Below are 72089 nucleotides of genomic sequence, written 5' to 3' on the forward strand. Positions count from 1 at the left end.
CAAGCAAAATGTGTTGTTTGCTGCGACCCTGAGTCCTGGAACCCAAGCCAGGCTGCTGCTTTTGTGCGCCGGGTGCAACCCTCCATTGAAACCGGCGCCGAGGGTCTGTCCCCCACCCGCCGAGAAAATCTACATAGTGCATGCGTTCACGATGTAGCTTTTTTTTTTTTTTTAACTGTGGGCTTTTATGAACAACTTACTATCCCCAAGACCAGGTCGGACCTATTGTAGAATCGGTGGGCGGGAAGCGAAGCAAGCATCGAAATATTTTAAATCAACTTGGAGGAAGTTGGCGACCCCTTAGCCAAACTCGCGGCCAGCGACCCTACGGGAGAGCCCGGGTAGCTACGGGGGAGCCCGGGTAGCGGCCAGTCCCCGCGGCCGCCCCGGGGAGCGTGCGCCGTGCACGGGCTCGGGGCTGGTTCGGAACGTGGGCTCCGCTCGCTCCCAGCGCGCGGGAAAGGCCGGGCAGGGCGGAGGAGGCCGCGGAGGCGGGTTCATTGTTTCCTCCCGGCCTCCAGGTCGCTGCCAGGCCCCTCGGCGTCACTGGAAAGTCTCCCGAGCCACCGGGCGGGCGGCGGGTTATTTATAGAGCGGGCTGCGCGCGCGTCACGGAGCCCAGCACGGCTGACGGGGCCGCTGACGCGCTTGGCCGCGGGGACCGAGGGCGCGGGGTGCGCGCCGGGGGCCGGGGCGACCATGGGCTTCCCGGGGCGGCCGTCGGGGGCCCGGGGAGGGCGCTGCCGCCGCTCGCTGCTCCGCTCCTTCCCTCCCTCCCTCGCACCCACGACCCCCGACCGGCCGCCAGCCTGGGTCGCCCCCGGCCCGGCCACGGCGGCTGCGCACCCCCCCTCGGGCCAGCCTCCGCTCCCTCGGCCCGCGCTCCCCGAGGCGCTGCGCCCCAGCTTGAGAAGCGCGAGCTCCGGCGGGCCGGAGTGGCGCCCTCCCCGTGCGCCCCGGGGAGCGGGACCCGCAGGTGACCCAGGGGCCCGAAGCGCCGGGCAGGTAACGTATCGTGGACCGAGGGTGAGGGGCTGGGGGTGGCATGACGGGAACCAGGGTGAAGGACGAGGCCGGGCAGCCCCTTCCGAGACCTCCTCTGTCTCCCGCTTTCTCTTCTCCCCCGCCCCTTTCCCATCCTTGGTCCCCTGGCCCGCGCGCAGGCGGCCTAGGCGGACGTGTGGCGCCAAGGCCAAAAGAGAAACTTCTCTCGGCGCGACTGGATGGAGGAGGCGCCTCCCGAGGCCGACTTCGCCGCGGTACCCCGGGCCGCCCGCCTCCCGATGCCCCTCCCCGGCCACTCCCTCCTTCGGCTCCTCGGTCCCCACCGCACCCCACCCCCACCCCACCTCCACCTCCCGTGGGTTCCTTCCTGGCCCGCCTCAGGCCGGAGAAAAGAATGGCTGGTAGGGAATTTGTAGGGACTTCCTGGGATGCTGAGACTAGCACCGCACTCTCCTCCCCTTTCAGCTGCCCAGAGATGGGGCAGCTTTTGCTCTCGAGCCCCCCCTCTCCCACGTGGCGGGCCGGATGGCTTGGCAAGCAGGCTGGCTGGCTGGCAGGCGAGAACTTGCTGTGCCTTCTAGGAAATTGCAATCGATTTGTAATGCACTTTCGCTAATTGGGAGTTCAAAATTAAACTTTAATAAAGCATTTGTGTCGTCTCGTCTAATTGTGAAAGCTTCCATTCGTCCTGGTAGATAGACTCTAAGTCTCAAGTTAATGGCGCTAAGCTAGATTTCCCCCTCACATGTACAATTCCATCAGCCGTCGTCGGCGCAGCTGGATTTCCGTAAGGTACAGATGTTGCTAATGGCAGCTTAAGCACGGATGGGCAGATAGCATACGGGATGCAACATGTTGCCATATGGTTCCTTTAGCCTTTCACCTCCAGGGATATCAATCACACATATTCTGGGAGGAACTTAATGAGACTGTGAACAGCAAAATGAATTACCTGGTGCAATTTATATCCCTTGACCTGATACTTCTAACAACAGGAAGATAGCATCTCAACATTTCTGTGGTATAAATTGAGGTACAGAGTTACATTTCAAATTCTCCAGCGCCTATGTGTTGTTTGAGGGGCCTGTCATGCTGGCTGTAAAATCTTTGTGTTGTGCTCCTTCCTTCACCCCTTTCTACCCTAGACTAGCAAAATTGAGAAAGTTTAACAAAACTGTTGTCTTGGAAGTTGGCACATCACTGACTAATGAGTGAGGTACGAAAGAAAAACTGTGGTTTCCAGATTCGGTTAAAGTTAGGATCACCATACTTTAAACCCAGAAAATCAAGGGACTCCTAGGGGAAAAATGTGTTTTCTGTGAGTTGTTTCAGTATGTATGTAGTATTTGAAACTGCTTAAAAAATTGCAACTTAAACAATTTCTAAACCTTGGAAAATTGTTTATGGAAAATAGTTCTTAGAAATCTAAGTAGAACCTCTGAAAAACAACTTCTGTACCCCCTCCCCCATGAACTGTATATCCTAATGGGAGCCTTGTACCAGGTGGTACTGGCTCTGTTTTTTCCCCAGATGCCAGAGTCAGCATACTAAAATCACTACTTAGATCCTTCTGGAATAGGTCTCTAACATCTCACAGGTCTTACTTTTACGTAATAGAACATATTGATTGCCTTTCACCTCAGATGATAAACATAATTGTCTTTCACAGTATCTCTTCTTTCTAAATTTACTAACACTGATCACATTGAAAGCCAAGAGTTAATCTAAGGGTACAGAACACATTTAAAGATCATGTTTACTTTTACTTATTAAGGGACATCTCAAAGCTAGAGACATATCATCTTTAAAAATTTTTGCTTCCAGCAATATGTAAGCCACATTAATTCATGTATACTAAAGACAAGACTAGCATAAAATAGCCATGAATGGTCCAGAAATGTACTGATTTTTAGTTCTACACCTTTCAGAAACTGTTAACCCTTGGAAGGCTTATATGTTGTGTTCTTTCAGATTCATCTTGAAGGAACTAGAGATGTGACCCCCTGTGAAATGTCTGGTGATTTGCTAGCTAGTGTTTGAGTTAGTTCAATCATTTTGATAATTATCCTAAGATCGTGTGTGTGTATGTGTGTGTGTGTGTATACCAAAAAATCTTATACTGAACAAATTAAAATATGCCTAAGTTATAGCAGACTTCTTTTCTGGGGCTGTCTTTTTTTAATGACCTTTTAATTGCTGAGGTTTTATTTCTCTCGGTAGCACCAGTACTCCATGAGTTTTAACCCAGCTCAGGAAGTAAGCTGGCCAATAAGGACTCCATCTCCATGACGTGTGAATAGACAGTGAGTGTGTCCTTTAATCAGCCACACAGAACTTGCTTTATAAAGCTGTTATTGTCATGGGCAGATATTGCAGCCTTTTGTCAAGCCCAGTGGTTATTAAGGTTATCCTTCTCCTAAAGCCAGGCCAGAAGTCCTGCTGGGCTTCACTTCAAAATTCCAGCCCATTAGTAAACAGAATCTCCAACAGCTCTATTTACTTACTCTCAACTTGTAGCATTATGTATATATTTCATGGATACTTTCAGACACCTTTGTAGACATGAACTATGCTTTTTTTTTTTAATTTTTTTTTTTTTTTTTTTTTGAGGTAGGGTCTCACTCTAGCCCAGGCTGACCAGGAATTCACTAAGTAGTCTCAGGGTGGCCTCAAACTCATGGTGATCCTCCTACCTTTGCCTTCCAAGTGCTGGGATTAAAGGCATGCATCGCCATACCTGGCCACTATGCATATTTTTAATGCAGTTCTATGACAACAAAAACAGGATACATAGCTTACAACATTATTTTATTTTAAATGAAGATCTATATGTTAACTCTGAGTGTTGTGGTTGGCCACCAAGGAGAACCCTATGGTCAAAAAGTACTAGCACCCCTATTTACCAGGGAGTCACTTCCTATTTCTTGAGTTCTCAAACTTTACCTACTACTTTCAGTCTTGTCCTTTCATGTTGCTGAATGAGAATTTGCTTGCAGAGGAAAACTTGTGAAAATATGTTAATATTGGTCAAGAAGATTTTCACAGTGTTTCTGTGCCCTTCAGACTTGCCTTTCTCTTGACCTGGTGTTTATTCTAACTGAACATGAAAAAAAAATTATAAATAGGTATATTTCCCTTGCTAAATAATTTTGATGTAATTCCTTTCATATGTTGTTTACTCTAAAATAAATTTGCTATCTTTTAAGATAGGCCAAATTTATGTTTGTCTTAAGGTAACATGGACATATTATAAATAATAGGCATTGGATTTCCAGCAGAACTCATTAAGTGAGTGGGGTTGAGAAGAATCAGAAGAGAAGAGTGTAGGCCCAATGCACTTGAATTTGCTTTTCAAATTCAAAACCCATGTTGTTGTATTGGAAACTTGTTTCTTTTATGAGCATTTCATTAAAAAATGTTTTTTAAACTGTCAGTCTGTAAATATTTAACCAGCCAAGCAGGAAGCAGTCTTTTATTCTTCACCATGTGCAGCTTTGTTTCTCTCTGGGTTATTAAGAGTGCCAGGCAAATACCACCCAAGACTTTGACTTTGGTTGTCCTTACTTTGACTGAAGATTGACAGGGGCTCTTTAATTAATCGTGTTCTCTTTCAAGTTCTGTATTCAGATATTGAAATACAGTATTTTATACATTTATACGGTTGTTTGCATTTATTTAATTTCTGTTTCTTTTTTTAAAGTATGTAGCCTTGAATGTTTGTTCTACTCTTTTTTTTTCTCACATCATTACTCTGGTACTGCTTGATGTAACTTGATTAGCTCCCTCCCCAGTCATGATTGGTAATTAAAATAGGCATTAAAATTAGTCACTTAGCAATTTTGCTGTTCAATTGGCAATTAAATTACTTAATTGCAATTAAAGTCCTAATTTTAATTGGCAAAATGATAGATGTAGATTTAAGATAATATGTATAAATACTTTAATAAGTGTCTATATAAGGATTACTTAATTACTCAACTTCAAGTTTATGCTGTTAACTTTAGAACTTTTAAGTGAGCAATGAAATTTATATTACATCTATTCAAAGAATATGGTAATTAGATTTATTACTTATCACTATAAGGGTCCTTGCTATAAGTTACTTTTGTAGTGTTAAAATTGTAGGCTTGATAATTGTAAGTGATGAGGAAAAGGGCATATGTGTCATTGTCTTAGTATATCAATACCTTATTTTCAGCTCTCATTAAATTGAGAGGTTCTTATCCACCAATTAACTTGAGGGAAAAAAAAAATCAAATGTGGTTATTTTATCATTAAAAATAGAACAAAAAGTAGATAGCTGTGATTTACATACAAAATCGTTGCAAAGAGTATATATTTTATCAACTTTAATAAGTACTATCTAATATAGTTAGGATTGCTAATATCATGACCTACTGTTAGAATTTCAGATGCATTTTCTATATACATAATTATGTTCAGAATTTTAAAAATGTGTGTTAGGACTTTGTAGGTCTAAAGGTCTCCCATGTTTACGGAAATGAGCAATAAAAATTTTAACAACAAAATTATTCTTTTTAATAAACATGAGTTGTTACATAATAAAATGGTGAGTGGTTAATTTAAAGGCACATATTTAGGAGAGGGCCACTGTAAGTTAAGCATTAAAGAAAAGAAGAAAGATTTTTATTATGCAAAATAGTTTTTGAGTGGCATGAGGTTTTACCATATGTTCAGTTTTGTAATTTTAATTTATAAGTAGATGCTTCTAGAAGAAAAGTGCTGTTTACTTCTACACATTTCCTAGAATTGAGTTCTAAGTCAAAGTAGGAAAATTTTAAATTCTTTATGTTACATGGCTTTTAGCAAAAGATGGAGTGAGTAGACTGAATAAAAGCTATAACTACCCACCATGTGACTTTGTTTCTAAGCATTCCACAGGAAAGGAACAATTTAGTTGATTGGTAGGTAGCCCATCAATGCAAATGAAATGGGAAAAGTGAAACAACAAAAAGTCTTCAATAGTAAAACATTATTTTGCTTTTCAGAAACAGATTGTATTTCAAAGTGAAAATTTCTTTCTTCTGTCACAACTGCAAAGCTGTCTATCAAATAACAAATGTTGTGAATGAAAGTTTGTTGAAATATAATTAAAAATCCATATCCCATTTTAATGTTTATACTAAATAAGTTCCACTAGATTTTTTTTTTTTTTTTTGCAGAAATATCTTAAAGTTCCCTCATCTCTTGCAGCATAACAGGTATGTCTGTTTCACTACTCTAAATTCATTTGGGGAGAATAGTGAAACAGATCCCTAGAGGCCTCTTTCCTATGCATTAAAACAGAAAATCCTATGGGATTCCATCTATGTTTGCCTTCTAAATTATACCAAAAGCTCAATTTTATTAAGTGTAATCTGCTTAGCCATGCATAAAATAAAATACCTTTGTTTAGATGTGAGTGCGCATGTATTTATAATGATTTTTAATGAAAATATTTTTCTATACATGTGCAAAAATATTATTCATAATATGTTAATATTATAAAAGACAATATAGTAACATTACCTTCCCCAATGATTTTCTGAGGTCATACAATTACATTTATTAGTAGTAATAACTCATTATTTATCTAAGGAGGGAGCTACTTATAGAAAGCACCAAATTTTTGTTTCCATTATTTTCAATTACTAAGAGACTAGACCTTTATTGTTGGTTAACTTTACACATTTAAATATGGCAATAATTTAAAGTTATATCAGACTCTGAATCCTGAAGAAAACCATTATTGTCATTTTAATTGAGTTATAAAATTCTTTATTTGAAGTATTTATGTGTAAGAATCCAGAAGGGTTGCAGTCATATAAATGCAGAATTTTGGTTTCTTTTAGCCTAAAGCATCGTTTTAACATTTTCTGAAAGGTTGTTCAGTTCTACATTTTGATTCCATTATATGTGTAATTAAACCTCTATGCACAAAAGCATTCTCTTATGTACTAGCAAATACACCCACAGGAATTCTCTTCTAAACTATAATTTATTTAAACATGTAATCATAGGATTTTAAAACATGCTTTCATTTTTCCAAACTATATGCCAATTTAAACTGCTTGGTAATAAAATGAGAGATTTTATTACCATTTTGATTTTTTTTCTCTCTCTGTCTGACCTAACAGTGAGTTAAAACATGGGTAGGAGGAAATAAAGAAAATCTATTGTGATTCTAATCCCGTGTTTTGACCTGTTTCCTTTTTTTTAGGAAACAGAAAAGAATCAGAGTTGTGTTTATGTGTGCCAGCACAATATGAACATTGGGATCTGCAGGTTATTTTCTCTTGGGGCTTAGTTAGCCTAAATAGTAAATTGCTAATTGTTGTGCGTGCGTGTGTGCGTGTGTGTGTGTGTGTGTGTGTGTGTGTGTGTGTACGCGCGCGCGCGCGCGTGCACGTGTGTGTGAGATACTCTTTTGAACATTGCGGAGTCAGGCCCCCTACTGACAGGTTCAGTGAATTGCAGAAGTTGGTGGTGTTCTTGAGACTTGGCCCCATTTAGAATCTGGTGGGGAAAAGAGTGGTAGTAAAGGTGAGTGTGCCGGTCTTTCCACTTTCCGATCTGAACGCTGGTTGCTTCCCATATGAAGTATACCCGACCCCTACCAAAAATTCCAACCCAAGAGGAGCTCCCCCAGGAATGAGTCTTTCGTCCGGAATTAGTAACGCATCCCAGGAACCAGAACGTGAATGTGAAGAGAGACAATTCGTACGTGGATGGAAAAAGCCCCCCACGTTTTGTCACTTGAATATTACACTTAGTTACTCCATTCACACTTCAAAGTATTGTAAACTGCTCTGACAACTGCCATTGGCTCTGGGTTCATTGAGACTTGAGCTTATCAAGAAACCATGCCTGGCAGGCTACTGATTAAAAACAAACAAACAACAACAACAAAACTAATGCATCCCATCCCCGTGTTTTGCATCCATCGTGCTCACTGTCAGAACTCCAGGGCACTTTTCCTCCCTCTCTCAGATTGTCCCCAGACTCAACCCAGGCTAAACTGAATGTTTTGTACAGCGGTGAGGGAGGAGGGGCATGCAGAAGGAATGCATCTACTTCGACATATTTGTGTATTGAGGGCTGTGGTGAAGACCTTAAAGTTCTCCCCGTTTTGTTCCCTCTCTCTCTCTTTCCTCTCTCTCTCTCTCTCCTCCTTCCCTCCCTCCCTCCCTCCCTCCCTCTCTCTCTCTCTCTCTCTCTCTCTCTCTCTCTCTCTCTCTCTCTCTCTTTCTCTCTCCTGGAACTATATTAAAAAATAATAACTGCCACCCTAAGCGTAGCTAAGCTTGGGTTTCCGACTGTCTGAAAATAGCTGACGGGAGCCGGGCCCACCGCGCGGATCAAGGACAGCGCCCCAGGCCGCGCCCTGCTCTCCCTGGAAGGGGAAGGGAGCCTGGGAGGGCGCCTGGGAGCTGAAGCGGCAGCTATTTTGGGCCCAGCCTGGCCGGTGCGTCAATGCCTGCGCCCCTGCGTCACCGCCACCCCCACCTCCTTCCTTCTCCCCAGCTCTCCCAACTCTCACTTTTTCCCTTTCGCTCGTGTGGAGTCGCTTCTGCCCACGGGGCGCTGACGCCGCTGCGCTCACCCTAACGAGCCCTTCCTTGCCCGGCCCCCTCGTCCCCCTCCTCGCACACAACCCCTCCCCCCGCTCCGACTTCCTGGTTTTATTTATTTATTTATTTAGTTTTCCTTTTCTTGCGCCCACTAGGGCACCGCGGAACTGCGGCCGTGGGCAGCAGCGGCCACATCTGGGGAAACTTAAGGTGGTCACGTAGGTTTCCACGAGGCGTGTCTGGGCAGCCGCAGGGCACCCGGTGGCACCAGCTTCTCCAGTCGGGATGCGGAGGGGTCGGGGTTGTCGGGTGGGCCTGGGCAGGCACCGGTGGAGGGGAGAGGGATGAGCAGCCCCGGAACCCGGAGAGTTTCGCGGTCCTTTCTGCCCGTGCTAAAACGGCCTGGAACGGGACGAGTTGCTAAGGGCCCCGGGCAGCTAGGGAGCGAGCCACGGCAGAGGGAGGAGGGGCGGGTGGGACGCCGGCCTCCCTAGATCCCAGCCATTTCCAGTGCCACCGCAGGAGAAGCCCTAGGAGCCCCTCCCAGCCTGGGCCCGGGAAAGGGGGGCTAGCCCTCCGGGAGAAGTGGCGTTTCCTTTGCTAGAAAGCTCTTGGCTTTCTGCGCGCGGCGACCGGATGGTCTCGCCAAGCGGCGCGGGCGGCGATTGGGAGGACGGCGGAGACCCTCCGCCTGGCTCTGGGCACTCGCACCGCGTGGGTCCAAGACCCGCCCCCGCTCACTACCTCCTCGGGCTCCACTCCCTTGGTCGTTTTTCACTTCACTCTTGCCCTCCTCGCTGCGGCTACCATAGCCCTTGAGCTGCAGAGGAAGGTACATTCCAGTTCCCAAACTCGCGGAAGGGCTAGGACTAAGGGTGGGCACTGTGGGGAGTCCTCGGTAGCGCCGGGAAGTGAGTTGGCAGAGGCGGGATCTGCGCCTTTCCATAGAAGGCGCACCTGTTGCCTGCTTGTTGCGTGCGTAGTCTGCAGAAGTAGAGTCATGCTGACTTTCGGGGATCCATGACCGGCTAGGCCACGACCTATACTACCTTCTCACTCCAGCACGCACTGTGCAGTTCCGGAAAGAAAAGACCAAGAAAACTTGGCCCTATTCCTTCAGTGTGGAGGAGTGATGGGGGGAAGAGGGAGGGGAGGACAGAGAGAGAGAGAGGGAGGGAGGGAGAGAGGGAGGGAGGGAGAGAGAGGAAGAAGAAGAAAAAAAAGGAGGAGAAGAAGAAGGGAGGAGGAGGAGGAGGACACAGCAGTGATAGGAAAAGGGAAGGGAGAAGATGTGTGGGCTAGGGGAAATCCCACCTAACTGCTTGAGCCCTCATAGCGCCTGGTGTCAGGGAACATCTGGATACACTTCGGCCAAGTGAGGGGGTAAGGTGACGAGGGTGGTGGGTGGGTGAGAGTCGGACGCTGCCAGGCACACCCCACCCAGCCGGTGCGGCCCCAGGTATGGGCTACCTGGCCCACGGCAGCCTTCCCTTCCTCTCCCGCTTTTGTCTCCCTCCTCACGTGTGAGCTGCTGGGGGAACTGGTTGGGGGGGGGGCAGGTGAACTAAAGCATCTTTGTGGGCTTCGTGGACCTAGGTGGAGAAATCACACTTCTTTCGGGGGGAAAAAAAAAAGAACCCACCCAAGTGGGCTACCAAGGTGAACGTAGAATGATTCCCACCTTAAAATCAGCCCTACTCGTGACGTCAGGTCGGAAATATACCAAAGCGAGCGCGGGCCAGGAGTCCGGGGAGCGCGGCCGCGCGGCGATTGGGCGGCGGGCCGCTGACGCGCGCTGACGCGCGGAGACTTTAGGTGCGTGTTGGCAGCGGCAGCGCGAGCCACATAAACAAAGGCACATTGGCGGCCAGGGCCAGTCCGCCCGGCGGCTCGCGCACGGCTCCGCGTCCCTGTCGCTCGTCCAGCCGGCCGCCGACCTCTCTTCCCGCCGGGCTGGCGTGGCGTGGGCTTCCTTCGTCCCTCTCCCGCAGCGCTCCCGCGGACCCCGGCGCTCCGGCTACCCGGAGGGAATCGCACTTGGGTAGAGTTGAATGAATGAAGAGATACGTGGAGAAGTAAGTGAGTCCGGTGCCGCAGCGCAGATGGCGTTCATTTATTCTCCTTTTGCACGTCTCTTCATCCCGCGCGCGCGCGCTCGTGTGTGTGTGTGTGTGTGTGTGTGTGTGTGTGTGTGTGTGTGTGTGTGTACAGCAGCTTCTGGAAGCGAGAGCCGGAGACTGGGAGCGCGGAGAACTGGGGGCATGGGGAGTGTGGGCGCGCGCTGCCCCGCGGAGCTTTTCCTTGAACTCCGGCTTTGGCATTGGGGGAGTTGGCTCCCAACAGAGGATTCCGGGCTCCTCATTGGTGGACGTGGAAGTGAGACTCCACGGTTTGGGGAGCTATGGAGTTGCCGGCGGAAATGTGCGCAAAGTTTGTTCTTAGTTTGTAACTGATTGTGGCCTTTGGAGACTCCAAATTCCGTGTAAGCGAGGGTAGCTGCCCACAAACTGACAAGGAGAGAAAGTTTTTCAGTTTATGCGTTGCTTGAGAACTGTGTCACCACCACTCCAGCTAGTGGTGTTTCCCCGGGTATTGTGGAGTAAGGGGGCGGGTAGAGTGTCCAGCGACTAAGTTGCCTGAAATGATTAGTTTTGACATATGCTGTCCTTGGATAGTGTGCGCGTGGCACGTGTGTGTGTGTGTGTGTGTGTGTGTGTGTGTGTGTGTGTGTGTGTGAAAGAGAGAGAGAGAGAGAGAGAGAGAGAGAGAGAGAGAGAGAGAGAAAAGAAGGGGAGAAGAGTACTGTTCTGAAACTGTGAAGCTATTAGGAGTTAAGATCCAGCACAGGCATCTCTCCAGGGGCTGGAGGGGGAGGCAAGAGGCCTCTTTCTGTTTTCCTGGTTAACCTTCTTCCATCCCTTGAAGCAAGATTATGGAGGAAGGGAAAGAGAGCAGGAGTGGATGTTTGTCTTATCATCAGTAACACGATGGTCTGTGCTGTAGCCTGCCTTGCAAATAGGAAATGTGAAGAGTACCAGGACACAGGAATGCCCTGTTCCAGCAAGTAGGCAGATTGCAGAAGGCAATCTAGAGAAGGTGCCTAGCTAGCTGTGCTGGGAGGCACCTTTAACTTTGTTGCCAATATCATATAAGTAGTATTTCCTCCCTCTGCAACTGACCCAACACGCTCCTGACAAAGAAGAGGACCCTTTCACCACCCTTAGGCCATTAAAGATGTTGAAAGCCAAGAGTCTGGGAGAAGTGGACACCTATTCCCTGTATTCCTAATCTTAGCACTAGGCCTTACTAATTTTTAAAGGGGGTTGGTGGTGTTTTTCCATTGCATATTCTTGACTGCTGCTAACTTTCTTCCCTACCTCCAAAAGAAAAGTCCATTTGAGCACGGGAATAACGTGTCAGTGAAGGTTCCCAGGCTGTACTTTCTCTTCTGATTCAGGCCTTAAATAACCCTCCACTCACACTCTGGCAAGGCAAACAGTTCACACTGTTGCTAAGTGCTGACTAAGTTCATGGAATACCTTTCCTCCAAGATGCTTCCTCTGTGGGGCTTCACACCACCAATGGGTAACATACCTGCTATCTCTAGTTATGGCTTTACACACCCCTTTAAGCTACTGTTGGGCACAGGCTTCACACTCATTTCCAGTGAGCACCAAAGGGCCTGCCTGCTGGGTCTACCTGTGCTCTGCTCAGTCTTTGTTGGGAAGACACCCTGAAACTTCCCGTGTCTGTATTTCAGGAAGGTGATCTGACAGGCTGGCGCTCCCCATTGCTTAAAAAAGAAAATCTTGGAAACTTTGTCTTTCACTGAATTACGACACTGTCCGCCTTTAATTTCCTCGAAAACACCAATAACTCGGCTGAAGGTTAGTGAAATTTATTTCTTTCATTACCTTTCCCGAGTTTACTAAATTCCAAGTAAAAATGGAACTACCATTTTCTCAGGCCAATTCTGTACCTTAAGGTCACAGAGCACAACTTTTCCACTGTGGGCTTCAACTTCATTTCCAGATCCTAAAGCTTGCTGACGCCTGGCTTCTTTGAAGAGGCTCTACAAAAATGGAGCGGCTGTGGGGAGGGTGGCGGAGGGGGGGGATGTTTGGCAAGACCCCCGGGAGTGTGGACCCTCAATCGCTTTTTAGCCCTGAGCCATTCTTGGGTCTTTCCCCGTCCGGTTGCACTGCACCCTCCGACCGCGCTCGCCCTGCCTCGCCCTTCCTCTCGCGCCCCTACCCTCTCCCTGAGCGCCGGGGGCTGCCGGTGTAGCTCCAGGTGTACCGAGCCCGGGAGAAAAGTGTTCAGTTGACCAGGCTGAGTGTGTATCACCCTGTTTCATTTCCAGCCATGCCTTGTGTTCAGGCGCAGTATGGGTCCTCGCCTCAAGGAGCCAGCCCCGCTTCTCAGAGCTACAGTTACCACTCTTCGGGAGAATACAGCTCCGATTTCTTAACTCCAGAGTTTGTCAAGTTTAGCATGGACCTCACCAACACTGAAATCACTGCCACCACTTCTCTCCCCAGCTTCAGTACCTTTATGGACAACTACAGCACAGGCTACGACGTCAAGCCACCTTGCTTGTACCAAATGCCTCTGTCCGGACAGCAGTCCTCCATTAAGGTAGAAGACATTCCGATGCACAACTACCAGCAACACAGCCACCTGCCCCCCCAGTCCGAGGAGATGATGCCGCATTCCGGGTCGGTTTACTACAAGCCTTCCTCGCCCCCGACCCCCAGCACCCCGGGCTTCCAGGTGCAGCACGGCCCGATGTGGGACGATCCAGGCTCTCTCCACAACTTCCACCAGAACTACGTGGCCACCACGCATATGATCGAGCAGAGGAAGACACCGGTCTCCCGCCTCTCGCTCTTCTCCTTCAAGCAGTCGCCTCCAGGCACGCCAGTGTCTAGCTGCCAGATGCGCTTCGAGGGCCCCCTGCACGTCCCCATGAACCCGGAGCCCGCCGGCAGCCACCACGTCGTGGATGGGCAGACGTTCGCCGTGCCCAACCCTATTCGCAAGCCCACCTCCATGGGCTTCCCGGGCTTGCAGATCGGCCACGCGTCGCAGCTGCTTGACACGCAAGTGCCCTCGCCGCCGTCGCGGGGATCCCCCTCCAACGAGGGTCTGTGTGCCGTGTGCGGTGACAACGCGGCCTGCCAACACTATGGTGTACGCACTTGTGAGGGCTGCAAAGGTTTCTTTAAGGTGAGCACTGGTGGGGACGGAAGTGGCAGGTGGTGACATCCTAGCATCTGGGACCCGGGAGCGAGCCCAGGCCTTTCCTTTAGCAACCCAGCCCCAGCCTCTGCCCCAGCTGGGTTAGTCAGCCGAGACAGCCACGCAGCGGCTCACAGGCTGCGGACTAGGGTTGCGGCGTTTGAGCAGAGAGATCAGGAAACCTGGGATATGAAGGGTCGCACCCCCCCCCCCGCCCACCCCGCAGGACCCAGCCGCCAGGGTAGGCTCCCGCCAGAAATTGCTCGAGCTGGAGTTGGATGAGGGTTATTTGCATGTGTTAGGAGCTGTCTTCCGTGTTCAGATTGAAATTGGTTAGGACAGAGAACCGTGTCTGAACTAACCAAGTGGAACAGAATTCCCTATGGTCAAATTAAGTGATCTCTTTATTTCGCCATCCTGATTGAATAATCTTATCATTTTAAATAGAGAAGGTCTCCAAGGAATGTAAATAATATGAATGCCCACGGATTTGTATTTACCGAGCGTCTCCTTGTCCTTCTCTTGGCATATAAAACACAGCAAGGAGCGGCAAGGTTAGCTCAAATGTTAACGCTATCAATTTTCTTCTGCTAAATGCCCTGGGGTAGGAAAAGGAAAAGAAATAGTCAGAAAAGAAAAAGGAAAAAAAGAAGAAGAAGAAGAAGAAGAAGGAATTGTGTTGTGTTTATTTGTAGGGAGAGAATGTAGCCGTTCAGGAATTGTCTCCAGTTTGCTAGACTTTCAGTGAAAACAAAACTAATAGTTTTTGGTCTACATTATCTCCTTTTGCAGCGCACGGTGCAGAAAAACGCAAAATACGTGTGTTTAGCAAATAAAAACTGCCCCGTGGACAAGCGGCGCAGGAATCGCTGTCAGTACTGTCGATTTCAGAAGTGCCTGGCTGTTGGAATGGTGAAGGAAGGTAGGTGGGCAAGCGGTGAACCTCTCATTCTGCACCCTTGAAAAACTGCTGGTACTGTTTCTACTCCAGTCCCCCTCTCCACTGCTTGGAGATCACAGGGTCTCTTGTCCCTACCCTGACCTGGCACCGGGATCCCACAGTTGCCTGCTGGCCCAGCCTCCCCAACAGAAAGCCACTAGGCCCCTCTGGTCTTTAACTACATGACCCAGTTGGGAGAAGACTTAAAATGCCCTGCATTTTTCATGCTTCAAATAAGTAAAGGCTTTACAAGCAGAGGGCCCCTGAACTGGGCACCCTGGTCTGCTGGCTTTCCAAGGGGAGAAGCTAGGCTCCTGGGAGCAGTGCTAACTGGCCTATTCCTTTGCAGTGGTTCGCACCGACAGTTTAAAAGGCAGGAGAGGTCGTTTACCTTCAAAACCGAAGAGCCCACAGGATCCCTCTCCCCCCTCACCTCCGGTGAGTCTGATCAGTGCCCTGGTCAGGGCTCATGTCGACTCCAACCCGGCTATGACCAGCCTGGACTATTCCAGGGTAAGAAGCTGGTGGGGGGTATCATGTGGACAAACCAACAGATAGGCAGGACCCCCTTCCCACACCCAGCACCAACTCTCAGGCCCAGGGGTAATAAACACAAGGTGGGCTCTATACCTCACTCAGAGCTCTGGGCAGGGCTCCAGGAGACAGGTGGTTTAGCTCAAAGCTTAGATCTGAGGTCATGCCAAAGTCGTTGGATCTCTAGGAACCTCCACTGGCCCAGACAACTTCACCATCATATATACCAGTGCCTCCAATACAAAACCAAGAGTGCGGCAACATCTCTCCCAGGTCTACTGTATCCCTACTTACTGGAAACATCCTTTCTGCCACTAGCCAGATCAAGTATGTGGCCAAGGAATGAAAGAGAGGTGTAAGAAATGGCAGCAGGGTTGGGGATCAAATATTGCAATTCGTCTTTTACTCCAGCTGTGAAAAATGCATGGGCTTTAGTTGGAGGGAGTGTGTTGGGCCAACCTACTAGCAACTGCAATATTATTAATATTTGCAAAGGGTTTCTCAGCTCAAGACCCACTCTGGGACTAGCATGAATACTAACATGTCAGTTGTTTCGTAGAGATAAGACTGAACGTTTCCCAGGGCTGGATGGCACTGTATTTAGTCTGTATGGAAATGGTAATTTACATATTTAAAGCAGCGACCTCATAGCACCGTCCCTAATTGAATTAATTGCCCCGGAACATCTAATTTCCTTACTGGTCAGAGAGAGGTTTAATTGTTATAAAAACCTGGCTCCCCTACTAGAAACGGGGTTAGCAATTTCACGGGTTATATATTTTAGAGAACCTCATTAAGTGCTTTTTAAAATGAAATTCCAGTTCCAGGCGAACCCTGACTATCAGATGAGTGGAGATGACACCCAGCATATACAGCAATTCTATGATCTCCTGACTGGTTCCATGGAGATCATAAGAGGCTGGGCAGAGAAGATCCCTGGCTTTGCAGACCTGCCCAAAGCTGACCAAGACCTGCTTTTTGAATCAGCTTTCTTAGAATTATTTGTCCTGCGATTAGCATACAGGTAATGAGGGAGGAGGCAATGGGGAGGCAGGGAGAGGAATTAAGAAAATAAAAGGCAGGGAGGAAAGGTGGGCAAGATTTTCAAAGGAAGGTGGAAAAGGAAAGAATATGAGCCCCAAACCTTGAATGAATGAAATGGAGGTGGGGTAGGGGGCGTTCTGGATGATTATGAAATTAAACCCTTTCAAGGTCCACTGGTCTACATTTTATTAACTCTTCAGTAATTAGGTGCCTCTTAAATCCCTCATTTATTGCTCTTCAAGTAATTAGTTGTTTAGCTTCTCTCTCTCTCTTTTTCTCCCCTCTCTCTTTGGTATTAATTGCAGGTCCAACCCAGTGGAGGGTAAACTCATCTTTTGCAATGGGGTGGTCTTGCACAGGTTGCAATGCGTTCGTGGCTTTGGGGAATGGATTGATTCCATTGTTGAATTCTCCTCCAACTTGCAGAATATGAGCATCGACATCTCTGCCTTCTCCTGCATTGCTGCCCTGGCTATGGTCACAGGTCAGTACTGCAGGTACAGGGCACGCACCCTTCAGAATCGCCCCAGTGGGACTGCTCTTGGCTTTCCCTTGTCCCAGTTCCTATCTGGTAGCGCCAGATCACTAACTGCCTTATGCATTCTTCTTTTTGTCTCTGATTGTATTTTCTGCAGAGAGACATGGGCTCAAGGAACCCAAGAGAGTGGAAGAACTACAAAACAAAATAGTAAATTGTCTTAAAGACCATGTGACTTTCAATAATGGGGGCTTGAACCGCCCCAACTATCTGTCCAAACTGTTGGGGAAGCTCCCAGAACTCCGCACCCTTTGCACACAGGGGCTCCAGCGCATTTTCTACCTGAAATTGGAAGACTTGGTACCACCGCCAGCAATAATTGACAAGCTTTTCCTGGACACTTTACCTTTCTAAGATCTTCTTCCATGCACTTCAAAGAACTGGAAAGAAAATTAAAACTGTCACGTGGGCAGAGAGCTCTCTGATATGTCTCAGCTCAAGCTGTTCCCCCTTCTGTAACTCCCCAGTCCCTTGATCCCTAAAGTAAACAAACAAACAAACAAACAAATAAAAACTGTTGCTATTTCCTAACCTGCAGGCAGAACCTGAAAGGGCATTTTGGCTCCCGGGCATCCTGGATTTAGAGCACGGACTACACACAAAACAGTGGTATAAACTTTTTATTATCAGTTAAAAGTCAGTTTATTGTTCAGAAGAAGGATTGCTAATGTATGACCGGAAATGTTTGGCCATGCTTGCTTGTTGCAGTTAAGACAAATGTAACACACACACACACACACACACACACACCTTAAGGGACCCACAAATATTGCCCTTTAACAAGACTTCAAAGTTTTCTGCTGTAGAGAAAGCTGTAATATATAGTAAAACTAAATGTTGCGTGGGTGGCATGAGTTGAAGAAGGCAAAGGCTTGTAAATTTACCCAATGCAGTTTGGCTTTTTAAATTATTTTGTGCCTATTTATGAATAAATATTACAAATTCTAAAAAATGTGTTTGCAAAAAAATGAAAATAAATACTACATAAAAAGGGACAAGCATGTGATTCTAGGTTGAAGATGTTATAGGCACTTGCTACTTCAGTAATGTCTATATTATATAAATAGTATTTCAGACACTATGTAGTCTGTTAGATTTTATAAAGATTGGTAGTTATCTGAGCTTAAACATTTTCTCAATTGTAAAATAGGTGGGCACAAGTGTAACACATCGGAAAATCCTGACAAAAGGGACACATAGTGTTTGTAACACCGTCCAACATTCCTTGTTTGTAGGTGTTGTATGTACTGTTGATGTTGATAAAAGAAAGTTTATATCTTGATTATTTTGTTGTCTAAAGCTAAACAGAACTTGCATGCAGCAGCTTTTGACTGTTTCCAGAGTGCTTATAATCTACATAACTCCCTGGAAATTACTGAGCACTTTGAATTTTTTTTGTTTTTTTATGTCTAAAATTGTCAGTTAATATATTATTTTATGTTTGAGTAAGATTTTTAATATTGCCATATTCTGTAGTATTTTTCTTTGTATATTTCTAGTATGGCACATGATATGAGTCACTGCCTTTTTTTTTCTATGGTGTATGACAGTTAGAGATGCTGATTTTTTTCTGATAAATTCTTTCTTTGAGAAAGACAATTTTAATGTTTACAACAATAAACCATGTAAATGAACAGAACTTTGTCTTCTTTCTGGGTCAGGAAAAAAAAATCATGACTAAACAGCAGCATGCAAGAAAGAGGCAGAATTGGAGACTGATTTGGGATAGGTCACTCATTCAACATCTGAATTTCAAACTGACAGCCTGGATCTCTTCTGGTAAAAGGAAAGGTGTAATTGAACCAATTATTTAGAGAATTCACTACAATATTCTTTCTGAAACAGAATTTTCCTGTCTAGTGACCTACATGCACCAGAGTCAATTTAGAGTCTTTCACTCTTAATTTTTTGAGTAAGTGCAGCTTTAACAAGGCAAGTTCAGGAGATCAAAAACCTCTGGAAATTTAAGGTTAGACACTTTGTCTTGCATAGGATATAGGAACTATCTGAGACTCAGAAAGTCAACACAGATTGGAACGGCCTTGTACTTGATCTTGGATTCTGCAATTCCTCTGGGTGTAAGTGGGTCTTGGAGAGAGAGTTGAGCACTTCAGTCCCTTTGAGCCTTGGGTTAGTCTTTGGCCTGGAGCTGGACTCTGTAGAGACACTTCTTACAGCCTTTTTTCCTTTGATGGGTACAGATGATGTAGAATGTGTAGTTTGTGAATAAAACTTCAACCTTATAAATTTATCAGATTAAAATTAAAAAGTCTTAGTTGTCTGTTTCTGGGTCTAGTATAATCAACTTTTTAGGGGCTCTGGTATTTTACACAGTACCAACTTTAGGCAAAGAAAAGTGCTGTTGTCCACTGGCTGAGCTGACACCTATTCTGGTTGGGTCTGCCCTTGTGTCCTTCAGAGAGTCCAAGGTTGGTGGGTCTTGTTCTCTGACCTGGAAATTATGTATGGCCTCAGGTCACTAAAAGTTACAAAGATAATTGTTTTAGAAATGACGGAGAACAGTAAGTTGCCTGAAGGGTTCCCAGAAATTATTCACTTCTTCTCTTCCTTCTCCCCCTTTTCTTTGAACTGTTAGGAGAGTAGGCAAAGAAAGAGGGTAAATCTCGTGGTAATTTCAGGTTATTTTCACTCAGTGCAGTTCCCTTCTCTCTAGTAACTGAGAGGTAAAAGTGGGTGGCCACACAAGAGATCAAATAATAACGAAATGTTTAATTTTCTAGTTTACTTGAAAAGATGAGATGAGCCATTTCATTTTGTTTTCACATCTCATGTCAAGCCAAAGCTGTAAACTCAAAAGCAGAAAGTGTAAGCTCTTCAGAAATTCTGGAGCTCTGCACAGACGCCAGCTCTCAGCTCCCAGATGTCTGCAGCCCCTAGATAATTGTATTCCATCACTGAATCCCAGAGTGTAGAGCCCAGAGATGCACTCTGTCGCGGTTGTTCCTTAAGGAAGCGTTGGCCTATCACCTCCTGGCCAATGGGGCTTCGCAGAGGGCGTCTCCGGAGAATTTAGGGCAAGTGCCGAATGGCTGTCTCCACGCTCGCCGGCGAACAGACTGCACCTGCGACATTCAGTTGTGATTCCTAAGTTGTAAAGTGTCATTTCGGCTCCAGAATCCTGGGTGCCTGTAGAGAGCTTTGTCTGCAACTCCCCTGTGTCTTCAGAAATTTCCGCTGTTGAAAACCTTACCAGCCCTAGTCGTTCGAGGAATAAAGCCCTAGGAAATCCACTGGCGTCAAAGCCAGATGTGGTAGGGACCTTCTTTAGACAGAGGTTAAAACTTTATAATGGGGGCTTCACATCACTCTCCCGTTACCAGTTCCTCGCGAGTTACTGCGCGCCATTTCGGCAATGGAAAACACAAGCACGTTGTTTCAGAGTCGCAGCCATCACCTCTCCAAGAGAGGGTCTAGTTTTATGTCCCACTTTGAGTGGTTTCCTAGAACTCGCAGTTTATGGAGACATTGACTGAACTCAAAGCGAGCGCCAATGCTGGCAGTTTGCTGGTTTCCGCCTTTTCCCGCCTGGTTGCCCTGCTGACCCTTCCCGGTCCGACTTTTGGAGAGGGAGAAGAGGAAGCGGGAGTTGCATGTGTGTGTGTGTGTGTGTGTGTGTGTGTACGCGCGCGCGCGCGCACGCGCGCGCTCGAGTAGAGATTGGATCTCTAGTCTGGATTTTAACACAAGAGATGTACTGTACAGGATGGTGGTAGAATGCCGCAGCGACAATCGCACCTCATCCATAGATATTGTCAGGTGTACTTCTTTTTGGTGCCAGACTTTTGGTGCCCAAACCTACAGAGTTTGGGTAGACTTTTCCCTAAAAAGAAAAAAAATAATAATAATACTAAAAAATAAATGAATAAAATAAACCAGTTATAATTCTACAGGGCCTCTAGTCCTTTGCACCCCATTATCTTTTAAACGTAGGAATCTATAGTGAAGAAATAAATAGTACCGTGTCTAAGTTACAAACAGGGCTGCAAGGATGAAGTTTTATTTTTTCAAATAGCTTTGTAATATTTTGATCACTGAGTTTTCAGGTACAGGATCCATCTGGCCAGACCTTATTCAGGATAGGCTCACCAGAGTACCTCCAGGCTAGCCAGCCCAGAGCGTCTTTGCACTACCAGCTCCCCTTCTCGTCGCGCGCACACATCCGTTTCCTCTTTTATCCGCCACGCGGCAGCGCGGAGGTGGCTGCCGAGAGGCAGGACCGAGGGTCTCTGGAGCCGGCTCTCCCTTGGAACGAAAGGAGCTCATCTCCAGACTATTTGATCTTTGAGTCCACAGGAAGAAAACAAAAAGGAACGGGTTCCTTTGAGGTGGAAGTGGAGGGGAGACTGTCCAGCCCGCAGATTTTTACCTTCCCAGTTTTATTTAAGCAGTCGAATCGAAGTCTGGAAATGAGTGTCTGCGATACAACCTTCTCCAAAGGGGGGCTTTAGGAGCTAGTCCCCCAACACCTTGTGCCTAATATGTGAGAATATGAACTTGCTTCCTGGTTGTGCCAGGGAATTTCTCAGCAATTCAAACTTTTCCGACATCCCAAAGGCCAGGACTCGACCCAATTTTGTGGTCCTACGGGAGAGCTAGTCTGTTGGGGGTCCTACCCGTCACCCAATAAATCCCTCTTCCTAATAGGTCTCAGCCAAGGCTCAAAAACCTCACGAGGTTACATCCAACTCGCTGAAGGTCCTGTCTTAGATTCCTGCCTTAGAACCCCGTCATCATGTTTCCCAGGCATGGGTTCACTCTATATTAGTAAAGTCAGACACGAATTTCACCAAGCCCATTATTTTAAGAGAATTCGTTTATAGTAATAAAACACATGAAAAATCTGCTTTTTATTTTTTGCTAAAAAATAAAAGAAAATTGAAGATGACACGAGGACACTAAGGGTAGTAAGACAGTCAAAGTTAACTTTCCCTTAGTAGGATTCCTGAGGACAATCTGGAGCGATTGTTGGGGCCACAAAGGCTTTTCTCGCGGAAAGTCCTAAACTCCTATTTCGGTCGAAGGGACCCTCAGGAAGCGCTCGGAGCCCCTTCCCACGCTGGAGGCGCTCAGCGGAGAGGCGCGCACTCCCTGTCCCTGCCCACGACGGGCGCTAAGGGCCTTGCAGATTCCTTCGAGAATTCGGGAAGCCGCTTGCTCTTGGTTCTGCACCTTTAAGCAGTATCCCCCAGGCTGGGGCTGATGTGGAGGACCTCAGTTGGCTGGAGAGGACCTGAATCTGGGGTACCGCTGGGAGGGAGTGGAGATGTCCACGCTCCTGCTTGGTCCACTAAGTCTTGGTGACAGCAGTTTGCCTGCGAAGGTTGCTCGGGATGACTCCTGGAGTAGTAAGTCCTCCAACTTCTTTCAGGTCCTTCCTGGCCCTCCCCAGCTGCTCCCCGCTGCTGTTTCACAGCCCAGAAGGGCCGAGGTCTCAAGAGGCTGTCACGTCGCCGCGTGGCCACGTCGGATGCCCTAGGGAACAAGGACCAGCGGACCCAGAATCCACGGATCCGAGGCCCGTCTGGGGTCTACTCCACGGTGACGCAGGCCTAGCGCGGCCTCCCAAACCGCTCTGGGGAACACTTTTTGAGATGCTGAGTCGCACAAAGGGGCGGAGCGGGGGATCTGGGGCGGGAGTGCAAGGCGCTTGGGCACCCCAGAAGGGCTGGGAAACTGACCTACGCGCGCGTGCTCCACAAGTATGACCAGGACCCTCCCCAACTCTGTGGCTAGATTCCACGCGTCCGCTACCGTTGCAGGTCCCCTCCCAAGAAGCCCCCTGCAAGGAGCCCCAGGCCGGTGCGCGAGGGCCAAATCGGCGGCGAAGACCTGCGGGCCGGCGTGTCCCCTCCTCGGATCTCCAGGGCTTGGCTGAGCTCGGTCGCGTGCTCAGTGGAAGGGGATATACGGCGCGAGACAGGCGATGCGGTCCTAGGAGAGACCCGCCTCAGAGTGGACTTCGCTTCCCGCCCCCACCTCTATTTTCTAAGTGTTTCCGCTTATTTCCATCTCTCCATGTATTTAGATAAAGTAGAATTTTCCAGCCCACTGTTCACTTGTCCTGATAGACACAGTGCGCAGGGTGCTTCCCCGAGACTCCCCCGAGGCAGCAAAGGGTGGGTTGTTGTTGTTGGTAGTGGTGGGGGCGTGCTGTTGGATCGTGAGAACTTCGAAGGCACCTTAGGGACATCCAGTCTTACTTTCGAGACTAATGAAGCTTCCCGACTGTGGAAGTTTGAATGGAAGGATTGCGTTGATAACCTCAAATCCAACTGGTGTGGGGTTAGGAGAGAAAGGACTCATTAGTAAACAGTAAGTGGGGCACTGTTTTTGAAACAGGATCCTGACCCATTAGTGCTTCCCAAAGTCGTCATATTAGCTTACTATTAGGATCTTCTTTTCAGAAGAAAGAGAGAGAGAGAAAGAATAGAAATTAGGAGTGCATTGCACAAGGGAGGAGACTACAAGGAGTCCAAACATTGCTTGCTGAAACTTTTCTTTCTTGCAACACAATATGAAATACATTTATAAGGGCGGGTCTCCATTAAAGAGTCTGTAGTTTGTGTTGAGCAGACTGCGTGGTGGTTAAGAAAATAGCTCTTTTTTTCCTCCTTTCTTTGTCAAGCAATCAACTCCACCCACAACAGGCTTCTTTAACAACTCTTTATCTTCTGGCCTGTTATGTCCTTGGACCTGATTGATCATCACCCAGGGGGAAGGGTCAGCGGACAAGCTCATATAACCATCCTCTTCGTCTCATCAGCGTCCTTTCTCCTGGGAAAAGTGAACAGCAGACAAGGCAGAAAGGGAAGCAAGAGAGAAGGGAGGGAGTCCATTGCCTCCTCACCAAAGTCAGGCTAGAACCAAGCAGAAAGAAGGAAGCAAAAGCTTTTGTAGGATTGGGGAAATGGGGACAGATAATGACAAGCCCCCCCCCCCCGCAAAGGATCAGGTGAGGGTGGGCTGAAAGTTGGAAGTGGCAATTTGTAGGATTTATTCTATCAGAATATTAGAGATGAAGACAGATAGGCATGAGAAATCTAAACTCTCCTGGAGATGCCAACAATGACATGTATGAATTTAAAGAAAAGAAATAAATAAAAAACAAAGACAGATTAAGAATGCTGGAAGTAGTAGGCAGCAGGAGAGGGAAGATGAGTCTGGTGTCTATAACAGGACCGTTTACAGAGAGCATGACTTTTAGGGTAGATACACTGAGTTAATGGGTACTACAAGGGGGGGGGGGTAGGGGGAAGTTTTCAGATTTGTAATATGAATTAAAAGAAGAAAACTATTGACATCAAAATTTGTATCCCATGTTTGCATCTTAGTCCAAAGGGATTATTTCTTCAGAGGAGCTGTAAGCTTCAGGCAGGAATGACGTGTTTCCTGCAGAGCCCATATGATACACAGTCAGACCTCATGTGAGGTCCTCTAAGGAAAACCCATGAATCTGGCATTGTTTGCAAATATCTTGTTCTGTAAGTACCTGATACTGTCAGACTTTGCATTCCAAGTCACATTGTCCAGTTTCAAGTGCCCTGATTTCATACATCCTGGTCCAGAAGGATAGGTTTTTCCCCACTACTTTTGCTGACACTGAGTAGTGCTTTCTTCACTTGGGGTGGGAGTCCTTGGCTTCAGGAGTGTTTAAACTTCTGAGTGGGAACACTGAAGCAGGGTAGAGATAATAACAGCACTATCCTCTCTGAAATTTTGTTTTCTTAATTGGACCTTACCATGTAGCCTAGTCTAGTCTCAAACTTATTATTCACCTGCCTCAATCTGCTGAGTACTGGAATCACAAGCACATGCCACTGTGCTTAGCTTCTCCTCGAAATAAAAATAAAAAAGAAACATGCTTTCATAGTTAACATGTGATGGAGTTTAGAGTTGTCTATTTTGCTGCCCCAGAAAAGGATGAGAATGGCTGCAGCACGTCTTTGTGCCATTGAGAAAGTCACATAGAAGTAGGAAATAGCAAAAGTGTTTTTCCTCTGCAAGCTGTTTGAAATTCTATGATTTGATTCTCAGCCAACTTCTAGGTTTCCTATCAGGAAAATCAAAGTGCACATAAGTAAGGTGGTTTATGGTGCCCATAGCCCTGAGTAGGCCATTTAGCAAACCTAAACATGTGGCTAAGCAGGAGTTCTTTCCTCTTTGCTGCTGTGTCTGTGTTTGTGGTCTATCAAATATTCAAGTGTCATTAACATTTTCTTAAAAGCTGCTCTCACAGTCTACCAAATGGCATAAATATATTCTGTTTAGAGAGCTGAACAGAAACTAATATTTCTTCAAGAGACAGTCTGCATCTAACTTGGTGTGGTCAAAGGATAGAAAAAATAGCCTTATTATATTACAAAATTTATTAGAATATATACACTTGGCAAACACAATATGGTGGATTTGGGTCAGCTGTTTGCTTCTACAATAGATTTTGTTCATCTTTGACATTTAATTTCAGCCTCACTTATCTGAGGGCCAGGAATGGGATAAATATGTTCTCAGCACATGTTGCTCCTTGTTTTATAAAACTTACTTGTCTGCAGTTATCCAGAAATACTTCACCATCAGTGCTTAGGGACAAGGAAGCCTTGTGACATGTTCAGAAAGTGCCCTTCTGAAATAGAGTTCTGAAAAGTTTAATTATGAAGATGCTAAGAAGGTTTTGATTTTAGAGGAATGAAGATGGCTACATTTGCTTTCTTGGTCTTCTGCTTAATTATCCTCTCTGCATACTGAGCCGATACAGTTAAAAACAAGCTTCCAGAAATCCCTACTGCATATATCCCATGCCAGGAGTCTGTTCTGTATAAATGTCCTTCTCTAAGCCGGGCAGAATTTTCTATACAGGCCACATGTGTGGAAACAACATCGAAAACATTTGACACATCAGTGCCTTCTTTTTAATATATCTGAGAAAAATAAAGTCTGCTGCTGCAAAATCTGTGCTTGCAGATGTGTTAGCCCTAAATAACCTTTAAAATTGGCTGTGGTGTGGTGGGAGACGTTGGTATTCATGAGTGTTTTGACATGTTTGACATTTTATGTATGGTGTACTTCTCTGTCTGTCTTGCATTCAGCCTCCCCCCCACCAATAGTGCACATTTTCTTACAAAAATGCAGCTTTTGAATTTTGTAGTTGGGATCTACAAGGGATCTGTTTGTTGGATGAATAATTTGTATGCTTTTTATTCAAATGATATCTCAATGCATTAGGTTATTAATGTTTTCCATGAAAAGGGAACTTTATAGCAGACAAGCTTGATTTTGAGTTTTTAAAGAAACAATGCATAAGGAAATGCATTTGATGCATGTTCAAATAGCTCAGTTTGTTATGGATCTGGATTAGCAAATCCTTACAATTGTATGGAATGACTGTGTTCTCAGAAGTCTAGGAACTTGTGCCCCCAAATCTGGCGCAATGAATAAAGGTTTTGAAATTAGTCTAAGCAGTATTTACAATGGCTTTCTAGTAATTTAGTTTTGGAAAGTGTAAATGGATACTCAGTGGGGAATTTCCTCTTGGACTGAGAAATCCAGGTGGCCTTGAGCTAACTTAAATATGTGTGGAATCAGAGGTTTCTGCAGGGGTCATTGAATTAAAATCAGTGTGATGCTACAGTCATCTTCACTTATTTTTCTAGTTTAATAAAGAGCTAGCTTTTTTTTTTTGTATTTATTTATTTGAGAGAGGGAGAGAGAAGGAGTGAGAGAGAATGAGCACAACAAGGCCTCCAGCCACTGCAAATGAACTCCAGATGCATGTGCCACCTTGTGCATTTAGCTTACATGGGTCCTGGGGAATTGAACCTAGGTCCTTTGGCTTTAGAAGCAAGTGCCTTAACCACTAAACCATCTCCCCTACCCTAATTTTTTTTTGAGTACTAGAAAATGCAGTAAGTTTGAAAAGCTATTGCTACCATATTTTACCTTGTGCAATGTACAAATATACCTGTGTTACAGTATGCTTTAGTAGCTATTCAAACTTGTCTAATGGTGGATTTGGCCAGAAGTTTTGCAATTTGGTATTAATATGTTGATAATTGTATATTCTTCCTTTAAGTTCCACATGACTGATAATGTGGCTTTCTTTTACATGCTGTTCTCTTTAAGACTGTAACTGACTTTAAGGCTTTGACATTTTTATGTCCCAGATATTTCTCCTGTTTTTAATCTCCTCTTGTTGTCTCATGCCAGGAAAGCACTGGGCCTCCAGGTGGAGGACACAGGGGCAGCATTCTGTGTCTAGGGTATCAGTGTGATTTTTCAACTGGAGTGGAAGTTTTCTGCGGTCTTTTCTTTGTACCCTGTCCCTGGAGGCATCATCACTTCTATGACATGCATAGCAACTGTGGCTCAAGGTTTGACCAGAATAATGTAAGTTCACTTTCCATAAGAGGAAGTAGTTAATGTTGCCTCTTGCAATTCAAATGATATTAAGAGACCAACTTGCATGCATTGTCTGTGAGTATCCTCCTGGGTTCTCTTCTTGCCTAACAAACACACGTGCATGCCTTGTGCATCCCTTTGAGGATCTTCCTAAGCAAAATTTCATTCATAAAGCAGAAAGCATCATAAAACATTAACATCAAAAGATGCAGTGCCATTCTTTCAAAAATATGATTTTGATTTGTAGAGCAAAGTGAATGATTATAGTTGGACAGTAACAAGATTGTGAATTGCATTTTCAATGTTATGAGTTAGGAAAAATGCTAAGCTTTTCTTGAACGTGCAGTGTTTTGTATGCTCAGCATTGCTTTCATCAAAATATGTACTGTTGATTCATTCATTGCATTTTTTGGGTGTGCTTCACTGAAAAAAAAAAAGCAAGAGGAAGAAAAGTGCTTGTCTTTCTTTGAGTTAATTTCCCTTAACATGTATTCAAAATAGACATTCCAATATAGCATATTGTAAGATAGCTATGAAATTTGATGATTACAGGGAAGTTGGTGTGTGTGAGAGATACATCATTTATTAGATTGCAGGTAGTAGAGAATGGTAGGAAAGCTGCAAATAAGCATCTTTTTCTTTTCTGTAACTTGAATACAAATACTTGCATCATGTAGACATATTCATAAATTTTGATGATGACTTAGTGAAACAGTACCATAAATATGAAAACTAGGCATATTATTAAATGTATATGATTTTACAATGAATGCTTATTATTTTTAAAAGTCTAGGTTTCTCACTTAGAGAAATCAATCTTCCTGAACTATGAATAGCCTAATCATTTTTTTTTTTTCCTCTAGCTAATATCAGTAACTTCCAAAATTGAGGACTGAGCTACAGCAGTCAAACTTAAAAACCCTTTGGTCAAATTACAAAACAATGGTGACTAAAAGGGACATGAAACCTTATTTGAAATCTTATTCAGCTTAACATGGACTGTCATGTGTTCTGCAAATAGGTTAAAAACCATAAATAAAATGAACTGTTATCCATCAAGGGGCTGGCTCTGTAAAGTGATTCAGTGGGGGTGCTGTTACAATGTTTTCATTCAACCTTATTATGAATAACCCTTATCATGGGTAAAGATCATATTAATTACTTTCACAAATGTTATGAATGGAAAGCTTGGCAAGACTGGAGAAATACAATAGCACAAGGAGAGGTCAGGCATACATGGAGAAAGAAAGCTCTTCTCAGTGGAAAGAGAAGAAAGCAAATATATCTAATATATGTCATAGCATAACCTGTTTGAGATAAAGAGCAGGAGTGAAAAAATATTGCAAAATAGTCATGCTTAGAGTGAAGGTTACAGAAAAAGTAGATAGAAATAGTCTGTGTAAAATTATAAGAAGAAATCTTATATGTTTTTATATTTTTAAATGCTTTATTTTTATTTATTTATTTGAGAGAGAGAGAAGGAGGGAGGGAGGGAGGGAGGGAGGGAGGGAGAGAGAGAGAGAGAGAGAGAGAGAGAGAGAGAGAGAGAGAGAACGGGTGTGCCAGGGGCTCCAGCCGCTGAAAACAAACTCCAGATACATGTGCCATCTGTGCATGTGGCTTATGTGGGTTCTGGGGAATAAAACCTTTGTCCTTTGGCTTTGAAGGCAAGTGCCTTAACCACTAAGTCAGCTCTTCAGTCCCTTATATGATTTTAGGCAGTATGCCTAGGGACTTCTTAACATCAGAAGGGGCAAGATGACAATCCTTTTCTTTATAAAGCACTAGTGAGGCAGGACCAGCATTCTGCATATATAGTCCTGAACTTTCAGCATGAGGAATGTTGAAAAATTGGACAGACTTGCTAGAAACATAGCAAAAGTGATGCTCTAGCAATTGACTTATGAAGAATGATTAAAAGAACCAGTTATGCATGCTTACCCAAACAAGAGCAGTGGAGTAGGGAGGAGAGACAAGAAAACATGTATTATTGTTTGAAGAGTGTACATACCAAAAAGGAATTGAGCTGCTTAGGTTGATCCCACATGATGATATCTTTGAGATGAAGGAAAAAAATAAAGAAGAGTTGTGTCATTTATAAAAGTAATTTGCAGTATTGTTATAATTAATGGAAGAAGCAATTTTGGAGGATTGGTAAACTATGCTGCCAACATGAGTTTTATTTTTATTTATTTATGAGAGAGAGAGAACGAGAGAGAGAGAGAAAGAGAGAGAGAGAGAGAGAGAGAGAGAGGCAGTATATGGATCCCAGGATGTCTTACCACTGCAAACAAATACCAAATGCATGCCTGTACACCTGGCTTTACATGGATATGGGGGAATTGAATCCTGGTTGATAGGCTTTGCAAACAAGCACCTTTAACTGCTGAGTCATCCATCTAGTCGTCACACATATTGCTTTTCTTTTCCCTGTCTTTTCTTTCCTTTCCCTTTCATTTCTTTCTTTTATTTTTATTTAGTTATTTTGGTTTTTCTGAGGTAGAATCTTGCTCTAGGCCAGCTGACCTGGAATTCACTAAGTAGTCTCAGACTGGCCTTGAACTCACAGCAATCCTCCTACCTCTGACTCCTAAGTGCTAGGATTAAAGGTGTGTGCCACCATGCCCAGCAAAAATTTTTATTTATTTGAAAAGGGGGTAGAAGAGAGAGAAAGAGGAAGAGAGAGAGTGAGACAGAGAGGGCCTGAAGCTACTGCAAACGAATTCCAGATGCATGTGCTACCTTGTGCATCTGGCTTTATGTGAATATTGGAGAATCAAATCTGGTTCATTAGGCTTTTCAAGCAAGCTCCTTAACAGCTGAGTCATCTCTCCAGCCTCTTTTTTCTTTTAAATTCATGGATATAAGAAGTTAAGGCAATGGACTAGAAAATTCATGAAAGCAATTGCACATTCACTATTGGGAAAGTTTTTTTTCTTTTCTTTTCTTTTTTTTTTTTTTCAAAGGATGGATCTCACTTTTAGCCCAGACTGACCTGGAACTCATAGCAATTCTACTACCTCTGACACCCAAGTGCTGTAGTTAGAGGCGTGCAACACCATGCCCAGCTTATTGGCTCAGCTTATTGGAAAGAAAACTTTTAGATGGGAAGGAAGGAGAAAGAAGAAAAACCCAATAGCTCACTTAAAATTTTTTAGATTAAATATGACACATTGTGAGAAAGGGAGAGCAATTTTTTTTTTTCAGAGCAAAGTCTTTTGAGACAGGGTCTCATTCTAGTCCAGATTGATGTGGAAAATTTTTAGTAAAACATCCTTCTCTTGAAACTCCTGTCTTCATAATGACACTGACAGGTCATAAGTCATCATTAGCTCAAGCTGGCCTTGAACTCACAGTAATCTCCTTACTTCAGTGTCCTGAGAGCTGGGATCAAATATGTGTACCACCACACCCTTCTAAAGTGAAATTTAAAGATTAAAAAGAAAATGAAGAGAGAGAGAGAGAGAGAGAGAGAGAGAGGGAGGGAGAAAATGGACACAGCAGAGCCTCTAGCTATTGAAAACAAATTCCATATTTATGTGCTACCTTGTGCATCTGGCTTACATGGGTACTGGGGACTCAAACATGGGTCTTTAGGTTTCTCAGGCAAGCATCTTAACTGCTAACCCATTTCTCCAGCCCTAAAATAAATTTTAAATGAAGCACTTGACTATACATATTCTATAGTAGGGGAATCTTTTAAAAAATAGTTTTTTAAAAAATTTATTTGCGGGAGAAAGAGGCAGGGTGGGGGAAGAGAGAGAGAGTGTGAGAAAATGGGGATGCCAGGACCTCCAGCCACTGCAATCAAACTCCAGACATATGGAGTCCTTGTGCATCTGGCTTATGTGGGTCCTAGGTAATTGAACATTGGTCCTTTGTCTTTGCAGGCAAGTGCCATAACTGCTAAATCATCTTTCCAGCCCAGTAGGGGAATCCTACTAATGTGATATAATTAAAAAAAAATTAGTACAACATCCTTGTCATGAAACTCCTCTCTTCATAATGACAATGACAGGACACAATTCATGATTAAATTGATGAGAGGAATGTTCTTTATTATTATTATTATTATTATTATTATTATTATTATTATTCCTTGTCCCATGCCTCTGAAACAGTAAAGCTAGGTTTGTAAGGAAAAATGAGGAATGAAATGCAGTGGACACTCTAAGTTATAGGCAACATGGAAAAATATGGGTGTGGGGGCAAACACCTGTAGCCCCTTGTTCAAACTATGGGAAGAGGACTGGAAGCATACAAATGAGGTAAAGAACATGACAGAGCATCTATGGCTGTAGAGCCAAGCAAAGTGTCTGGGAGGAATGCAGAGGGATCTCAACCCATTAATGGTAAACAGAAGTCTAAATGAACTCTAGGCCCACAGGGACCTCTTTCCTGCTTTGTCTTAACAGGGATTTTCCTCTGCTGGGTGATGCAGCCTGTGTGGTAGAGATGCAGGAGGAGAATCTCATTAACATAAACTTACTGTTCTCCATGAAATTGGAGCCTGCCTGCTGTTAAGCTATGCAGGCTGCCAGGGCATGCATGCTGCAGAAGTCTGCGCACCACTATTTCTGGAGAGGCTCCTTTACATGATTCCGTGTTCATGTGCCCAATGTCCTATGGGCATCCTTTGAGCCTACAGCAGTGATATATCACCTGGGGGTACAAACAGATATTATCCCTCATGCTATGTAGTGCATACTGATTGTCTAAAATCTGGTAGATTTACGGTGCTAAATGGAAGAAATAGAAAAAAGTCCTCCCAGGCAAGCGCTTAACTGCTAAGCCATCTCTCCAGCCCCCTACCCCCTTTTTTTTGAGGCAGGGTCTTGCTATGGCCCAGGCTGACCTGGAATTCATTACATATTCTCATCCTGGCCTTGAACTCACAGTGATTCTCCTACTGTTACCTTCCAAGTGCTGGGATTAAAGATGTGTGCCATCATAGCCAGCTGGATAGGCTTTTCACAAAACTCACCACATAATTTTAGTCCCAAATAACACAGTATTTGTATGACAGCCTTGCTTTGTTGCAGGAGCCATTAACTGCTTTTCTTTATTATTATTACTTGTTAAAAATAATCCTTAATTGTATCTTCTAAATTCAAATCCAATTGAGAGTTTTATCAAGCAAAGAGGACTTGGAAGGATGTTTTTAAATGTGTTATTCTTTTTTATCTTAAATTTATAAGAGTGTGGGAGGGGGAGAGAGATAATGGGCATGCCAGGTCCTACAGCATCACAAACAAACTCCAGCACATGTGCCACCTTGTGCATGTGGCTCATGTGGCTACTGGGGAATTGAACCTGGATCCATAGGCTTTGCAGACAAGTGCCTTAATCACTGAGCAATCTCTCTAGTCTGATTTGGTAAGATTTTAACAAATTTTCTTTTCATCATGTAAATAATTATATTTTGTTTTAATTTTACCAAACTTTTCAGCCTAGAAACTTAATCACTTTTTCCTTAAAAGTGATAGGTTACTCTGGTAGTCTGTGCTATAAGCAAATGTTTATGATTATTTAATTGTTTTGTTATTGTCACTATATTAATGCTATGGTGGGAGAAGCTGACCTTATTTTTGAAAAGGAAAAATAAAAGTAAGCAAAATTACATTGCCTTTTTCTTGTAAGACTACTGGTAAGAAGTGTTTCTATTGTGTTTTATGAATTTAAAACTTATCCATATGAATGAGGAGGCTTGCTATTTGTTTTCAGTTTTATATCTAACTTATTCCTAACATCTTTTAATTCTTCCGATTGGTTAAAGGAATGTTGACTTATTCTGCATATAAAAGATGAGTGAGGGCTGGAGGGATGGCTTAGCAGTTAAGGTGTTTGCTTGCAAAGCCAAAGGACCCAGGTTTGATTCCCCAGGACCCATGTTAGCCAGATGCACAAGGAGGCATGCACATCTGGATTTTGTAGTGGCTGGAGACCCTGGTGTGCCCATTCTCTCTCTCTCTCCCTCTTTCTCTGTCAAATAAATAAATAAATAACATAAAATACTTTAAAAGATGAGTGATGAACTAGCATTAGGACAATCCATTACATTATTGCACAGTCATTTGAATTTTGGGTGTCATAATGAGATTATTGACTATCATATATAACTTGGCAATTTTTTTTTTTGTTTTTTTGTTTTTGTTTTATGAGGTAGGGTCTCACTCTAGCCCAGGCTAACCTGGAATTCACTATGTAGTTTCAGACTGGCTTTGAACTCACAGTGACCTACCTCTGCCCCCTGAGTGCTGGATTAAGGGCATGCACCACAACACTAGGTAATGTTTATAAGGTTGATTTTGTGACTTAGATCCAGTTAACCTTTGTTTCTTCTTAGGAAGATAAGCATTCTTTACTGAGTCGTGCAGTGCTAATGCTAAAAATGCCTCCAGAAGGTTGACTAAGGCCATCAGTTTTACTTTTGGTCTTTAAAAAAATTTTTTTCCCCATTATTTATTTATTTATTTGAGATCAACAGACAGAGAGAAAGAGGGAGGAGAGAGAGAGAGAGAGAGAGAGAGAGAGAGAGAGAGAGAGAGAGAGAGAAAGAGAGGGAGAATGGGTATGCCAGGGCCTCCAGCCACTGCAAATGAACTCCAGATATGTGCACCTCCTAGTGCATCTGGCTAATGTGGGTCCTGGGGAATTGAGCCTCGAACCAGAGTTCTTAGGCTTCACAGGCATGTACCTAACCACTAAGCCATCTCTCCAGCCCTTTTTTAGGGCTGGAAGTCCAGGCTGACCTGTAATTCACTATTTAGTCTCAGAGTAGCCTTGAACTCATGGATATCCTCCTATCTCTGCCTCCCAAGTGCTGGGATTAAAGTCCTGCACCACCATGCCTGGCCTCTTGGTCAACCTTGTTTGGCTTCCCTTGCATGACCAGGACAATATCCCTGTTAAGTTAAAGGTAATGTGTCATGACATGTGGGTTTGCAAAAATTTTTAAAAGACCCTTTCAACATTTTGATGTAAACTACTTTGAATGCCCCATTAGAAGGAATGAAAGATTTATCTTTTGATAAATTCCTGTGACTGAGTGGAAATCCTTAGGCACTCAAGTGCTTTCACCCTGAAGCATATTAACACATGCATATTCCAGATAAACATCTAAGAAATGACTGTTTTTAGGCCCACGTTAGGAAGGGCATATTTTGCATATAAAATATTATGATACAGTGACAGAATATTATAGCATTTAGTGAATGATTTAGTGAATACTCTCCCAAGTGTTTTTAGGATGCCAAGTGTAGCTAAATTACATTATGTACATTTGGCTTACTTATACAAGATGTATTATTTATAGAAAAGTAGTTTTTGAGATGATTCTTTAACATATGTGAATAACTTCCATTGATTTTTTTTTCTTCCCCAAGGATAAGTCCTTAAGTTGGTATGAATGTAAGTTTTTGATAATGGTGAACTTTGTTGCTTAACACTTTCTTTGTAGGTTTATAAATAATGGCTTATGTTTTTAAAATGTGTTAAAAAGTTGATTTATTAAAAGTACAGAGATTAGTGTTTACTAGAGACTAGGAAGGGTAAGGGTAGGGCATAAGGGGAAGTTGCATGAAATATCCAAATATAATTTATAGGATAAATCTGTTCTAAGTGCTCTATAAAACAGTGGGATGACTGTAAATCTCAATAATTCACATATTTTACAAAAAACAAATAGGCTGGGCATGATGGTGCATGCCTTTAACCCCAGCACTTGGGAGGCAGAGGTAGGAAGATCCCTGTGAGTTCGAGGCTGCCCTGAGACTTCGTAGTGAATTCTAGGTCAGCCTGGGCCAGAGTGAGACCCTACATCAAAAAGCAAAAAAAAAAAAAAAAAAAAAAAAAAGAAAAGAGGAAATAAAAACTTTCCAGTTCAAAGAGATGTTTAAGGGGAGGGACATGCTTCTTATCTTTATTTGGTTATTACTCTTTGTATGCACATGTGGAACCACTATATTGTCACCTCCAGGTATGCACAATGACTATGTCAAATAAAAAGTAAAGCCAGTTTGTGAATCCAGAGAAAAGATATGCCCATTACAGAAAAAATGGTTGAGGCAGCCCATTTATATTGTTAATTATATAGACACTAAATTACTCCCATGTGAATTAAGGCAAAAATAATGGCACTTCACCAAAGGCAAGGAAAACATTTGTTTAGTAATTAAGCTGAAGTTTACTTTTTCATATGTCTAAGGTTCTCCTGTTTGAAACTTGCTAGGTGAGATAGAATATAAACAAAGTGACCCAGGCACAGTGCCTACTTTTGCCTCTTCTGAATGCTCTCTTTTTGAGAATTTGGCTGTTGGAGGCACATGGGAGGAATCATTGGAATGATGCACAGATGAAACCTTGTGTAAGAGCTTTTTGTTTTACTGCAGGTGCATGAAACTCAGATTTTATATCTTGTACCCCTTGGTCTGTTTAATTCAGAGATTTTAACAGAAAAAAAAATTAGCTTGATTTGTGTTGTGATCATGAGCACTTCAGGAATTAAATTAACCACCTTGCTAAAAGCAACATTAAATTTTTTAAAAAATTTACTTATGTGTGTGTGTGTGTGTAAGAGAGAGACAAAGAGAGAGAAAATGGGCACACAAGGGCCTCTAGCCACTGCAAGTGAACTCCAGATGTATGCACCACCTTGTGCATCTGACTTACATGGTGCCTGGGGAACTGAACCAGAGTCCTTTGGCTTTACAGGTAACAGCCTTAACTGCTAAGCCATCTCTCCAGCCCCATCATATATATATATATATATATATATATTTTTTTTTTGGTGATAAGGTCTAACTCTAGCCCAGGCTGACTTTGAATTGGAATTCATTATGTAGTCTCACGGTGGACTCAAACTCAGGGTGATCCTCCTACCTCTGCTTCCCAAGTGCTGAGATCAAAGGTATGCTACATCACACCTGACCAGCATGTTTCTATTATTTATTTTTATTTTGGGTCCTGGGATGTTACAGTCGGGTTCACATTGCAGGCAGAAATCATCTGACCAAGAGCAGCTTGTGGGAAAATGGGTTTATTTTGGTTTATAGGCTTGAGGGGATGCTCCATCCATGATGGCAGGGAAAATGATGACATGAGGAGAGGGTGGACATCATCCCCTGGGCAACATCAAATGGACAACAGGAACAGGAGAGTGTGCTAAACACTGTCAAGGGGACACTGGGTATAACACCCATAAGCCCGTTCCCCAGAAATGTACTATAACCAGGAGGTGTTAATTCCTAAATCTCCATCAGCTGGGAACCTAGCATTCAGAACTCATAATTTATGGGGGACACTTGAATCAAATCCCCACATGGGGATTGAACCAAGAGCCTGGTGCATGCTAAATATGCATTTTTTTCACTGAGCAAAGCTCAGCCCTAGAAGCTCCATGTTTTAGAAACCAGCCAACCAACCTAACAAACACAAAATCCAGGCACTAGTGGCAGCTTTATTATCTTTTAGGAGCACTCTGGGAAGTTCCAACGGTTTTGATAATAGGGTAGTCATTCAGTAACTCATGAATTCAACGCAGTCCATCACATACAAAATAGATGGGACGTTTGGTGCTTTGTGTGAGTGTGACATAAAACTACCTATCATTAGTCCCTGTCTACATATCCTCAGCACTGCAACTTACTACCACCACTTACTGTCACTAGAAACCGTTTAACTGTCCCATCTATACCATAGCTACTTCATCTAGACTAGAGGTTAGACACCATCTTCTGGGAGGCTTGGCTATGAGGTTAAATACATGTGTGTTTATAGTAGTACCTAATCAGTGTTTATCCTCAGTAAGCTATCCTTGTTCTTATTACTGTCTTACTATGTACAGAGAATAGCATTGCCTTCTATTTCAGTTTCAGTCTCTCCTTACTAACATTGACATTTTATTGAAGGAGGATATGAGAAAGGTAGCTTTATTTTAGGCAGTTTTAGTTAGAGATCAAAGCCCAAAAAGAACCAGGAGATGCCACCCCACATGACATGTCTCCCTGATATGAGAACAGAATTCTTGGCAGAAACTGAAATCATGTTTGATCAGGACTGATGTATAGTATCCCTGCTGTCCACAGTCTCAAGTTCTGGCTCAGGTGGCTGGCTCTGGGATCTGCCCTCCCAATCTACAAAACAGGTGGGTCTTCCCCTTTCCAATAAAGGCTGCTGTCTTCCTTCTATTGCTAGCTCTGCTCAGCTCTGCTCTATATTTCTAGCTGTGATGCTCAGCTCTGCTTGTCTTCACTGGGCCACAGGGATACATGTGAGTATGGCTTCCCACTCACCTGGTTGAGTGTGTGTGTGTGTGTGGGGGGGGGCGCGCAGGGAGAGCATAAAAGTGTTTCTTGGTCTGGGAGGACTTTTCTGCTTGTCTCTGCTTCATAGTTTGGGGTGAACTCCTCACTTTGATTGCATGCATGATTTTCCTCTGCTCTCTGAATTTACCATGTGCATATTTCCCTTACACCCTAGTTTTACCATATGGGTGCTTTCACTAACTTAGGTCTGCTACCTCTATAATTTCTTTAAACTCCTGGTAACAATGAGTATCAATTTCTTCATTATTCTTTTCTCCTCTGAATCTCCTGTTCTCTATTTTGATACCTGCCCTCTCATTTTTCCTTTGAGCCTTACTATTTGCCCTCTTAACGTGGAAAAGCACATGGCAGATGTCATGTCAGTTCCTCCTAAGTTTCCTTATACAAGCTCCTAAATTCTACTTTTCTAACATTTGTGGCTTTACTCTGATTTCTCCTTAAATGCTACCATTTCTCTCAAGTTTACATGCTTGCAGCTTTACTCTAATCTCTCTTTTAAAGCCTCAGTTTCAAACTGGATGTGGTGGTGCTTGCCTTTAATCCCAGCACTTGGGAGGCAGAGGTAGGAGGATTACAATGAGTTCAAGGCCACCCTGGGATTACATAGTGAATTCCAGGTCAGCCTGGGCCAGAGTGAGACCCTACCTTGAAAAACCAAAAAACAAAAAAAAGAAAAAAAAAAAAAAGCCTCAGTTTTTCTTAAATCCCAATCTCCCTTAAATATGCCCTGCAATTTGTGATTTCCTCTTAAATAAGCATAATAATTCATAATTTATCTTTCTTGAGTTAACCTCTAGCAATTATTTATTAAAGGTAGGATAGAACCCAACAGTTGGGGTTCATAAAATCTGGTGTACCCCCTCCTGAACCCCTAGGTCCTGCATCATTCTACTGTTCAATATGAAGCACTTCTGTGGCTTCATAAGTCTGACCAATCCTGATGGTGGCCTCTCTATGTGCTCCAGTGTGAGAATACCAGGAATCCAAGGACAGAAACCCATAACTGCTCTCAAGTCTCTTGCAGTCTAGTAGTGGCAGACCCATGTATGAAAACAAACACGTTCAACACAATCTGTTAAGAAGAGGAAAGAAAGTCTGCAAGCCTTGTTCTGCATTAATGCTAGAGTGTTTTTTTTTTTTTCTCCAGAGAAAGGAGTTTACTCCCAACATAAGAAAGATATAAAATTGAAAGTTTGGGGCTGAGGAGATTGCTCAGTGGTTAAAGACACTTGCTTGCAAAGCCTACCAACCTGGATTCTGTTTCCAGTGTCCATGTAAAACTAAGCGCACAAAGTGGCATATGTGTCTGAAGTTTGTTTGTAGTAAGAGGTCTTGATACACTCATTCTCTCTCTCATAAATAAGTATATTTTTAAAAAGTTTGAAGATATGAGAAAGCCTGAAGTTTTCTGGGATATGCTGGTAAGTAAGGTTCAAAGGAAGATTATTTGTAGAAAAGTTTTTTTTTTTAAAGTTTAAATTTAATTTATTTATTTGCTGCTTTTGGTTAGGTGTCTTCTGACAGCAATGTGAAGCTAACTGCAAGAGAGAGAGAGAGAGAGAGAGAGAGAGAGAGAGAGAGAGAGAGAGAGAGAGAGAGAGAGGGAAAGAGAATGGGCGTGTCAAGGAATTAGTCACTGAAAACAAGCTCCAGTTATATGTGCCACCTTGTGCATCTGGCTTATGGGGCTACTGGGGAATTGAACTTGGGCCTTTAGGCTTTCCAGGCAAACCCCTTAACCATTAAACCATCTTTCCATCCAAGTAGACAAGGCTTAATAGATATCTAGTTGGATCCACAAGCCATCCATAGGTGTTTGTGATATTTTGACCAATAGGTACTGATGAATGCAAATTAAAATTTGACATGAAAGTATTTAATTATCTTTCATAAAGGTTACTCTGGTTCCACATGGATGGTGGATGGAGGATGAGAGGTTGATTTGACAAATATGTAGACCATCCAGGGGAATATTACACACTCCCAGAGAAGATGAGTACATGTGTTAATGTTAGTGTCAGTGAAGACACAAGGAAGATAGATGAATTCAAGAGATGTTTTTTGTTTTCTGTTGTGTCCTTTCTTGGGAAAGAGTTTTGCTATTTGGATCATCTTACCTTGAACTTAACTCAATAACTCAAGTTGGCCTTGAACTCAAAGCAATCCTTCAACTTCAACCTCCCAAGTACAGGGATTACAAACATGTACCGTTCTTTCCAAAAAGATGCTTACAAAGAAGCATGAACATAACTCAGATACTATCTGTGAAGGACAGAGGAACATAGTGTGATTCTCAGGTTGTAGAATTGAACACTATGGGAGGGGGGTAGATATTATGGATGCAACAATCATTAGGAATTCTGCCTCATCTTAGTTTTATAATATAAGCTATTCCAGGCAATATAGAACGTTAAGAACCCTCCTGCCTCCACCTGTTAAAATATACACAATTCATACCTTTATTGCTTTATGCAAACTAAATACAACTTAAATTACAGCAATATATTTAAAGAAATCAAAAATTGTCAATGACTTGGCTATACCACCTCTTCCCACCAGTGACAATCTCTTCCAGTTGTTTTGCTAAACATTTTGATTATACTATAATCCATCAACTTTAGATATTGATTCAATTCCCATTATTATTGCTGAGAAATTCCCTTTCTTCCCAGTCATTTCTTCTTTCCTTTTCCACTTCAGCCTTCTTTTCAATGTGGTTCTATCCTAATTTATTAACCCATTATTATAATACTTAGTCAAAATTAAACTAAGATATTTTGTGCAAATTTTAGCTTTCTTTTTCACCTAATCTTAATTTATTTTTTGAATGTTGCCTACCATTCTATTTCAGTTGTGTGTGTTCTATCTTCCTGTTGCTTTCAAGCTTAAATTTATTATAAGCATTCTGTTTTAAATTTTTCTATTTTTTAAAAAAATTATTTATTTGCATGTGTGCATGTGTGTGTGTGTGTGTGTGTGTGTGCATGTGTGGTGGGTGGGTGTGCTGGGGTCTCTTGCAACTGCAATGAATGCCCAATGCATGTTGCACTTTACATATGGCATCTTTATATAGGTACTAGGGAACTGAAAGGCTTTGCAAACAAGCACCTTTAACCACTGAACCATGTCACCAGATCCCAGAATTTAGGAAGTCTTTTTTTTTTTTTTTTTTTGGCATAGAGTCTCATTCATGCACAAAGAACTTTTTGATTATTGTTTTGATAAATGTATTTTTAGTCTCCTTTTAAAAATTATTTAAGTTGAAAAGGAGAGAAAGAAGCAGAGAGAGAGAGAGAGGCACATAGTGAGAGAATGGGTGCATCAGGGCCTCTACCCACTACAAACAAACTCCAGGTGCGTGTGCCACCTTGTGCATCTAGTTTATGTAGATCCTGGGCAACTGAACCTAGGTTGTTTGGCTTTTTAGGCAAGTGCCTTAACCACTAGGCAATCTCTCCAGCCCAAACTTCTGCTGATTCTTCCTCTTCTTCTTCTCCTCCTCCTCCTCCTTCTTCTTTTTGTCACTACTGTTACTCAGACAGGGTTTTCCACTGACAATATCCTGTTAGTGTGGGAAGGGGAAATAGACTGTCTGTTAAAATTGTTGATGGGAGCTGTGTGTGCCTTTAATCCCAACACTCAGGAGGTAGAAGGCTCACCATGAGTTCACGCCAGCTTTGGACTACAGACTGAGTTACTGCACTACAGTGAGACCCTACCTCAACAAATCCAAAAGTTAAAAAAAAAAATTGTTGATGGGTGAGCACATTGGGAACAGGGGTTTTAAGACAACTTAGTGGCATCTATATCAATAATTCTCAGTTTTAAGTATTTCTGATAAAAGATAGTTTTGCTCTGTGTGTGTGTGTGTGTGTGTGTGTGTACAGTGTGGATGTATATTCACATGTATGCAGGCTGGAGTATAAGCTCAGGTATCATCTTTAGGTATGCCTTAGAGAAGGGATCTCTCATTGGTCTGGAGATCACAAATTAGGAAATACTTGCTGGCCAATGAGCTGCAGAGACTCACCTGTTTCTGCTACCCCAGTATTAGGATTATAGGCATGTGCCAATACACTTGGCATTTACATGGGTTCTGGGGATCAAACTCAGGCCCTCAATGCTTATGAGACAAGCCTTTTATTGACTGAACTTGTTCACCAGACTGACAGGCTGAGAAATATTTCTTCAGCAAAAGAATATTTGATTCATGCAGCATTGTCTGTAAGAACAAAAAGAAGAAAAAAATTCTTAAAATGACTCTGAGGAGAATTATTAAATAAAGTGTGATCTAGTAAAACACTATAATTGGTAAAAAATAAAAATAACATATGTGAGTGAAGCTCTGGAAAATCTTTGGGCTATATTATTAACATATAAATATATTATGTGGGCTGGAGGGATGGCTTAGCGGCTAAGCGCTTGCCTGTTGAAGCCTAAGGACCCTGGTTCGAGGCTCGGTTCCCCAGGTCCCACGTTAGCCAGATGCACAAGGGGGCGCACGTGTCTGGAGTTCGTTTGCAGAGGCTGGAAGCCCTGGCGCGCCCATTCTCTCCCTCTCCCTCTATCTGTCTTTCTCTCTGTGTCTGTCGCTCTCAAATAAATAAAAAAATAAATAAATAAAAAATGAACAAAATATATTATGTATTTATAGTCACATAGTAGGTGTACTATGACTTCAATATATGTATTATAGAATTATTATATGTCCATGTTGAATTTAATGCCTAACTGAAAATATAGAATATTGCAAAGCACTCCATGGACAGTGGCATTTGCTTGGGAATAGAGCAAGACTGAGGATGAAGAAAGTAGACTTCTGTGGTGGTTTGATTCAGGGGCCCCCTTAAACTATGTGTTCTTAATGCTAGGGCTCCAGATGAGGGCAGTTTGGGAACTGGAGCCTCTTGGAGGCAATATATTTTTGAGAGTGGGCTTAAGGGTGTTCTAGCCAGCTTCCCCTTGCCAGTGTTTGGCACATTCTCCTACTGCTGTTTTCCACCTGATGTTGGCCAAGTGGTGATGTCCAGCCCATTGGTTATCCCTGCCATTATGGAGTTTCCCCTTGAGTCTGTAAAACAAAATAAACCCTTTCCTCCCACAAGCTGCTTTTGGTTAGGTGTCTTCTGACAGCAATGTGAAGCTAACTGCAATAACTTCCATTTTTATAACTGTTTCCAGGGATCATGTACTCATGCATCATATTTTAAAATTAAAAAACAAAGTCACCTTATAAATTTATCACTACAAATGTGGTTAACAAAGAAGGACTCACTTCTCATTTTTAGTATTTATTTATTTATTTATTTGAGAGAGGGAGAGAGATAGAGAGAAAGCGAGAGAGAAAGAGAGAATAGATACACCAGGGCCTGTAGCCATTACAAAGGGACTCCAGATAAATGCACCACCTTGTACATCTGGCTTTATGCGGGTTGTGAAGAATTGAACCTGGGCACTTTGGCTGTCAAGCTCCTTAACTGCTAAGCCATCTCTATATCCCCCTCATTTTAAAATTTTAACTTCTCCAGAACTGAGAAGTTAGGTGCGTATGGCATTTGCACTCCCACTAATCTTCATCTCTGTACCTCATGTGTACAGTTGTGGCATGAACAGGGAACATGAAGTTTTTACAGTTGTAGTACAGACATGAAACATGATTTTTTTCTCCTTTTTTTTTCTTCTAAGTCAGGGTCTCACTTTAGTCTTGATCTGGAATTCACTGTCTCAGGCTGGCCTCAAACTCACAGTGATCCTCTTATCTCAGCCTTCCAAAGTTATGGGATTAAAGGCATGTGCCACCATGCCTGGCAGAGCATGAGATTTTTACAGTTGTAGTATGAATGAGGAACATGAGATCTCCCCTTTTAACAGACTTTTTAGTGTACAATATAGTATTGCTGTGTATTGGTACAATGTTGTAGATCAGATATGTAGGACTGATCATTTTGTATAAGTGACAATTCATACATATTGATTAACAATGCCCATTTCTCCCTCCCACTACTTTCTGGCAACCACCATTCTATTGCTTGCTTCATTGAGCTTGACAGATTTGTATACTTCTATGAATGAAGCATGTGAGATTGGTTTTTCCTCAGATTGGCTTATTTTGCTTAACACAATATCCTCAAGCTTCATACATGGTATTGTGTGTTGCAACACTTCCTTCTTTTGTAAGGCATATTAAAACCTCATTACATGTACATGCTACATTTTCTCTATTCATTCACCCATTAGTAAACATTTAAGCTGTTTCCACATCTTGCTGTGTGAACACTATTGTAGTGAGAGTGCCACGTGCCTTAACAGCTATGCCATCTCTAGCCCCTTCCTTTTTTCAGAGGTAGGGTCTCACTCTAGTTCAGGCTGATTTGTAATTCACTATGTAGTCTCATGCTGGCCTGGAACTCATGGCAATCCTCCTACCTCTGCCTCCAGAGTGCTGGGATTAAAGGCATGCACCACCATGCCTGGCTCCCTCTGGTTTTTATATATTTCATTTATTTATGAAAGAGAGAGAGGTAGAAAGAGAAAGAGAGTCGGTGTACCAGGGACTCTAGCCAGTGCAAACAAACTCCAGATGCACATACCACCTTGTACGTTTGGTTTTAAGTGTGTACTAGGGAATTGAACCTGGGGCCTCTGGCTTTACAGCCAAGCACCTTACCTGCTAAGCAATATCTTCAGCCATTCATGAATTAAAAATATATATATATTTATTTACTTTTAAGCAGAGAGGGATAGCTAGGGTAGAGAGAGAGCAAGAGTGAGTGAGAGCTTGCCAGGGTCTCCAGCTGCTGCAAACAAACTCCAGACATATGTGCCACTTTGTGCATCTGGCCTTCTTTGGCTCCTACATTCTTTTTGCCACTTCTTCCTCAATGGACCATGAGCCTTGGAAGGTGTGAGATGTTTCAGTGCTGGACACTAGTCTGTCACTTCTTCTCTGCACTGTGTTGCCTTTTGGGTCATTTCAGTGGTCACCACCATCTGAAAAGAAGAACTTCTTAAGCAAAAGTGAGAGTAGCATTAATATATGAATATGAACATTAAGTGTAGTGCTTTCAGGGCTGTTTGGTGAGAATAATATATACATTTATCCAGACAAGAGCAGGCTTTCTACCCCTAAGGCTTATGACCTCCCCTGTGATAGGCTTTTGATAAGGTTTCAGTACCAGGTATGTATTTCCTCCCATAGAGTAGGCCTCCAGTCCAATTAGAAAGCACTTGGTTTCTGCCAGAGAAGACATGCCAATATTGCACCCATTCGGTCATTTGTAGATTCTAGAGATTAGGCCTCTGTCAGTTGTTCAGCAAAGGATAATCTATTGGCTTTGCTTATTGTATGTTTGTCTGTGAAAAATTTTTTTTTAAAAAATTTATGTTATTTATTTATTTATTTATTTTCACAATTTTTATTAACATTTTCCATAATTATAAAAAATATCCCATGGTAATACCTCCCCCCCGCACTTTCCCCTTTGAAATTACATTCTTCATCATATTACCTCCCCATCTCAATCATTGTACTTACATATATACAATACCAACTTCTTAAGTACCCTCCTCCCTTCCTTTCTCTTCCCTTTATATCTCCTTTTTAACTTACTGGCGTCTGCTACTAAGTATTTTCCTTCTCACGCAGATGCCCAATCATCTGTAGCTAGGATCCACATATGAGGGAGAACATGTGGTGCTTGGCTTTCAGGGCCTGTGTTACCTCTCTTACTATAATTCTTTCCAGACCCATCCATTTTTCTGCAAATTTCATAACTTCATTTTTCCTTACCGCTGAGTAGAACTCCATTGTATAAATGTGCCACATCTTCATTATCCACTCATCAGTTGAGGGATATCTAGGCTGGTTCCATTTCCCAGCTATTATAACTTGAGCAGCAATAAAAATGGTTGAGCATGTACTTAAGGAAATGAGATGAGTCCTTAGGATACATGCCTAGGAGTGCTATAGCTGGGTCATATGGAAGAACAATCTTTAGCTGTTTTAGGAACCTCCACAATGATTTCCACAATGGCTGGACCAGATTGCATTCCCACCAGCAGTGTAGAAGGGTTCCTCTTTTTCCACATCCCCACCAGCATTTATGATCATTTGTTTTCAAGATGGTTGCCAATCTGACAGGAGTGAGATGGAATTTCAACGTAGTTTTTATCTGCATTTCCCTGATGACTAGTGACGTAGAACATTTTTTTAGATGCTTATATGCCATTCATATTTCTTCCTTTGAGAATGCTCTATTTAGCTTCATAACCCATTTTTTGATTGGCTTGTTTGATTCCTTATTATTTAACTTTTTGAGTTCTTTGTATATCCTAGATATTAATCCTCTATCACATATATAGCTGGTGAAGATTTTTTCCCATTCTGTATGTTGACTCTATGCTTTTTTCACTGTGTCCTTTGCAGTGCAAAATGTTTGTAATTTCATGAGGTCCCAGTGATTAATCTGTGGTTTTATTGCCTGAGCAATTGGGGTTATATTCAGAAAATCTTTGCCAAGACCAATATGTTGATGGGTTTCCCCTACTTTTTCCTCTAGCAGCTTCAGAGTTTCAGGTCTGATGTTAAGGTCTTTAATCCATTTGGACTTAATTCTTGTGCATGGAGAGAGAAAAGAATCTATTTTCATCCTTCTACAGATATATATCCAGTTCTCCTAACACCATTTGCTGAAGAGGCTGTCTTTTCTCCAATGAGTATTTTTGGCACTTTTATCGAATATCAGGTGGCTATAGCTACCTGGACTTACATCTGGGTCCTCTATTCTGTTCCACTGATCTACATGTCTGTTTCTGTGCCAGTACCATGCTGTTTTTGTTACTATGGCTCTGTAGTACAGGTTAAAATAAGGTATGGTGATACCACCAGCCTTACTTTTGTTGCTCACTATTAATTTAGATATTCTAGGTATTTTGTGATTCCAAATGAATTTTTGGATTGTTTTTTCATTTCCATGAAGAATGCTTTTGGAATTTGATAGGGATTGCATTAAATGGGAAGATTGCTTTTGGTAGGATTGCCATTTTCTTTTTCTTTTTTATTTATTTATTTGAGAGCGACAGACACAGAGAGAAAGACAGATAGAGGGAGAGAGAGAGAATGGGCGCGCCAGGGCTTCCAACCTCTGCAAACAAACTCCAGATGCGTGCGCCCCCTTGTGCATCTGGCTAACGTGGGACTTGGGGAACTGAGCCCCGAACCGGGGTCCTTAGGCTTCACAGGCAAGTGCTTAACCACTAAGACATCTCTCCAGCCCAAGATTGCCATTTTTACAATATTGATTCTTCCAATCCAGGAACAAGGAATGTTTCTCCACTTTCTAGTGTCTTCTGCAATTTCTCGCTTGAGTGTTTTAAAGTTCTCATTGTAGAGATTCTTCACTTCCTTGATTAGGCTTATTCCAAAGTACTTTATTTTATTTTATTTTATTTTATTTTATTTTATTTTATTTTTGATGCAATTGTCAATGGGAGTGATTCTCTGATTTCATCCTCTGTGTCTTTGTTGTTAGCATATAGGAAGGCTACTGATTTCTGTGTATTTATTTTATATCCTGCTACATGGCTGTAGGTTTTTATCAGCTCTAACAGTTTGCTAGTAGAGTCTTTAGGGTCCTTTATGTACAGAATCATGTCATCTGCAAATAATGATAACTTGATCTGTTCCTTTCCAATTTGTATCTCTTTTATGTGTGTCTCTTGCCTTATTGCTATGGCTAAGACATCCAAAACTATATTAAATAAAAGTGGAGACAGTGGACATCCTTGTCTTGTTCCTGATTTTAGTGGAAAAGCTTCCAGTTTTTCCCCATTTAGTAATATGTTGGCTGTAGGCTTGTCATAAATAGCTTTTATTATGTTGAGATATATTCCTTCTATTCCCAGTCTCTGTAGGACTTTAACATGAAGGGATGTTGGATTTTGTCAAATGCTTACTCTGCTTCTAATGAGATGATCATGTGATTTTTGTCCTTCAACCTATTTATATAATGTATTACATTTATAGATTTGTGTATATTGAACCATCCCTGCATCTCTGGGATAAAGCCTACTTTATCAGGGTGAATGATCTTTTTGATATATTCTTGTATTCTGTTTGCCAATATTTTGTTGAGAATTTTTGCATCTATGTTCATGAGGGAGATTGGTCTGTAATTTTCTTTTTTTGTTCTATTTTTGCCTGGTTTTGGTATTAGGGTGATGCTGGCTTCATAGAAAGTGTTTGGTAGAATTCCTTCTTTTTCTATTTCCTGGAAAAGCTTAAGAAGCAATGGTGTTAGCTCTTCCTTGAAGGTTTGGTAAAATTCAGCAGTGAATCCATTTGGGCCTGGGCTTTTTTTAGTTGGGAGATTATTGATAACTGTTCGGATCTCCATGCTTGTTATAGGTCTATTTAAGTGATTAATCTCATTTTGATTTAATTTAGAGAGGTCATATAAATCAAGGAAATCATCCATTTCTTTCAAATTTTCATACTTTGTGGAATATATGCTTTTATAGTAAGTCCCTATGATTTTTTGAATTTCTCTGGAATCTGTTGTGATGTTACCTTTTTCATCTCTGATTTTATTAATTTGTGTCTCTTTTCTCTTTCTTTTGGTCAGATTTGCTAAGGGTTTATCAATCTTGTTTATCCTTTCAAAGAACCAACTCTTTGTTTCATTAATTCTTTGGATTTTTTTTGTTGTTGTTGTTTCCATTTCATTAATTTCCTGCCCTAATCTTTATTATTTCTTCCCGCCTACTGATTTTTGGTTTGCCTTGTTCTTCTTTTTCCAAGGCTTTAAGGTGAAGCATTAGGTCGTTTACTTGCAACCTTTCTAGTTTCTTAATATAGGCACTTAAGGCCATAAATTTACCTCTTAGAACTGCCTTCATTGTGTCCCAGAGATTTTGGTATGTTGTGTTCTCATTATCATTTGACTCTATAAATTTTTTGATTTCCTTCTAGATTTCTTCATTGACCCATTCATCATTTAGTAGTGTACTGTTTAGTTTCCATGATTTTGTGTATGCTCTACAGCCTTTCTTGCTACTGATTTGTAGTTTAATTCTATTTTTATCAGATAGAATGCAAGGAATTATTTCAGTTTTCCTGAATTTGTTAAGATTTGCTTTGTGTCCTAGTATATGGTCTATTTTAGAGAATGTTCCATGTGCTGCTGAAAAGAATGTATATTCTGCAGCATTTGGATGAAATGTCCTGTATATATCTGTCAGGTCCATTCCTTCTATGACCTCATTTAGTCCAGATGCCTCTCTGTTTATTTTTTCTCAGGATGACCTGTCAATTGATGAGAGTGGGGTGTTAAAGTCAGCAACCACCACTGTGTTTGGTGTTATCTGTGACCTTAGTTCTAATAGTGTTTGATGAATTTGGGAGCCCCCATGTTAGGTGCATTTATGTTTAGGATTGTAATGTCCTCCTGTTGGAGTGTGCCCTTAATCAATATAAAGTGACCTTTCTTATCTTTTTTGACTAATGTTGATTTGAAGTCTACCTTGTCAGATATTAGGATAGCATCCCCTGCTTGTTTTCTAAGCCCATTTGCTTGAAACACAGTTTTCCAACCTTTCACCCTAAGATAATGTCTATCCTTTGTAGAAAGGTGAATTTCTTGGAGACAACAAATTGTAGGATCCTGCTTTTTAACCCAGTCTGCAAACCTATGTCTTTTGGTTGGGGCATTGAGGCCATTGATATTAAGAAATATTATTGAAAGGTGTGTATTTATGTTTGTCATTTTTTTTTTTTTTTGTGTGTGGTTCCAGTTCTACCTGTGCTCTCTTGTGTTGACTAGTATTTGAGTATTGCTTGTTTTTTCCAGGTTCCTTATGTGTGCGCTTTCCCTTTTCTTCAGCATGGAAGATTCTATCAGGTATTTTCTGTAGAGCTGGTTTTGTCTTCAAATATTCCTTTAACCTGCTTTTGTCATGGAATGTCCTTATTTCTCCATCTATCTGAATGGATAGCTTTGCAGGATAAAGTAACCTTGGTTGACAGTTGTTATCTTTCAGAACTTGGAATACATCACTCCAAGCCCTTCTGGCTTTTAAAGTTTGTGTTGAATAATCTGCTGTAATCCTGATGGGCTTGCCTTTGTAGGTAACTTGATTTTTCTCTCTAACTGCTTTCAATATTTTTTCTTTGGTTTGTGTATTTGGTAGTTTGATTATAATATGGCAAGGAGAGGTTCTTCCAGGTTTTGTCTGGCTGGGGTTCTAAAGGCCTCTTGTATCTGCCTTGGCACCTCTTTCCCAATTTGGTAGAAGTTTTCTTCTATGATTTTGTTGAAGACGCCTACTATGCCTTTGGAGTGGAATTCTTCTCTTTCTACTATGCCCTGAATTCTTATATTTGATCTTTTCATAGTGTCCCGAATATCTTGAAATTCCCACTCATACTTTTCGATAAGTTTGTCTTTCTCTTTGTTGGCCTGTATTAGATCTGCCACCTGGTCTTCTAGCTTAGATATTCTGTCCTCTCCTTCATCTCTTCTATTGGTGTGATTTTCTACAGATTTTTTAATTTCATTAACTGTGTTCTTTATTGCTAGTAATTCTGACTGGTTTTTCTTTATTATTTCTATTTCCTTATTTATCTTTATTTCATGAAATTGGTGTCCTGCATCTTCTTTGATTCCTTTGATTTCCTCTTTGAGTTCCTCTTTGACTCCTTTGATTTGTTCTCTGACTTCTTGGAACATATTTACAATCATTCTTTTGAAATCTTTCTCAGGCATTTCCTCTAACTTGTTCTCACTGGAGGTCATTACTGATACATTAATGCTGTTAGGTGGATTTATATTGTCTTGCTTTTTAGTGTGTCTTGTGTTATAATGCATATATTTTTGCATCTTGGATTAAGTTAATATTTGGATTTTCTAGCTGGCTAGGTATTCTTAGCTGTATCAATTGATTTGATGTTATATATCTTCAGGATAGGAGCTTAAGGTGTTAAGTGTGGCTCTTAAGGCTCTCAGAGTATCTACAAAGGTGTTCCTAGTGGTTGAGTTTCCCTGCTATGGGAGTATTTAAGTAGGCTGAGTGGAATAAAATACAGCTAGATTCTAAAATTGAACTAAACACTGTATACATTCAATCAAATTCAGCACTGAATATTTATGTAAGAGTAGTTATTATAACAACCAGATCCTCTGTCAACAAAGAGGTTAAGATTTCTGGTCAGTTGAGGGATCCAAGTCAGCTTGTGACCAAGTGAGACCTTTCCCTGGTCCATTCTATCCCAGTTACCTTTTTGGATGATTTTGGTCTCAGTCAAATTGCTGCCTGGGTCGTTGGGCTCCTGATTTGTGGAGCTGGGCACTAGCTTTTCTTGCAGGGGCAAACTGAGGCAGGCAACTGTGGCCCTGCAGATTGGCACCCCTGCTGCTGGAACTGCTACTGGTGCTGCTAAAGCTGCCACTGCTGGTTCTGCCACTGCTGCCTCTGAAGCTACCACTGCTGGTTCTGCTGCTGCTGCCACTGAAACTGCTGCTGCTGGATCTGCTGCTGCTGCCTATGAAGCTGCTGCTACTGGATTTGCCACTGCCGGGGCTGCTATTGCCAGTGCTGGAGCAGCTGATGTTGCTGCCAGACCCTGCTCCTGCTTGGGTCCTGCTGTTAGCTGAAGTTGGCATGGCTGGGTCCCAGGAACGCTGCTCTTTTCGCTGGAGTTGGACTCAGGCAGTGGGGGAGAGGAGGGAGCCACAGCTGCTCTAGTTCTCTCACTCTTCCACATGTTCTTCTACCTTGTGGTCTGCTTCTCCGTTGTTCACTGCCACTCTCGCTTCATGTTTCTTGAGTTGCGGAGAGTTCTGGTGTCAGTGGAAGCTCCCCTCACCTGGCTTTTCCTGTGGTTCGAGCTGAGCCTGGCGGCTTTCTGGTATGCCACCGCCACCACACTTGGCGATCCTGCCAGGGCCACTTTTGCTGGCCTGTGTGGGCTCTGGATGCTCTAGATCTCTTCTACTTCTCCCCTACCATTTCAATTTCCTGTACACCTCACTTTTTAGTAAAAGTGTGTACTTTGCTGAGTTTTTTTGGTCCTTTTCCCCCTAGGCTACTTTGGCGTGGTACCTACACTGCCATCTTAACCAGAAGCCTCCCTTGTGAAGAAACTTTTCAACTTCATGTGATCCCATTGGTTGAGTGATTGTTTAAGATCCTGTGCTACTGGGGTTTTGTTCAGGAAATCTTTTCCCATTCCTATATCATGGAAAGTTCCTCTTATATTTTTTTCTAGTAGTAGCCAAATGTACGGTCTAATATTGAGGTCTTTGATCCATTTGGACTTGAGTGTTGTGCATGGTGAGATGTGTGGAAGAAGTTTCAATTTCCTGCATATGGTTATTCAGTTTATACAGCCCCATTTGTTGAAGATGCTGTCTTTTTTGCAGCCTATATTTTTAGGGCCTTTGTCAAATATCAAGTAGCAGTAGTTGCTTGACCCCAAGTCTTGGTACTTGATTCTATTCCATTGGTCTACCCTCCTGTTTTTATGCTATTACTATGCTGTTTTTGTTACTATGGCTTTGCAATATAGCTTTAGATTAGGTATCATAATGCCTGCAGAGGTATTTCTTTGGCTGAGAATGTTTGGATATCCAAGGCCTTCAGCCGTTCCATATGTATTATGAGGTCATTTTTTCTATCACTGTGAAGAACAGTGTTGGTATTTTGACTGGAATTACATTAAATCTGTATATTGCCTTTGGTAGGATTGCCATGTTCACAATGTTAATTCTGCCTATCAAGGAGCATGGGAGTTCTTTCCACTTTCTCAAGTCCTCTTCAATTTCTTTTTTGAGTGTTTTTATGTTTTCATTGTATAGCTCTTTCATTTTCTTGGTTAATGTTATTCCAAGGTTTTTTATTTTTATTTTTTGTTGCTATTGAAAATGGGACAATGTCACTTATTTCTTTCTCTGTATCTTTGTCACTTGCATATGGAAAGGCTACTGATTTTTTTTTGTTTGTTTGTTTTGTTTTTCAAGTTAGGGTCTCACTCTGACCCAGGCTGACTAACTAGGTAGTCTCAGGATGGCCTTGAACTCATGATGATCCTCCTACCTCTGCCTCCCAAGTGCTCAGATTTAAGGTGTGAGCCACCTTGCCCGGCTAAAGGTACTGATTTTTGTGCATTGATTTTGTATCCTGCTTCTTTGCTGAAGAAGTTAATCACCTTCAAGAATTTTGAGATGGAGACTCTCAGTTCTCTTAAGATATAACTTGAGCATGCCAATTCTCTCCAATGTCTTGATCATGAAGTGATATTGTATTTTGTCAAAGGCCTTTTCTGCATCTATCAAAATGATCATGTATTTTTTGTGTTTAACCTTGTTTAGGTGGTGTATTACATTGACAGATTTCTGTATGTTGAACCACCTCTGCATTCCTGGGATGATCCAAGTGAATAATGCTTTTGATGTGTTGTTGGATTTGGTTTGAGAGGATTTTGTTTATGATCTTTGCATCTAAGTTCATCAGGGAGATAGACCTGTGGGGTTTTTTTTTTTTTCTTGTGGCATCTTTGCCTTGTTGTGGTATTAGGGTGATAATAGTTTCATAGGAGTTGGGGAGCTTTCCCTGTCCTCCAATTGTGTGACACAGTTTAAGAAACATTGGTTTGAGTTTTCCATGAAGGTTTGATAGAATTTAGCTGAGAGGCCATCTGGTCCTGAACTCTTCTTTTGGGGAGTTTTTTTTTTTTTGTATTATTACATTTTCAATCTCAATGAGTGTGATAGATTTGTTTAGGAGATTAATCTGCTCTAAGTTTAGCTTTGGTAGATGGTATGTGTCTAGGAATTTATCAATTTTCTCCATATTGTCCAGTTTTGTGGGGTAGAGGTTTTCAAAATAAATCCTGATTCTCCCAATTTCACTTATGTCTGTTGTGATCTCTCCTTTTTCATTTCGAATTTTGTTAATTTGAAGCATCTACTTTTTTGCTTGATCAAATTGGCCAGGGGTTTTTCAATCTTGTTTACATTTTCAAAGAACCATCTCTTTGTTTTATCAATTTCTTAATTGTTTTCTTAGTTTCCAATTCATTAACTTCTGCTCTGATCTTAATTATTTCTTTCCATCTGGAGCTTTTTGGTTAGATTCTTCTTGCTTTTCCAGTGCCTTTAGGTGGATGGTTAGGTTATTGACTTGGAATCTCTTGAAATCTTGGAATTAGTGCTATGAATTTTCCCTTGAGGACCATAAGTTTTGGTACAATGTGTTCTCATTGTCATTTGTTTCTAGAAATTTCTCAATTTCATTTTTTAAAAATTTCATCCTCTACCCATTTATTGCTTAAAAGTATAATGTTCAGTTTCCAGGAGCCAATGGGATTTTTGGTGGGTTTTTTGTTGTTAATTTCTAGCAATATAGCATTGTGACCTGATATCATGCAGGAAATTATGTCAATCTTCCTATATATATGAAGGCAAGCTTTATGACACAGTATATGATTTATTTTAGAGAAGGTTCATGGGCTGCTGAGAAGAAAGTGTAGTCTGTGGATTTGGGGTGGAATGTTCTATAGCTAACCATTCAGTCTAAATATTCTATGGTTTTGTGAACTCACTAATTTCTTTCTTTTCTTTTCTTTTTTTAATTTAATTTATTAGTTTTCTTTCCAGTAAATACAGGCAGTTTGGTACCATTGTTTAGGCTCATCTGTGATCTACCCCCTCCCATTAGACCCTCCTTACTAATGAAAATGGGTCGTGCATTGTGGAGTTAGCCCCCATGTTATTGGTATGATAAATGTCTCTGCAAATCATGACCCAACATGTGACTCTGACATTCTTTCCACCCACTCTTCCGCAAGATTTCCCTGAGCCATGTTGGGTTCATTTTTGGTCTGCTTCAGTGCTGAGGTGTTGGGGGCCTCCGAGGCTCTGGCTCTCTGATTTGGTAGGAGTTGATTTTTCTTTGCGTTGATCTCCTTCCCCTTTGTGCTGGTATCCAGTTCACAGGAAAACATCACCCTTGCTTATTTCACCAGTTGTCCTTAATTTCAGTTGGGCCCCTTTTGAGGTATGTTGGGGCAGCTCTCTTCTTAGGATCTGCATCTATCTGGAAAAGAGAAGCAGATTCTCCAACGGAGAGTAAGTTAGCACCCGGGAAAATTGAGATAACACTTACTTTTTTGATAGTATGATAGGTTTAGGCCCTCTTATACCCCGTGATTGATGGTAGCTTGATATTGTAGAGTGGGCTTGTGTTTGGGTATGGTTCTGACTTGTTTCCCAGCTCCAGCTATGGGTCTAGGACCACTGAGTGGATCAGTTAGCCAAATCAAGAGCAATTGATTCCTCACCATGGCTGTATACCACTATTGGACTTGTGTGGGCATCACATCTGGTTTTTTGTTGCTAATTAGGTTACACAATGTGTTGCTTGGACAGATCTTGGTCATTTCCCCCAGTCGCCTATGTAGCGCCTTCTGGCACTAGACACGCTGACTGTCTGGGGTCTGACTCTCTCCTGGCTTCCAGCCATGCCATTCCATTTTACATGTCAGCTGCGTATGGAGTCTTCAGCAATAGGGTCTTACCACTGGCCTTTGGTGGGTCATCAAGTACTCTGACAGAAGTCTGTCATTGTTTTGGGAAACCTTGTAGGTTTCTCTGATCAAAAGCTCATTGTGGATTGTAGGCCCAAGTTGGAAGTGGGGGTTACAGGTCAGTGTCCACTAAGAAATTGAGGAAAAACATAACTAATATACAAGAGGTAGAGAGGAGAGAGATAGAGGGGAGAGGAGGAAAGGGAGGGAGGGAAGATGTAAGAGATTTAGGTCAGTCTTGATCTTACCCTCTCCAGTGTCTTGTGGTTGAGGTGTTTCCTGTAAGGGTCTAGTGAAGGTTCAGCCATTTGGTCTGTCTTTTAGGAAGTAGAATTTTATAGTACCATTGCCGTTTGGGTCCAGATTACTGTTTTCCACCCTTTGATTCCCTCCCCGCCCTCCCATCCATCTTATTGTCTAGTCCATGAGGTGCTTGCTGGGTATGTAAGGCATCTTGGGAAGATTCAGGTTAGGTGTTGCAGCTGAGTGAGTCTATGTGTCAATTTTTTTTTTTCTGTGATTGGGTAAGTTCGCTGAGAATGATCTGTTCCAGGTTCAACCATTTTTCCTCAAATTTCTTTATGTAGTTTTTTCTTACTGCTGTATAGAATTTCATTGTGTAGATATACCACATCTTTGTTATCCATTCCTCTAATGATGGACATCTGGGTTGATTCCAGCTTTTAGCTATTACGAATTGAGCTGCTACAAACATGGTTGAGCAAATCTCTCTGGCTTTTGGTTTGAATGTTTTAGGGTAGATGCCCAGTAATGGTATAACTGGGTCTGTTGGTATTTCTATAGTCAGCTTTTTCAGGAGTCTCCATATTGCTTTCCAAAGTGGTTGTACCATCCTGCATTCCTACCAACAGTGAATGAGTGTCCCTGCTTCTCCACATCCTCGCCAGCATTTATTTTCATTTGACCTTTTGATGTTGGCTATCCTTATTGGGTAAGGTGGAATCTCATAGTTGTTTTAATTTGCATTTCTCTGATGATTAGGGATGATGAACATTTTCTTAGGTGTGTGTTTGCCATTTGTATCTCTTCCTCTGTGAATTGCCTGTTTAACTCTGTGCCCCATTTTGTGAGTGGGGTATTTGTCTTCTTATTGTTTAGACTTTTGAGTTATTTGTCAATTCTAGAGATAAGGGCTCTATCAGTTGGATAACCTGCAAATATTTTCTCCCATTCTGTGGGTATTCTATTGGCTTTGCTTATTATATGCTTGGTTTTTCAAGGTAGGGTGTCACTCTAGCCCAGGCTGACCTGGAATATACTATGAAGTCTCAGGGTGGCCTTGAACTCATGGCAATCCTCCTACCTCTGCCTGCCGAGTGCTGGGATTAAAGGTGTGCGCCTCCACGCCCAGTTTGTGAACACTCTAATTTCTTAATATCAGCTCTTAGAGCTATAAATTTTCCTCTTAGGACTGCCTTCATTGTATCCAAAAGATTTTGGTATGTTGTGTTCTCATCCCCATTTGTTCCTATGAATTTATTGATTTACTTTTTGATTTCTTTAATGATCCATTCATCATTCAATAGTGTACTGTTTAGTCTCATGCATTTCTGTATGTTCTGTGGTTTTTCTTGTTGCTGATTTGCAGTTTAATCCCATTGTGGTCAGGTAGAGTACAAGGGATTATTTCAATTTTCCTGTATTTGTTGAGGTTTGCTTTGTGTCCTTATATGTGATCTGTTTTGGAGACTGTTCCATGTGCTGCTGAGAAAAAATGTATATTCTGCAGCATTTGGATGGAATGTTCTGTAGATATTTGTTATGTCCATTTGTTCTATGAAATCATTTAATTCAGATGCCTTTGTGTTTATTTTCTTCCAGGATGACTTGTCAATTGATGAGAGTGGGGAATTTAAGTCACCCAATACAATTGTATTTGGTGGGTTTCTGTGACCTTAAGTCTAATAGTGTTTGTTTGGTGAAATTGGGAGCCCCCATGTTAGGTACCTATGTGTTTAGTATGTAGTGTCCCCCTGTGGGAGTGTTCCTTTAATCACTATGAAATGATCTTCTTTTTAGAAAAAAAAATATTTTATTTTATTTATTTGACAGAGAAAGAGGGAGAGAAAGATAGAGAATGGGCATGCCAGGGCCTCCAGCCACTGCAAATGAACTCCAGATACATGTGTCCCCTTGTGCATGTGGCTAACATGGTTCCTGGGGAATAGAACCTCAGTCCTTTGGCTTTGCAGGTCTTAACCACTAAGTAATCCCTCCATCCCTGAAATGATCTTCTTTATCTTTCCTTAAAAATGTTGGTTTGAGGTCTATCCTGTCAGATATTAGGATACCAACCCCTGCTTGTTTCTATTTGCTTGAAATACCATTTTCCATCCTTTCACCCTGAGACAGTGTCTATCTTTTATTGAGAGATAAGTTTCCTGGAGGCAACAAATGGCAGGACCCTGCCTTTTAATCCAGTCTCCAAGCCTGTGTCTTTTGACTGGGGAATTGATGCCATTGATATTAAGAGTTATTTTTGAAAGGTATGTATTTATTCTCACCATAATTCTTATTTTGTAGTGCTTCCTGTTTTCCCCTTGCTTGCTTTTTTAAACTGTTATTTAAGTATGGTTTATTTTTTCCTATTTCCTCCTGTGTGTGTTTTGCTTTTTCTTCAGCCTGAAGTACTTCTTCAAATGTTTTCTGTAGAGCTGGCTTAGTTGTCATAGATTCTGTTAGCTTGTTTTTGTTGTGGAATGGTCCTTATTTCTCCATTAAATTGGATAGCTAGCTTTGAGGATAAAGTAATCTTGGTAAACAGTTGTTGTCTTTTGGAACTTGGAATCCATCATTCCAATGTTTGTGTTGCATTATTTGCTATTATTCTGATGGGATTGCCTTTGTAGGTGAATTCCTTTTTCTATCTAACTGCTTTCAATATTTTTTCTTTGGTTTGCATGTTTAGAAGTTTAAATATAACATGGCAGGAGAGATTCTTTCCAGAATTTGTCCATTTGGTGTTCTAAAAGCTTGTATATGCATTGCCATTTCTTTCCCAATTTGGGGAAATTTTTCTTCTATGATTTTGTTGAAGATGCCTACTAAACCTCTGGATTGAAATTCTTCTCCTTTTACTATACCCTGCATGCTTATGTTTGATCTTTTCACATTGTTCTGGATACCTTGAAATTTCCATTCATATCTTCCTATTAATTTGTCTTTCTCTTTGTTTGACTGTGTTAGGTTTGGCACCTGCTCTTCTAGTTTAGATATTCTGTTCTCTCCTTCATCCCTTCTACTGGTGAGACTGTACACAGAGTTTTTAATTTGACTGACTGTGATCTTCAGAGCTAGAACTTCAGCCTGGCTTTTCTTGAGTATTTCTATTTCCTTACTTATGTCTTGTAATGACTTCCTTATTTCATTAAGCTGGTTTCCTGTGTTCTCTTTCAGGAGTTTTTTTTTAAATTCTTTAATTCCTTTGTTTTCTCCTTTGATTCCTTTCATTTCTTCTTTGATTTCTTTGAGTATAGATACAATCATTTTCTTGAAATCTTTGTCAGGCATTTCATCTAAAACAGTCTCATTGGGGGGTAATTTCTGATGGATTTATAATTTTTGGTGGGTTTGTATTGTCTTGGTTGTTTGTGTTTCTTGTATTGTAATGTAGCAGCTTTTGCATCCTGAATTGATTTGACACTTGGGTTTTGTACTTATGTGCAGTTTTCTTAGATGTGGCAACCCACCTTTATATACTTTCAGGATATGAGTTTAAGGTGTCAAGTGTAGCTCTTGTACTCCAATCCAACCACAGAAGTAGTCCTAGGTATTGAGTTTGCTTGCTAAGCAAGTATTCTAGTGGATTGGGTGGAACAATTTACTGGCAAATTCTAAATTTCAGCTGAGCAATATATGCATTCCATAAAAACCATCACAGAGTATGCCATTGTGGGGATTAAAACAAATAGATAGTTTTATAAAGCCAAAATCTCTAAGGGTGAGTATTGCTTTACACCTCCGATCTTGCCAGCAGGGAGGTAGAGATTTCTGTTCTGAATTGGGTTCCAGTTAAGCCTGGATCTGAATCAAACCCTGCCCCCAATAAAGTCAGAATTAAAATGCAAAGGCCCTATATATATGAAAGCATCAAAGGTATCAATATCAATAACCCCAAAATACAGCTTATTTGAAAATGGTAAAGCCAATCAAGAATATGTCACCCATAACTTTCCCTGACATGGAAAGAGAGATGAGCTCTTCCAATTTTTCCAATGCATGCTTATGTAACTGTTTTTCTTTCTTCATCAGTTGGCTTCATTACCTTTTGGGGTGGCTTCCAATACCACCAATGCTGAGTGTTCAACTTGATCCCTCTGTGTTGTATTGTGGACCTGGAGTTCTTATCAACTGTGCTGGATGCACTGCTACCTGAGGCTGAATGCTGGAGGTTTGCAGTTCTGATGTTTGGGGGATAGGATATTGTAGAAAGCCTGGAGTTGCTCATGTAGTCCCACTTGTATCCACTTCAGTAGCTCCTTAGTTGATCTTTGCTGTCTTTCCTTCAGATTTCTTGACTTTGCAAGGAGGCTGATGAGTTTGGAAAATCCCCTTTTTTGGTCTTTGCTGCTGCTGTTGCTTTGCATTCCTGGCCAGTGCATGGACCATGTGGATTGGTGGGCCCCAAGTGCCTCAGTGGGATTCTGGCCAGTTCCCTCCTTTCTGGTGGCCCTTGATCTCTCCTGCTTCTCTGCTGTGTCTAAGAATAACCTATATGGGCTGGAGGGATGGCTTAGCAGTTAAGGCACATTTCTGTGAAGCCTAAGGGCCCAGGTTCAATTCTCCAGGCCCCACATAAGCCACATGCATAAGGGGGCATATGCGTCTGGAGTTTGTTCACAGTGGTTGGAGGCCTTGGTGCTCCCATTCTCTCTCTCCCTCTCTCTGCCTCGTTCTCTGTCTCTCTCTCTCTCTCTCAAATAAGCTAAAATAATAATAATAATAATAATAATAATAATAATAAAGAATAACCTATACTCCTTCTCTTTTCATAAGAAGAGTGTATTTTGCTGTGGTTTTGCTTACATCCCTCCCTAGGCTGGTTTGGCATGGCTCCTATGCCACAATAATTTGGAAGCATATATATATATATATATATATATATATATATATATATATATATATATATTTGATGCTTGCAGCTTTTTGTTTGTTTATTTTTTTACAAAAATGTTTTGGCTGATCTGGAGTGTTTCCATATAAATTTTAGATTTTTTCTGTTTATGTAAGAAATACTTTAAGTATATTCATAGGGGTAACATTGATGCTTATTCTACCCACCTCTAATTTTAATTTTGTGGGTTAAGAACATTTTCTACCACTATTATCTATCCCTTGAAAATCAGAATATTATTAGAATATCTAGCTTGGAAATTGATTTGTTAATCATACAATATTTTTTACATTATTTTACATTATTTTAGTTCTGAGCCTTTTAGACTTTATTAATTGAGAATGTATTTTCTTTAAAAAATTAATTAATTAATTAATTTGAGAGAGAGAGAGAGAGAGAAAGAGAGAGTTGGCAGAGATAGAGACAATGGGCATGCCAGGGCCTCCAGCTGCTGCAAACGAACTCCAGACACATGCGCCCCCTTGTGCATCTGGCTTACATGGGTCCTGGGGAATCGAACCAAGGTCTTCAGGCTTTGCTGGCAAAAGCCTTATATGCTAAACCATTTCCCCAGCCTGAGAATGTATTTTCTATGTACTGTTTTCTATCACTTTCTGTCTTTTAAAGGAGGAATCTGTAGGGCTCAGAGTACAAAGAAACTCTGCAAATAATGATCTCTTCCTTTCCAATTTGTATCCCTTTTATGAGTGTCTCTTGCCTTTTTTTTTTTTTTTTTTTTTTGCCATAGCTAAGACTTCTAGTGCTATATTAAATAAAAGTGGGGACAGTGGACACCCTTGTCTGGGTCCTGAGTTTAGTGGAATAGCTTCAAGTTTTCCCCATTTAGTATTATGTTGCCTATAGGTTTGTCATAAATGGCTTATATTATCTGTAGATATGTTCCTCTATTCCCAGTTTCTGTAGCACTTTTATCATAAAGGGATATTGGAGTTTGTTGAATGCCTTTTCTGCATCTACTGAGATGATCATGTGATTGTTGTATGTCAGTCCATTTCTATAGTGTGTTACATTTATTGATTTGCATATGTTAAACCATGTCATGTCTGCATCTCTGGCATAAAGCCTACATGGTCAGGGTGAATAATCTTTCTGATATGTTCTTCTTCTTTTTTTTTTTTTTTTTTTTTTTTTTTTTTTTTGGTTTTCTGATGTAAGGCCTCACTCTAGTCCAGGCTGACCTGGAATTCACTATGTAGTCTCAGGCTGGCCTCAAACTCACAGCGATCCTCCTACCTCTGCCTCCCAAGTGCTGGGATTAAAGGTGTGTGCCACCACCCCTAGCCTATTCTTGTGTTCTGTTTGCCAATATTTTGTTTAGAATTTTTGCATTTATGTTCATGAGGGAGATTGGTTTGTAAATGTCATTTTTTTTTGTCCTGTCTTTGTCTGGTTTTTGAATCTGGGTGATTCTGGCTTTGTAGAAGGAGTTTGGTGGAATTCCTTTTCTATTTTATGGAAAAGTTTGAGAACCTGTGTTGTTAGTTCTTCCATGAAGGTCTGGTAATATTTACCAGTAAATCCATCTGGGCCTGAACTTTTTTTTTTTTTTAATCTTGGAGACTTTTATAACTACTTAGATCTCCGTACTTGTTATAGGTCTATTTAAACTGTTTATCTCATCTTGATTTAATTTTTTTAGGTCATATGAATCAAGGAAATTATCTATTTCTTTCAGATTTTCAAACTTATAGGCATATATATATATATTCTTAAATTATGCCCTTATGATTTTCTGAATTTCTTTGGTGTCTGCTGTAATGCTGCCTTTTTCATCTCTAAGTTTTATTAACTTTTGTCCCTTCTCTCCTTCTTTTGGCCAGATTTGCTAAGGTCTTATTAATCTTGTTTATCCTTTCAAAGAACCAATGCTTTGTTTCATTGATTCTTCGGATTTTTTTTTTTTTTTGGTTTCTATTTCAATAATTTCTGCCCTAATCTTTATTATCTCTTCCCATCTACTGATTTTTGTTTGCATTATTTTTCTTTTTCCAAGGCCTTGTAAACTCTCTAACTTCTTTAAATAGGCACTCAGAGTTATAAATTTTCTTCTTAGGATTGCCTTCATTTTGTCTCAAAGGTTTTGTTATGTTATATTCTCATTATCATTTAATTCTATCAATCTAGTTATTTCTATTTTGATTTATTCAATAACACATTCATCATTCAATAGTGTACTGTTTAGTTGTCATGAATTTCTGTATGCTTTGTAGTTTTTCTTGTTGCTTATTTGTAGTTTAATCCAATTGTGATCAGAGAGAGTACAAGGGATTACTTCAGTTTTCTTGTATTTGTAAAGATTTGGTTTGTGTCCTAATATATGCTCTATTTTGGAGAATGTTCCATGTGCCACTGAGTAACATGTATATTCTGCAGCATTTGAATGGAATGTTCTGTAGATATTTATTAGGTCCATTTGTTCCATGGCATCATTTAATCCAGATGTCTCTCTGTTTATTTTTTCCAGGATGACCTGTCAATTGAAGCAAGTGTGGTATTTAAGTCATCCACTACAATTGTGTTTGGTGTTATCTGTGACTTTAAGTCTAATACTGTTTGTTTGGTGAAATTGGGAGCCCCCATGTTAGGTACATATTCATTTAGGAATATAATGTCCTTCTGTTGGAGTAATGCTTTAATCAGTAGCAAGTGACCTTCTTTTTCTTTCTGCACAAAAGTTGGTTTGAAGTCTATCTTGTCAAATATTATGATAGCAACCTCTGCTTGTTTCCTAGGTCCTTGTGCTTTAAATACCAGTTTCCATCTTTTCACCCTAAGACTGTACCTATCTTTTATTGAGAGATGAGTTTCCAGGAGGCAACATATAGCAGGATCATGCCTTTTAATCCAGTCTGCAAGTCTGTGTCTTTTGGTTGGGGCATTGAGGACATTGATATTAAGAGTTATTATTGAAAGGTATATGTTTATTTTCACCATTATTCTTGTTTTGTAGTGTTTCCTATTTCCCTTTACTCTCTTGTTTTTAACTATAATTTGAGTGTGTTTTATTTTTTCCTGTTTCCTGATGTTTGTGGTTTTCTTTCTCTTCAGCATGAAGGATTTCTTCAACTCTTTTCTGGAGAGATGGCTTAGTTGTCATAAATTCCTTTAGCCTGTTTCTGTGGTAGAATGTCCTTATTCAACAATTTGGATAGACAGCTTTGTAGAATAAAATAATCTTGGTTGATAGTTGTTATCTTTCAGAACTTGGAATACATCATTCCTAGGCCCTTCTGGTTTTAAAGTTTGTGTTGAGTAATCTGCTGTTATCCTGAAGGGTTTACCTTTATCAGTGACTTACTTTTTATCTCTAACTTCTTTTAACATATATTTTTTTGTTTGTGTGTTTAGCAGTTTAAGTAAAATCTGGTGAGGAGAGTTTCTTTCCAGGTTTTATCTGCTTGGTGTTCTAAAAGTTTCCTGTATCTGCATTGGGATTTCTTTTCCAATTTTGGGGAAATTTTTCTTCTGTGATTTTTTTTTTAATGTGCCTAGTATGCCCTTGGAGTAAAATTCTTCTCGTACTATACCCTGAATTTTTATGCTTGAGCTTTTCATAGTATCTTGAATATCTTGAAATTCCCATTCATCCCTTTCTATTAACTTGGTTTTCTCTTTGTTGGGCTGTATTAGATCTGCAACCTGGTCTTCTGGCATCGATAGTCTATTCTCTTCTTTATCCATTCAACTGGTGAGACTTTCCACAGAGTTCTTTATTTGACTGGCTGTGTTTTTCATTGCTATAATTTCTGCCTCATTTTTCTTCAGTATTTCTATTTTCTTATTCATGTCTTGTAGTGACCTCCTTATTTAATTAGGTTAGTTCCCTGTCTTCTCTTGGAATTCCTTCAGGAGTTTGTTTGCTTCTTTATTTACTTTTTTTTTCTTTGATTCTTTTGATTTCTCTGAGTATAGATAAAATCATTTCTTTTTGAAATCTTTGTCAGGCATTTCACCAAAAAAAGTCTTATTGGGGCCATTTCTGATCAATTTATAATTTTGGCATGGTTTTATTGCCTTGATTCTTTGTGTTTCTTGTGTTATATTGTAGCAATTTTTGCATCCCGAGTTGATTTGATGCTTGGGTTTTCTAATTATCTACATTGCTCTTAGACTTAGAAATCCAGCATTATGTATCTTCAGAGTAGGAGTTTAAGCTGCCAACTGTAGCTGCTGTACTACAAATCCAACCACAGAAATAATTCTAGGTGTTGAGTTTGCCTGCTATTCAAGTACTCTAGTGGGCTGGGTGGAGAAATTTACTAGGCAAAATTCTAAAATTCACCTGAGCAATATACACATTCAATAAAAACCAGCACAGACTATGCAAGTATAGGGATTGAAACAAACAGATAACCTTATAAAGCCAAATTCCATAATATTTCTGTTCTGAACTGGGTTCTAGGTCTGCCTGCGTCTGAATCAGACCCTGCCCCCAGTAATGACAGAATAAAAAGACAAATGCCCTATGAATTTGAAAGTATCAAAGGCAACAATAAAACCCCAAATATACCTTAATTGAGAATGGTAAAGGCAACAACAAATATGTAACCCATAACCTTCCCTGACATGGGAAGAGAGATTAACACTTCCAGTGCAGGCCTATTTAGCTGCATTTTTGTCAATCGGCCTCATTGCTCTGTGGGGTGGCTTACAATCTCAACAATGCTGAATGCCCACCTAGATCCCTCCATGTTGTGCTGTGGAGCTGCTGCTCTGATCATCTGTGCTGGATGTCCTGCTGCCCTGGGCCGAATGCATTCTCTGGAGGTTCATGGTTTTGGCGGTTTTGGCATGGGAGAGTTCAGGAAGCTTGGAGTTGTACTGGAACTGCTCAGCTGGTCCCAGCTGTTTCCCTTTCAGGAGTTCATTAGCTGATCTCTTCTGTCTCCCCTTAAGATTTGATGAGCTTGGAAAATCCCCTTGTTTGGTCTTTGCTCCTGCAGCTGGGCACTGGGCCGGGTGGGCATGAGGATCTGTGCTGGCTGCAAGTGCCTCCATGGGATACTGGCCAATTTCCTTCTTTCTGGTAGATCTTTGTCTCTCCTGCTATGAAAGAAAAGTGTATTTTGATGTGTTTTTCCCTAAATCTCTTCTTTGCTAGTTTGGTGTGACTCCTATGCAGCCATCTTAACTGGAAGTCAGCTTTCAAGACTCTTAGTGTACTTTCTTCTTATCCCTTATGACTTTTTTTTTTTTTTTTTTTTGAGTATTAAAAAGTAATGACATTTTGGGCCGGGCATGGTGGTGCACGCCTTTAATCCCAGCACTTGGGAGGCAGAGGTAGGAGGATCGCCATGAGTTCAAAGCCACCCTGAGACTACAGAGTTAATTCCAGGTCAGCCTGGACCAGAGTGAGACCCTACGTCGAAAAACCAAAAAAAAAAAAAGTAATGACATTTTGGGCTGGAGAGATTGCTTAGTGGTTAAGTGCCAGCCTGTGAAGCCTAATGACCCTGGTTCGAGGCTTGATTCCCCAGGACCCATGTTAGCCAGACACACAAGCATGCGCATGCGTCTGGAGTTCATTTGCAGTGGTTGGAAGCCCTGATGTGCCCATTCTTTCTTTCTTTCTCTCTCTCCCTCCTTCTCTGTCTGTTGCTCTCAAATAACTAAAGGAAAAATAAACAAAAATATTTTTAAAATGTAATGTCATTTCAACGTTTTATTTATTTATTTGTTTGACAGAGAGAAAGAGGAAGAGAGATAGAGAGGATTCACCAGGGGCTCCAGTCAGTACAAATGAACTCCAGACACATATGACACCTTGTGCATCTGGCTTACATGGATCCTGGGGAATCAAACCTGGGTCCTTTTGCTTTGCATAAAGTACCTTAGTCCCTAAGCCATTTCCTAGTCCAGTAATGACATTTTAAAATACATATGTGTGATTGTGTTTTGTTTTAATTCATCATCTTCTGTCACTGAACCATTCTCCCTTCTTTCTGCCCCCCCCCCATAATCCCTGCTTCTGCTTTGATATAACATGTATTCCTTATCTTTACTTATTCCCTCCTCTCTATTCCTGAAGATCTTTTCCTTCCCTCTCACGGTCCCCTTTCTAGACTAACAACTTACACACACACACACACACACACACACACACACACACACACATTTAGATCTTGGTTCTGCATATGAGAGAAACCACATGATATTTGTATGTCTGTATTTGACTAATTCTGACTTATTTTGCTTAACACAATGATTTCCATTTTCCTGCAAATGTCATGATCATATTTTCTTTTCACTTTATGGCTAAATAAAAGTAGGCTATGTAACTATACCTCATTTTCCTTATCAATTCATCTGTTGATGGTCATCTAGGTTGGTTTCATCTGGCTATTGTGGATAGTGCAGCAATAAACATGGGTGTGAAGGAATCTCTGTAGTGTGCTGAATTTAGAGTCTTTTGGGAAGATACCCAAAAGTGGTATACTAAACAATATGTTAGTACTCTTTTAGGTTTTTGTTTTGTTTTGAAGCAGGGTCTCACTCTAGCCCAGGCTAATCTGGAACTTACTCTGTAACTCCAAGCTGGCCTCAAACTCACCACAATCCTTCTACCACAGTCTCTCAAAATGCCTGATCTAAAGTTATGAGTCACCACATCCTGCTCACTATTTTATTTTATTTTTGCAAAGTCATTTCATTACTTTTAAGTTGTTTGTTGAAAATTTCCTTATATTGCCCATTTTCTTCTTTCATTTCCCTCCCTCTCTCCCTCTTTCCCTTCCTCCCTCCTGTCCATCCATCTTTCCTTCCTTCTTTCCTTCTCCTTCTTTTCCCTTCCCTCCCTTTCTCACTCTCTTATTTTCAAGGTCCCTATTCATGATTCTCTGTTACCACTCAGCTTCAGCTTTTAAGTTGAGAATTGAGGCTGTCATTTATCTTGCTACTGATAATGAGAACCACATAATAAGGATATGTTGTGTTCTTAAAGAGTTTCTGTGTGTCCAGATGACATTCAAAGCCCACTACATGGTCCAGTTGAAGGCCTTGGGTTTATGGAGTGTGACTTCTTTTTATTTTTGCATGTTCTGATTGTTTCTTTGGAATTTCTATAAAGGTAACAAAATACCAGAGCTGATAGCTATTGGAGAAGAAAAGTCACAGTTGCCTCCTAGCTAATTTATTTGTACATCAAGAAATATATACTTTATACCGTCCTTTTCTGAGTACTGTAATGTAAATGCTCATTCTCTTTTAAAGAAAAAAAACTACACATGTTCTAAAAGAAAATATTCACTTATTAAACCATAGTCTTTCATGAAAGAGTAAGATCATGTAAATGTTGACAATGTGAAAATACAGCTTATGTTGAAAAATTAACATTTGTTTACAGATAATTAGATAACAGTATGTATTCACAGAAGTACGAATTTCATCCCTTGAAAATAGTTCTGCATATGTCATTATTGCCTGGAGGTGTGTAAAGCACTCCACTATACTTACAAAGATGCAAATATATCTATGAAAATTGTATAATTCATATGTTGCTGGAAGCTCATAAAAAAACACATGTAATGCCTATTGTTAAAAAGTCATATATTTCTGGCAGTTCATGTTTCTATTTCAAGGTTATAAATATTTACTATGGAAAGAAACAATCTCCAATCAAATAAAATTATAATTCAAGGACAAGATAATATCATGTTTAGAATTTAACAATCAAAAAACCAGAGCAAGGAGCCATAGCAGAGGCCTGTGTAGAGTAACCTGCACTTTTTCCCAATTGATGGTCACCAAATAATTTATTACCCTAATTGCTCTTTTGAATAATAGGTTACCTAGAAACTTGAAGTTTTTCTCTTTTTTTTAATCCTTTCAAAGAATTTCTAGTAAGCCAGTTCATAAAATGCAGTAGACTGCAAACTGAGCTCAAGGGACATCGTGAGGCTGAGAATGGAAGGCAACAGTGTCAAGGCAGAAGCAGAAGCAAAATCACACAGGCTCCTGGATGGGGCTCAAGCCTGTAATTCCACACTCAGGAGGCTGAGGCATGAGTTTGGCAATGAGTTGGAGGCCGTTTGGGTTGCAGAGGAAGTTGCATGCCATCCTGAGCTAGCCTGAGACCCTGCCTCAAAAACAGAACAAACAAAACAAAACAAAAGGCTGGGGAGATGACTGAATGGTTACAAAAGCTTCCTATGCAAAAAATAAGGGTCTGAGACTACCCTAGCACCCAGCTAGGACCTAGCTGGGACACTGTCATGTCTGAAACCCCAGTCCTGTTACTGACCAGAAAAACAAACAAACCAAAACTCAACAAAGGGATGGAGATATGGCTCAGAGGTTAAGGTGCTTGCCTGCAAACTGTAACAACCTGAGTTTGATTTCCCAGTACCTATGAAAAGCCAGACACACAAAGTGGTGCATTACATCTGGAGTTCATTTGCAGTGGCTGAAACTCCTGGCATGCCCATTCTCTTTCCCCTGCCCTCTGTCTGCTTGCAAATAAAATAAAGTGAAAATAAGTAAAAATCCCAACAAAAAACAGTAACTCTGGGTTGAGTAAGAGATTATGTCTCAAAGAAATAGGCAGATAAAAGAAAAGAGGAGGATATATGACATTCTCCTCTGGACTACACATACATGCATACAAGGCACACACATATGCACATGTGTTCATACACTACACACACATTAATTACATCATACCCCACACCACACCACAATACTCTATACACACATGCTTAAAAAATAGAACCAAAAGCACAAGAACTCACAGCGAACACTACTCAGAGACAGTGGGAAGCTGCCTCTACAGCATCTCCAGGTTTGCTGTCACCCTTTTTTTTTAACTTTAAAAAATATTTTTATTTATTTATTTGCAAGCAGAGAGAGATAGAAAAAAGACAGCCAGAAAAAAATGGGTGAACCAGAGCCTCCAGCCACTGCTGATGGATGCCCGATGCTTGTGCCACTCTTGTGCATATGGTTTTACATGGATACTGGGGATTTGAACCTGGGTTGTTAGGCTCTTCAAGCAAGTGCCCTATTCACTGTACCATCTCCCCAGCTCTTCATTGTCATTCATATTGGAAAACAAGCACTTAAATACTTAAACTTAATGAAGACTTGGGTAATTCAAATGTGAATTAATTAGACAGTATTTGTGAGGTTTCTTGTGTGTACCAGATACCAATGGGAATAAAAAAAAGAGAAAGATACATGTCAGGTGCTGTGATGAGCTCCTATAATCTTAGCTACTAGGAAGTCTAAAGTGGGAGGGGTGCTTGCATCCAGAAGGTTAGGATGGTAAAGTGATATCTCCCATTTCAAAAAAAAAAAAAAAAAAAACAAGACAAAACCCCCCACAAGGTGGTACATTTTTATAATCCCAGTACTTGGGAAGATGAAGAAGTATTGTGAATTTGAGGGCTGTGTAGGGAGACTCACAATATCTAACATCCAATTAGACTAATAAAACTCACAAAAATCAAGCAGTAAGTTACGTCAGGGGTAGTTTTAGGATAAAAGTATGCAATTGTCTTATTAGAATATCAGGAGAAGTATATCTATTTTATTTTGCTAGGAAACAGAAAAAAACTCAGTATATTTTTTATAGACAAGTGAATGGTATCAGAATTATTCAAAAATACTTCATGAAATCATTATGGGGTGTAGAAGATAAAAATCATTATATATATATGTATGCAATTGTCAAAAATATATTTTGAGTGTGTATATGAAATTTTTACAAGTCAGGCAACACTTTTCTAGTTATCAATAATAGTGAATGCATGAACCTGATTAAGGGCTTACTTTTTCATTGTTTTGGGGACTACCTTAAAACAGATTTTGGAACTTAATATAATTTTATGTAGAGAATAAATGTAATGAAAATCAACCCATAAATGAAATTATTGAGGCATAGGTAAATTTATTATCCTATGTAATCCTTTCTGCAAGGCAAGATTTTTAGTACTAATTTATTAAGAAATGTATTGAGGAACTAGCATTTGTCAGATAGCATGTTAGAGCTGGAAATTCCAGCAAAAATGAAAGTTAGGTTCCCTGCTCATTCAGACAACACAACCTTGTGGGAAATATGGGTAACTAATAGGAAATGCACATTGTTATGCTTTGTAGTTGGTGAAATCTTTCCTTCTTCTTCATTGGTAGCGATCATTTCTTCATATTTAGTCATTTCAAAATCTGATTTGAATTGATAGTTATGGATAAGAATCATTGGTTTCTTTGTTCAGGACTGACTTGCTTTGTTGGCTGTTATTAAAATACCACAGATATAGACTGGATTTATATACATAAGGCCTTATTTATTCAAGCTTGTTTAAAGCTTTTGGGAGTAAGCCACTTGTAAATGATCGATTATTTACAACTATCATTGATGGAATGCTTACATTACTGAAGGTCCTTCACAAGGATGAAGTCATTGAGCCATCAGAACAACCCATTGAGGGGGGTGCTTTTACATTTCTCACCTTTTAGATGAGAAGACAGAAGCCCAGACAGGTTAAATAACATGATCAAAACCAAACAACTTGCAAGTGTTGAGCTCAGGATTTAAACCTTAGCATCTGGGTCATTGCACTGTACTGACTACAGGGTGAATTTATTTTCAGGCCATTCCAGTACATCTGATGTGGGGCCCGACATTTTTTTTTTTTTATAGAACAATTTCAATACTTTTTAGATGAGAGAAATATTCAGAGGATCTGTAGCAAATGATTACCTTCCTATGGAGTTGCAGTTGACTTTATTTGCTGGAACAAAGCCCTTCACCAAAAACAGCTGATAGGAAGAAAAACTTTAGTTTGGTTTACTGTTCCAAGGGGGATCTTCATGGTAGCAGGGGAAAGCATGGCACAAACAGAGGCTGGACATCATCTCTGCACAGCAGATGGGAAGCAGCATCAAAGGAGTGAGTCTGGCAAGGGTGAGCTGGCTATAACATGTTAAAACTGGAAATTCCAGCATCCCCAACAACACCTCCTCCAGCAAGGTTCTACCTGTCAAATTGCCACCAAGTATGGACTAAGCATTCAAGACACCTGGGTTTAGGCAGGACATCTGATTCAAACCACCACATATGGTAACAGTAAACCGGCGGAACATACTATCCTAGTAGTATGACTGTCTTAAACAAGTTTGGAGGGTTAAGGCAATAGCCTACAGAAGAAGTGAATTTTCTTTACCTTTTCAAGAAAAATTTTGTTTTGTTTTATTTTTTTAAAAATTTAATTTATTAGTTTTCTTTTCAGCAAATACAGGCAGTTAGGTACCATTGTTCAGGCTCATCCATGATCTACCCCCTCCCAATGGACCCTCCTTGTTGATGTAACTGGGTCGTGCATTGTGGAGTTAGCCCACAGTTATTGGTAGATAAATGTCTCTGCATATCATGACCCAACATGTGACTCTGACATTTCTTTCGGCACCCTCTTCCGCAAAATTTCCCTGAGCCATGTTGGGTTCATTTTTGGTTTGCTTCAGTGCTGAGGTGTTGGGGGCCTCTGAGGCTCTGGCTCTCTGATTTGGTAGGAGTTGATTTTTCTCTGTGTTGGTGTCCTTCCCCTTTGTGCTGGTATCAGGTTCATCAGGAAAACAGCACCCTTGCTTTTTTCGCCAATTTTCCTTAGTTTCAGTCAGGCCCCTTTTGAGGTATGTTGGGGCAGCTCTCTCCTTAGGATCTGCAGACAGGAAGAGAAGAGGCAGATAAAGAGAGAGGATGGGCGAGTCAGGGCCTCCACCCAAGAAATCCAGACACCTGCGCCCTCC

At 41.3% G+C, this 72089-nt stretch overlaps 1 protein-coding gene across 7 annotated transcripts; it reads left to right on the forward strand.

Annotated features, from left to right (window-relative positions):
* Positions 1–9829: 9829 nt before the first annotated feature.
* On the forward strand, positions 9830–18507 carry Nr4a2 (nuclear receptor subfamily 4 group A member 2). Of its 7 annotated transcripts, XM_045147890.1 has the most exons (9): positions 10476–10651; positions 12337–12463; positions 12940–13805; positions 14610–14739; positions 15107–15270; positions 16113–16315; positions 16641–16657; positions 16762–16819; positions 16971–17169. In XM_045147890.1, exons 3-9 carry the CDS (start codon positions 12942–12944, stop codon positions 17035–17037), a joined length of 1503 nt encoding a protein of 500 aa, XP_045003825.1. In that variant the 5' UTR covers positions 10476–10651; positions 12337–12463; positions 12940–12941; the 3' UTR covers positions 17038–17169. The 7 variants fall into 7 exon arrangements, 6 of the variants coding, with proteins under 6 accessions (XP_045003821.1, XP_004651909.1, XP_045003825.1 ...); XM_045147886.1 differs by lacking the exon at positions 10476–10651 and adding an exon at positions 9830–9959 and having other exon boundaries at positions 16641–16819; positions 16971–18507; XM_004651852.2 differs by having other exon boundaries at positions 10474–10651; positions 15107–15195; positions 16641–16819; positions 16971–18507.
* The last annotated feature ends 53582 nt before the right edge of the window (positions 18508–72089 follow it).

Source organism: Jaculus jaculus, chromosome 4, assembly GCF_020740685.1.
Source record: "Jaculus jaculus isolate mJacJac1 chromosome 4, mJacJac1.mat.Y.cur, whole genome shotgun sequence".
NCBI lineage: Eukaryota > Metazoa > Chordata > Mammalia > Rodentia > Dipodidae > Jaculus > Jaculus jaculus.

Coding starts and splice junctions, on each gene's coding strand:
- Nr4a2 (XM_045147886.1), top strand. CDS start 12,942: ATGCCTTGTGTTCAGGCGCAGTATGGGTCCTCGCCTCAAGGAGCCAGC. Junction 13,806..14,609: donor GCTGCAAAGGTTTCTTTAAG/GTGAGCACTGGT, acceptor CTCCTTTTGCAG/CGCACGGTGCAGAAAAACGC. Junction 16,316..16,640: donor GTCCTGCGATTAGCATACAG/GTAATGAGGGAG, acceptor TATTAATTGCAG/GTCCAACCCAGTGGAGGGTA.